General features: G+C 38.2%; 10 protein-coding genes, 1 long non-coding RNA gene and 1 pseudogene across 21 annotated transcripts in view; 9 read left to right on the top strand and 3 right to left on the bottom strand.

The window, feature by feature from the left end:
- Positions 1 to 8,221, top strand: part of LOC137710874 (uncharacterized) — an 8,227-nt gene extending 6 nt beyond the window's left edge. The window contains exons 1-20 of one of the 11 annotated variants that reach the window (XR_011065017.1): positions 1 to 396; positions 494 to 559; positions 653 to 721; positions 1,002 to 1,035; positions 1,139 to 1,196; positions 1,295 to 1,384; positions 1,534 to 1,596; positions 2,349 to 2,433; positions 2,618 to 2,735; positions 3,588 to 3,678; positions 4,038 to 4,512; positions 4,610 to 4,675; positions 4,769 to 5,151; positions 5,255 to 5,312; positions 5,411 to 5,500; positions 5,650 to 5,712; positions 6,465 to 6,549; positions 6,734 to 6,851; positions 7,704 to 7,794; positions 8,153 to 8,221. The exon at positions 1 to 396 is cut by the window's left edge and continues 6 nt beyond it. This is a non-coding gene — a long non-coding RNA (uncharacterized lncRNA). The other 10 variants (XR_011065025.1, XR_011065026.1, XR_011065019.1 and 7 more) reach the window with 10 other exon arrangements.
- Positions 8,222 to 9,997: 1,776 nt separating this feature from the next.
- Positions 9,998 to 12,821, top strand: LOC137710578 (protein NUCLEAR FUSION DEFECTIVE 4-like). Its single transcript, XM_068449642.1, has 2 exons — positions 9,998 to 10,518; positions 11,506 to 12,821. Exons 1-2 carry the CDS (start codon positions 10,054 to 10,056, stop codon positions 12,637 to 12,639), a joined length of 1,599 nt encoding a protein of 532 aa, XP_068305743.1. The 5' UTR covers positions 9,998 to 10,053; the 3' UTR covers positions 12,640 to 12,821.
- Positions 12,822 to 15,272: 2,451 nt separating this feature from the next.
- Positions 15,273 to 17,434, top strand: LOC137710193 (protein NUCLEAR FUSION DEFECTIVE 4-like). Its single transcript, XM_068449139.1, has 2 exons — positions 15,273 to 15,737; positions 16,310 to 17,434. The coding sequence occupies exons 1-2, from the start codon at positions 15,273 to 15,275 to the stop codon at positions 17,432 to 17,434; spliced, it is 1,590 nt and encodes a 529-aa protein (XP_068305240.1).
- A 2,194-nt stretch (positions 17,435 to 19,628) lies between these two features.
- Positions 19,629 to 22,310, top strand: LOC137710192 (protein NUCLEAR FUSION DEFECTIVE 4-like). The gene is made up of 2 exons (XM_068449138.1): positions 19,629 to 20,135; positions 21,114 to 22,310. Exons 1-2 carry the CDS (start codon positions 19,680 to 19,682, stop codon positions 22,308 to 22,310), a joined length of 1,653 nt encoding a protein of 550 aa, XP_068305239.1. The 5' UTR covers positions 19,629 to 19,679.
- A 1,045-nt stretch (positions 22,311 to 23,355) lies between these two features.
- LOC137710430 (protein EARLY FLOWERING 5-like) lies at positions 23,356 to 27,569 on the top strand. The gene is made up of 9 exons (XM_068449446.1): positions 23,356 to 23,615; positions 24,268 to 24,361; positions 24,691 to 24,776; positions 24,986 to 25,035; positions 25,146 to 25,215; positions 25,314 to 25,395; positions 25,489 to 25,889; positions 26,133 to 26,666; positions 27,045 to 27,569. The coding sequence occupies exons 1-9, from the start codon at positions 23,535 to 23,537 to the stop codon at positions 27,258 to 27,260; spliced, it is 1,614 nt and encodes a 537-aa protein (XP_068305547.1). The 5' UTR covers positions 23,356 to 23,534; the 3' UTR covers positions 27,261 to 27,569.
- Positions 27,570 to 28,486: 917 nt separating this feature from the next.
- LOC137710191 (HIPL1 protein-like) lies at positions 28,487 to 30,752 on the top strand (annotated as a pseudogene).
- Positions 30,753 to 34,473: 3,721 nt separating this feature from the next.
- On the top strand, positions 34,474 to 38,211 carry LOC137711185 (HIPL1 protein-like). The gene is made up of 7 exons (XM_068450394.1): positions 34,474 to 35,065; positions 35,264 to 35,421; positions 35,611 to 36,402; positions 36,541 to 36,757; positions 36,835 to 37,013; positions 37,181 to 37,422; positions 37,609 to 38,211. The coding sequence occupies exons 1-7, from the start codon at positions 34,975 to 34,977 to the stop codon at positions 38,009 to 38,011; spliced, it is 2,082 nt and encodes a 693-aa protein (XP_068306495.1). The 5' UTR covers positions 34,474 to 34,974; the 3' UTR covers positions 38,012 to 38,211.
- Positions 38,212 to 39,467: 1,256 nt separating this feature from the next.
- On the top strand, positions 39,468 to 43,073 carry LOC137711419 (HIPL1 protein-like). The gene is made up of 7 exons (XM_068450657.1): positions 39,468 to 40,015; positions 40,199 to 40,356; positions 40,546 to 41,337; positions 41,475 to 41,691; positions 41,769 to 41,947; positions 42,116 to 42,357; positions 42,492 to 43,073. Exons 1-7 carry the CDS (start codon positions 39,925 to 39,927, stop codon positions 42,892 to 42,894), a joined length of 2,082 nt encoding a protein of 693 aa, XP_068306758.1. The 5' UTR covers positions 39,468 to 39,924; the 3' UTR covers positions 42,895 to 43,073.
- Positions 43,074 to 44,202: 1,129 nt separating this feature from the next.
- Positions 44,203 to 50,592, top strand: LOC137710433 (DDT domain-containing protein DDR4-like). The gene is made up of 12 exons (XM_068449450.1): positions 44,203 to 44,775; positions 44,879 to 44,989; positions 46,262 to 46,348; positions 46,452 to 46,489; positions 46,571 to 46,652; positions 47,132 to 47,238; positions 47,403 to 47,559; positions 47,879 to 47,971; positions 48,135 to 48,258; positions 48,838 to 48,880; positions 49,011 to 49,208; positions 49,312 to 50,592. The coding sequence occupies exons 1-12, from the start codon at positions 44,380 to 44,382 to the stop codon at positions 50,051 to 50,053; spliced, it is 2,178 nt and encodes a 725-aa protein (XP_068305551.1). The 5' UTR covers positions 44,203 to 44,379; the 3' UTR covers positions 50,054 to 50,592.
- A 1,771-nt stretch (positions 50,593 to 52,363) lies between these two features.
- Positions 52,364 to 54,434, bottom strand: LOC137710434 (AAA-ATPase ASD, mitochondrial-like). Its single transcript, XM_068449451.1, has one exon. It carries the CDS (start codon positions 54,277 to 54,279, stop codon positions 52,669 to 52,671), a length of 1,611 nt encoding a protein of 536 aa, XP_068305552.1. The 5' UTR covers positions 54,280 to 54,434; the 3' UTR covers positions 52,364 to 52,668.
- Positions 54,435 to 58,417: 3,983 nt separating this feature from the next.
- LOC137710190 (transcription initiation factor IIB-like) lies at positions 58,418 to 61,431 on the bottom strand. The gene is made up of 4 exons (XM_068449137.1): positions 61,053 to 61,431; positions 59,773 to 59,797; positions 58,848 to 58,977; positions 58,418 to 58,746 (listed from the first exon to the last, which is right to left on the bottom strand). Exons 1-4 carry the CDS (start codon positions 61,412 to 61,414, stop codon positions 58,616 to 58,618), a joined length of 648 nt encoding a protein of 215 aa, XP_068305238.1. The 5' UTR covers positions 61,415 to 61,431; the 3' UTR covers positions 58,418 to 58,615.
- Positions 61,432 to 62,560: 1,129 nt separating this feature from the next.
- On the bottom strand, positions 62,561 to 66,063 carry LOC137710800 (hydroxyproline O-galactosyltransferase GALT6-like). Its single transcript, XM_068449931.1, has 7 exons — positions 64,862 to 66,063; positions 64,213 to 64,445; positions 63,844 to 64,134; positions 63,617 to 63,745; positions 63,349 to 63,522; positions 63,003 to 63,110; positions 62,561 to 62,902 (listed from the first exon to the last, which is right to left on the bottom strand). The coding sequence occupies exons 1-7, from the start codon at positions 65,670 to 65,672 to the stop codon at positions 62,693 to 62,695; spliced, it is 1,956 nt and encodes a 651-aa protein (XP_068306032.1). The 5' UTR covers positions 65,673 to 66,063; the 3' UTR covers positions 62,561 to 62,692.
- Positions 66,064 to 67,520: the final 1,457 nt, after the last annotated feature.

The following is a 67,520-nucleotide window of genomic DNA, read 5'->3' as shown; positions in this document are numbered from 1 at the left end:
TGAAACTGGCACTGTTTAGCAATAGTAAAAGGACGGAAATGCCCTCCAAATAATTTTCTCAGCTGGGTTTCACTCGGCTTATGTACAGTGAAAGGGCTGTTTTGCCCTTTTGATTCCACGCGTCCATCATCCGTGTATGTTTTAGCTTTGGTTATTCTGGATCTTTCTTTTGCTTTCGCCTATTCTCTCGCATATCTCCAGTTGCTTTGTTTCTCACCGTCTTTTTTCTTCGCCTTCGCTTCTGTTTTCTTCATCGTGTTGCTTCGTTGTTCAAAACGTCGACCATTTTGCTTAGTTGTTCTCCGATTAATGGTCACAGGTGTTAAATTCTCTGCCTTTTTGGTTCGATTCCAATAATTTTTTGGGTTTTTGGTTGGTTGGACCCGGGTTTTCCAAGTAAGTTTTACATGTATATTACCGCACGGGGTTTCGATTTTCCATTTTTTTGGATTCTTTTTGTTAATATCTCATGGGCTTTGCTTTTTGATTTCAGAAATTTTGTGCCCATCTTGGGTTCGCTTCGGACTTGGTTGCGACCGATCTAATCCGGCGTTTCCAGGTGAGTTTTGCATGTTTATCAGCTTATATGGTTTCGATCTTTTGTTTTTCGTTGGATCGTTGTTGTGCGTGTCTGATGCGTTTTGTTTTCCAGATTCGGGAAACGGTCCCTTTCAGATTTTTGGATTTTCGATTCTGATTCTTGGAACTCTCTGTGCTAAAGGTATATAAATGTATTATTTGTTTTTTCCTTTGTTCCCTTTGCGGCTGAATTTTTTTTTTTTTGGTTTTGTTTTGGTGATTTGGAACATTTTTTGCGTGTGTTTGGGTTGTTAATTGGTGAATCTATGGGGTTTTGTGATTTTGGATTTAGGAATGGGTTTTATGTTGAAATTTCCTTTTTGTGATTTTGGATTTAGAAATGGATTTTCATTTTCATTTTTTTTTTTTTTTTTTTTTTTTTTTGTGACTTTGTGGATATTGGGTTGTTGATGAGATCCAAGGGCGGAGATCGGGATGAGAAGAAGATATTGAGAGGTTTGGTTTCATCTTCTACTCTCTCTCCATAACCGTTAATCCCCATTACCTTTCAATTTCATCTTCTACTCTCCCTCACTCTCTCACTCTCCTCTGCTCTCAGATGGCTCTTGAGGTCGCTGTCAAGGCCGTCTTGGGCGCCCCTCATCTTCTCGGCGATTGTACGTTCACAATTCTCTCTATTTCCCTTGATTTCCTTTCTGGGGTTTGATCAAATTTTGCTACTTTGGTATAATTTTCCATCTTTTGCTTCTGACAGGCCCTTTCAGCCAAAGGGTTCTTCTAACCTTGGAGGAGAAGAAAGTGCCCTACAAATTGCACTTAATCAATCTCAGCGACAAACCCAGTGGTATTTTACTTGGTTTGAATTTTTGATCCCGAAAATACATGCAGGCATAGATGGAAATATGTGATTTTTGTACTTTTAATGGATTTTGGTGTTTTTTTTTTTGGAGTGTCTGAGGAATTGGGTTTGGGGTTTTTGTTGGTGATTTGTAGGTTTACGGAAGTGAATCCAGAGGGGAAGGTGTCTGTCACTGAGGATAAACTTTTTGTTTTCAGGTTAGCACTATTGCTTTTTCCTACCAGTCATTGGTGTGCTGATAGTGTTGAGAACAATGCCTAATTTAGTTTAACTCTTCTCATTTTGATAATTACCTTTTCCACTGCCTTCTTGAACTTGCAATTAGTTTGATAGCATTTTGGTTTTAAGCGTTTATAAAAATATTTCATTCCAATGAACAAGTCATTGATCTATTAACTCTTATTTGTTGAAGATTTAGTGCTAAAAGCTATGAGTTACAAGTATTACATTCCATTCACCAAGTCATTGATATATTTAATTCTTATTCGCTAGAGGATTGAGATTTTAACTCTTCTCATCTTTGCTGCAGCCAATAACAAGAATAAACATTCTCCATTGCTTCGCCCGCTTCTACCAACAAATTGAAACCTAAACATTAAAATTTCATGACAACGATTTCACCCATTTATCATAAAATTGGTAGACATAACTTCATACCATCTCAGAGCAGAAATAAAGGTTTTAATTTTCGTTTACTTTGTTATTGCTCACTCTCTGTTTACTTTTCCTCAATTTAAGTCTCCAAACAAGCTACTGTTTGTAAGTCCTATCAATCTTCAATTTTTATTTTTCTTGCTTTGATTTCAGTTCTTTTATTACTAATTTTAATCATTTGTGTCCACTACTGATATCTTGGTATGTTAGTTTGAAAATGTGTCCCTTTGAATTTTAAAATTTGGCAAATTATTTGAAGCAATTCTAATTTTAGCTTTATGGACTTTACGAATAGGAAGATGAGGAGACAAAAAGAAGTACAAGGGGATGCATTTAGCTTCCACTTTTGAGGTTCCAGGCACCCAAAATCTGTCAGACTGGTGAGCTCAAAAAAAAAAAAAAAAAAAAAAAAAAATCTCATTTTGATATAGAGTTTGGATTTTCAAGTCTGGATTGGATTTAATTTTACATTTAATTTGATGGGTTTGATTTATATGCAAGGACTTTGCTTTTATTAATGCATAAAATATTAATTAAATTTTAATTAACATGCTAACTTTGTAGGTACCCTAGAATTAACAATGTAGCTGGAGTTCTCCACTGGCTTAAGCACAGTGGAGAACTCAAGTACATAACTCTCTATCTGTTTCTCAATCCTGGAACCTCTGGCCTCTGCAAGAAGGTTCGACTCTCTTTCTCTCTCTCAACACTTTTTTTATTTATTTATTTTTTATTCGTAATCAAATTTCCTTTGCATAAATGATAGATCTGTTGCAGTGTAGCTGCAAATCCCACCCTCTGTTTGTTACTTTGTTCCAATTGTTGCAATCAATTTTTCATTGTTTATTTGGTCAATTCTTGCATTGTTTTATTTGGTGAATTCTCGATTAACGACTGGTTCTTCTTGCTTGGTCTAATTAGGTAACTTAAGAATTTCATCTGTTGATTAAATTTCATGTGAGAAATTTTTTTTGTCCTGATGGATCTTTTTTTTTTAATTTTTTTTTTACCATTATTCAATTTTTTTTTTTAATTATGTAGCCGATGAGTTCGGTATTTCTTTGGAGTCTCTGCAAGTTTAAAGTAATCTATGTTGTTATTTTGATTGTGCGTTTGGTGACTGACGCTATTTTAATTAGAATGTTTTCAATTTAGTGTCATCTCAATCTCAATGGGTTTTTATGATATGCCTTATCAGTGAATTTATCTACATTTTTCAATGTTGGTCTCGACGATTGTGATCACTGCACTCTGGATTTTGTTTGAATTCCCAAATTAGTCGAACATTTGACAAGTGCTCCTTCAATAAATTTCAAGTAAAGAACGTCTACATATGACAATTTTAGGGTTTCAAATTCATTGGAAAATATGAAATAATATTGCATAATTTCTGATTAATGTGAAAAATTGGTACTTTTGTAGTGATATATGCTTTTGGAGAAAGTTGTAAAGTTTGATGCTTTCCAGCTTTAATCTAATTTTTCCATTATCTTAAGGTATAGATCCCCGCATTTAATTTACTTTTTCTTTTCAGAAGCAATTTGAAGGATTAAAATGTTATCATTTGGTATAGATGATCGTGGTTTAGCAAATTGATAGCGAGATGGAATACTCCTAACTATGTTGTAAGTTCGAATCACTCATCCCATAAGAGTTGCTTCATAATTGTAATATTCAAAACTAGATGGCTTTTTCAGTTATGGTTCAATTATTATTTTCCTTTTCAATTGTTATTCTTCATTTTTGATGTGGTTGCTGTTTGTGATTTCCATTCAATGTGATCCGTACTCTCAGTTTTCTTTTCAGAATTCCTCTCTTTGCCTTTTCCCAATGTTAATATTTTTATCCATGATAGAAATTTTAAGGTCCATGTTAATATATATATATATATATATATTTTTTTTTTTTTTCAATTTAGATCCTACAAGTTAAAGGTATTGATGATGGAATTAAATTCAACATTGCTCATTGTTCCTTATTGTAGATAAGGTTGTATAGCAGCAAAACGTAGCACCGCAGCATCGCGCGGGCAGTCTTGCTAGTTATATATACTAAAAGCCAGTTGAAACTGGCACTGTTTAGCAATAGTAAAAGGACGGAAATGCCCTCCAAATAATTTTCTCAGCTGGGTTTCACTCGGCTTATGTACAGTGAAAGGGCTGTTTTGCCCTTTTGATTCCACGCGTCCATCATCCGTGTATGTTTTAGCTTTGGTTATTCTGGATCTTTCTTTTGCTTTCGCCTATTCTCTCGCATATCTCCAGTTGCTTTGTTTCTCACCGTCTTTTTTCTTCGCCTTCGCTTCTGTTTTCTTCATCGTGTTGCTTCGTTGTTCAAAACGTCGACCATTTTGCTTAGTTGTTCTCCGATTAATGGTCACAGGTGTTAAATTCTCTGCCTTTTTGGTTCGATTCCAATAATTTTTTGGGTTTTTGGTTGGTTGGACCCGGGTTTTCCAAGTAAGTTTTACATGTATATTACCGCACGGGGTTTCGATTTTCCATTTTTTTGGATTCTTTTTGTTAATATCTCATGGGCTTTGCTTTTTGATTTCAGAAATTTTGTGCCCATCTTGGGTTCGCTTCGGACTTGGTTGCGACCGATCTAATCCGGCGTTTCCAGGTGAGTTTTGCATGTTTATCAGCTTATATGGTTTCGATCTTTTGTTTTTCGTTGGATCGTTGTTGTGCGTGTCTGATGCGTTTTGTTTTCCAGATTCGGGAAACGGTCCCTTTCAGATTTTTGGATTTTCGATTCTGATTCTTGGAACTCTCTGTGCTAAAGGTATATAAATGTATTATTTGTTTTTTCCTTTGTTCCCTTTGCGGCTGAATTTTTTTTTTTTTGGTTTTGTTTTGGTGATTTGGAACATTTTTTGCGTGTGTTTGGGTTGTTAATTGGTGAATCTATGGGGTTTTGTGATTTTGGATTTAGGAATGGGTTTTATGTTGAAATTTCCTTTTTGTGATTTTGGATTTAGAAATGGATTTTCATTTTCATTTTTTTTTTTTTTTTTTTTTTTTTTTGTGACTTTGTGGATATTGGGTTGTTGATGAGATCCAAGGGCGGAGATCGGGATGAGAAGAAGATATTGAGAGGTTTGGTTTCATCTTCTACTCTCTCTCCATAACCGTTAATCCCCATTACCTTTCAATTTCATCTTCTACTCTCCCTCACTCTCTCACTCTCCTCTGCTCTCAGATGGCTCTTGAGGTCGCTGTCAAGGCCGTCTTGGGCGCCCCTCATCTTCTCGGCGATTGTACGTTCACAATTCTCTCTATTTCCCTTGATTTCCTTTCTGGGGTTTGATCAAATTTTGCTACTTTGGTATAATTTTCCATCTTTTGCTTCTGACAGGCCCTTTCAGCCAAAGGGTTCTTCTAACCTTGGAGGAGAAGAAAGTGCCCTACAAATTGCACTTAATCAATCTCAGCGACAAACCCAGTGGTATTTTACTTGGTTTGAATTTTTGATCCCGAAAATACATGCAGGCATAGATGGAAATATGTGATTTTTGTACTTTTAATGGATTTTGGTGTTTTTTTTTTTGGAGTGTCTGAGGAATTGGGTTTGGGGTTTTTGTTGGTGATTTGTAGGTTTACGGAAGTGAATCCAGAGGGGAAGGTGTCTGTCACTGAGGATAAACTTTTTGTTTTCAGGTTAGCACTATTGCTTTTTCCTACCAGTCATTGGTGTGCTGATAGTGTTGAGAACAATGCCTAATTTAGTTTAACTCTTCTCATTTTGATAATTACCTTTTCCACTGCCTTCTTGAACTTGCAATTAGTTTGATAGCATTTTGGTTTTAAGCGTTTATAAAAATATTTCATTCCAATGAACAAGTCATTGATCTATTAACTCTTATTTGTTGAAGATTTAGTGCTAAAAGCTATGAGTTACAAGTATTACATTCCATTCACCAAGTCATTGATATATTTAATTCTTATTCGCTAGAGGATTGAGATTTTAACTCTTCTCATCTTTGCTGCAGCCAATAACAAGAATAAACATTCTCCATTGCTTCGCCCGCTTCTACCAACAAATTGAAACCTAAACATTAAAATTTCATGACAACGATTTCACCCATTTATCATAAAATTGGTAGACATAACTTCATACCATCTCAGAGCAGAAATAAAGGTTTTAATTTTCGTTTACTTTGTTATTGCTCACTCTCTGTTTACTTTTCCTCAATTTAAGTCTCCAAACAAGCTACTGTTTGTAAGTCCTATCAATCTTCAATTTTTATTTTTCTTGCTTTGATTTCAGTTCTTTTATTACTAATTTTAATCATTTGTGTCCACTACTGATATCTTGGTATGTTAGTTTGAAAATGTGTCCCTTTGAATTTTAAAATTTGGCAAATTATTTGAAGCAATTCTAATTTTAGCTTTATGGACTTTACGAATAGGAAGATGAGGAGACAAAAAGAAGTACAAGGGGATGCATTTAGCTTCCACTTTTGAGGTTCCAGGCACCCAAAATCTGTCAGACTGGTGAGCTCAAAAAAAAAAAAAAAAAAAAAAAAAAATCTCATTTTGATATAGAGTTTGGATTTTCAAGTCTGGATTGGATTTAATTTTACATTTAATTTGATGGGTTTGATTTATATGCAAGGACTTTGCTTTTATTAATGCATAAAATATTAATTAAATTTTAATTAACATGCTAACTTTGTAGGTACCCTAGAATTAACAATGTAGCTGGAGTTCTCCACTGGCTTAAGCACAGTGGAGAACTCAAGTACATAACTCTCTATCTGTTTCTCAATCCTGGAACCTCTGGCCTCTGCAAGAAGGTTCGACTCTCTTTCTCTCTCTCAACACTTTTTTTATTTATTTATTTTTTATTCGTAATCAAATTTCCTTTGCATAAATGATAGATCTGTTGCAGTGTAGCTGCAAATCCCACCCTCTGTTTGTTACTTTGTTCCAATTGTTGCAATCAATTTTTCATTGTTTATTTGGTCAATTCTTGCATTGTTTTATTTGGTGAATTCTCGATTAACGACTGGTTCTTCTTGCTTGGTCTAATTAGGTAACTTAAGAATTTCATCTGTTGATTAAATTTCATGTGAGAAATTTTTTTTGTCCTGATGGATCTTTTTTTTTTAATTTTTTTTTTACCATTATTCAATTTTTTTTTTTAATTATGTAGCCGATGAGTTCGGTATTTCTTTGGAGTCTCTGCAAGTTTAAAGTAATCTATGTTGTTATTTTGATTGTGCGTTTGGTGACTGACGCTATTTTAATTAGAATGTTTTCAATTTAGTGTCATCTCAATCTCAATGGGTTTTTATGATATGCCTTATCAGTGAATTTATCTACATTTTTCAATGTTGGTCTCGACGATTGTGATCACTGCACTCTGGATTTTGTTTGAATTCCCAAATTAGTCGAACATTTGACAAGTGCTCCTTCAATAAATTTCAAGTAAAGAACGTCTACATATGACAATTTTAGGGTTTCAAATTCATTGGAAAATATGAAATAATATTGCATAATTTCTGATTAATGTGAAAAATTGGTACTTTTGTAGTGATATATGCTTTTGGAGAAAGTTGTAAAGTTTGATGCTTTCCAGCTTTAATCTAATTTTTCCATTATCTTAAGGTATAGATCCCCGCATTTAATTTACTTTTTCTTTTCAGAAGCAATTTGAAGGATTAAAATGTTATCATTTGGTATAGATGATCGTGGTTTAGCAAATTGATAGCGAGATGGAATACTCCTAACTATGTTGTAAGTTCGAATCACTCATCCCATAAGAGTTGCTTCATAATTGTAATATTCAAAACTAGATGGCTTTTTCAGTTATGGTTCAATTATTATTTTCCTTTTCAATTGTTATTCTTCATTTTTGATGTGGTTGCTGTTTGTGATTTCCATTCAATGTGATCCGTACTCTCAGTTTTCTTTTCAGAATTCCTCTCTTTGCCTTTTCCCAATGTTAATATTTTTATCCATGATAGAAATTTTAAGGTCCATGTTAATATATATATATATATATATTTTTTTTTTTTTTTCAATTTAGATCCTACAAGTTAAAGGTATTGATGATGGAATTAAATTCAACATTGCTCATTGTTCCTTATTGTAGATAAGGTTGTATAGCAGCAAAACGTAGCACCGCAGCATCGCGCGGGCAGTCTTGCTAGTCTTTACTAAAGCGGTCACTATTGTTAGGTCTTAATCATCGGCAAGGTTGTCGACATGCAATCTAGTGTACAATATCGGGCATGTTTGTGGCTTTTTTTACACTCCAATCCAATCCATGGTAGATTCATACAAAACAAGACTATCGCCGTTTGGCAAATAAATCCAAGGTTCCACTATTTTAGAGAAGGCTATAAAGGTCCCACCGTTTTAGAGAAGGTTATTTTTTTTATATGCTCCTGGAACTTTAGTTTAATCTTACCTTTATTCTCATAGGTGTATTTACGTCATTTTGTTTTTGGAATTTGATTTTCGTCTCATTTCTTCACATTTCGTTAAATTCGTTAAAAAAACTGTTAAGTTTGAGACGCGACACTAGTGAAGCCTATTACGTACTAACATGTTTGCCACATTAGCTTAAAAATATATTTAATATTTGAAAAATGTAAAAACCATTAAAAAAATAAAAAATTTTAGGAACAAAATAGCGCAAATTTCGTTTCAAAGAATAAACTAAATTGAACTAGAGTTTCAAGGGGAATAACAAAAAATATGCTTTAGAGAATCAATAACACATGGTCTGCTGCTTACTTGGCATAATTGGAGGATCATTTTTAATTTGTGGAAAAAGATACATGCAATTAATTAAAAGAAAACTAATGAAAATGACTTGAAATTTTGAATTTTAACGATAAGGACAAAATAAAAGGTAAAATGAATAGTACTAAGATTGACTTTTTAGTATAAAACTGTGGTAATTTCATTAAAGTTCTCATTAATTAATCATTATGGTAATTTCATGTGATGAGTTGAATCTAAGGCAATCATACTTCATACTTGTCCCTACAAGAGAAGGAATCTTATCTCCCATTTTTGGTGCGCAATATTAGACAAAACCACACAAAGAAATGAATTCTGCAAACGGACACCTACCAAAAGATGCTTAATCATTTGGGTAACGTTTATACTTTTCTTTCAGGAAAAAAAACAAAAAAATGAATTGTTATTGACACTTTAAAAATCTCATTTTACACTTCAAACTTTTTATAATTAGGAAGAAAAATACGTTAGTGAGAAGTGTAAAATGAGATTTTTGGAGTGCAAATAACAGTTCCAAAAAAAAAGAAAGTGTAATGTGATGCATTAGCTTTCAAGTCCACTCGTAATAAAATGGTAATCGAATATTTTGCAATGCATCATCAATTTTAAAAATAATTAAAATTGATTTTAGTTTTCATCCTAGTGGTTGTCAATGAAACTTGTGCATTAAAAAAAAATTATAGGCATTTGACTTCATCTTTGTTTTGCCGTAAAAAGACAAATAGAAAGTAAAGAGTCAAATCACTCAGCCGCTTCGTCAATTATGACATTTCTCTTAGAGAAAACGTTGATATTTTTAGTCTTGGTTGACTTATTTGGCATTTCTTTAGAGATGGTTTTAGAATATATAATTTGCATGGTTGAATGCTGACAGTTTCCGACCTTGTCATTCCAATACTAGTGCATCATATACACAATCAATGGATTGTATAAAACCCGTCAAACGCATCACAAATATATAATTTCTTGAGTCGAACTTAAAATCTCAAATTATTATTCAACAGTAACGGATAGAAAAGATCAGGATGAACCTTTATTGCAGTAGATAAGAAAGTCAACAGAATTGGGCAAAATCTGAAAATAGGCTGTGACAAAATGTGTGGTGGTAATCTTGAAATTTTGATGTTTGTTCCGCACCAAAATCGGAAAATCATCATAGACAAACCAATAAATTGGGAACCCAAAAAATAAAAAAATATCAGATTTCATTTCCTCAAAACGAAGGAAAACTGTGAGCTGAAAAATATGGCCAGGACGGAGAGGCTGAGTGGCAGCAAGTGGACAGCCACGGCGGCGAGCATATTGATCCAGTGCGCCGGCGGATCCTCCTACGCCTTCAGCGTCTACTCCTCGGCGCTCAAGTCGAGCCAGGGCTACGACCAATCGACGCTCGACACGGTGTCCGTCTTCAAAGACATAGGTGCCAACGTCGGCGTCTTATCAGGGATTTTGTACTCCGCGGTTGCGCTTGACCGCCGCCGAATTGGGGGGCCCTGGGTGGTGCACGTGGCGGGGGCAATCCAGTGCTTCGTCGGGTACTTCTTCCTGTGGGCTGCGGTCACCGGATTGGTGGAGACGCCGCCGGTCGCGGTGGTTTGCTTGTTCATGTTCCTTGCCGCTCACGCCCAGACTTTCTTCAACACCGCTGACGTGGTGACTGGGGTCCACAACTTCTCTGATTACGGTGGGACCATCGTCGGCATCATGAAGGTAGACAGATACATTATTTGTATATGAAGCATTGATTATCGCTGAATACTTACTCTTCCTCCCACGACGTCGTTTTGGGTTGCCTTGTCACATTGTTCATCACATGATTTTACACACTGGTATACTTACCACATTGCACGTCACATGTTTGACTTATAGACTTCTATGAAATAATGTAGAACATTTTACAAATTTTTTTCACCAAAAGGACAGTAAATCGACAAATTTTTTTTATCATAAATGGTCTCTGAAGTTGACCTAAGTCTTCATCTTGATCCGTAAAATTGAAAATCAACCAATGTATTGTCTTCCCTGAAATTGGTTGTCGCAAATTAATATATCATTCTGTTATAATTTCGTAAAAAACTTTGTTAGTTGATTGATCAGAAAGATCAATTGATTTGTGACAATTGAATTTATAAACGACGTAGAAAGTTTCACTTTCAATGATCAAAATGAAGACTTTGATCTATTTGAAACACTACAATAAATACTAGGGCATTTAATGGACACTAAATGTGTGTCATTGTCACCTTTTGTGAAAAAGTTATAATTTTTTATTGGAGTAGTAATAAGTTATATGTGTGCATTTTTCCATTTTTTTTTCTTTCAAAAGATGGCATGTGTTTGAATTTAATGGTTAGTTCTATTTATTTTTTTTTTTCCATAAAAATGGTTTTGTATTTTATGAAGATATAATGAGGATTCCCTTGCTCCCTTAAATCTCTTGTACTTCAAAGAAAGTCATTGCACGCTAGGCCCCTGTATAGGGTTTCTGTTATTTTTACAGAAATGAAAATTCAGTTTTCAATAAAAAAAAATAAAAACGTGTTTGGATGGTTGCATATGTGGATTCGGCTAGTAAACTAGGGCAATGTGCTCGCCCCTGACAAGCGAGTTTGATTCCTCTCTTCGCAGATTAGAATATCGTCTTGTGAAAAGGGAAAACATGCTATTTTCAGATTATTATGATTATTTTTTGGGCAGGGATTTCTTGGTTTAAGCTCGGCAATTCTAGTCCAAGTCTATGACACATTCTGCCAAGGCAAACCCAGCACCTTCATTCTCCTGCTGGCATTGTTGCCCACATGTGTCTCCATCTTGTTCATGCTTTGGGTCAGAATCTATGAAGCTGGTAGAGCTGCTATTGACAAAACGTACTTGAACATCTTCTCTGCTTTTGCTCTCCTCACAGCTGCTTATCTCATGGTCCTAATCATACTCCGAAACATCTTTTCTTTCCCATCGTGGGCGAGCGGTCTCACACTTACGGTACTTCTTCTGTCTTTGCTTGTTTCACCCTTTGGAATCGCCATCAAAGCACAAAACTTGCAACCCAAGAAAGACCCTGAGACACTCGACGATCCTTTACTCGAAAACCCCGAGCCAGCTTTAGCAGCCTCCAAATCCTCATCATTTGAAAACCTTACAGATCATGAAGATATGAATTTACTGAAAGCTATGGGTTGTGCCGATTTCTGGTTATTGTTTATTGCTATGGTTTGTGGGATGGGGTCTGGATTGGCCACCATAAACAACATGAGCCAAATTGGGCAGTCTCTTGGCTACACAACAGTTGAGATCAATTCCCTTGTTTCTCTATGGAGCATATGGAATTTTCTAGGCCGGTTCGGGGCCGGATTTATCTCAGATTACTTGCTGCATAAGAAAGGATTGGCAAGGCCATTGCTGATGGCTGCCACACTAGCAACCATGGCAGCCGGCCACATTGTGATTGCATCTGGCTTTTCCGGGAATTTGTACGTGGGTTCGATCCTAGTTGGGATTTGCTATGGCTCACAGTGGTCACTTATGCCCACAATCACTTCTGAGATCTTTGGGATAAGACACATGGGGACTATTTTCAACACCATTGCCGTAGCCAGTCCTGTTGGTTCTTATATTTTCTCCGTCAGAGTAATCGGGTTCATATACGATAAAGAAGCTTCCGGCGAAAATGATGATTCCTGCAGCGGCACTCGCTGCTTCATGCTGTCGTTTTTCATCATGGCTTCTGTTGCTTTCCTCGGGTTTCTTGTTGCTCTTGCTTTGTTCTTTCGGACGAGGAGATTCTATGACTCGATCGTGCTCACAAGACTGCGGCATTCTTCTCCGAGGTAGTGAGTGAATGTGAGCACTTTGTGCAGAGACCAAAGTCGTACTGTAGTTTGAGGTAGTGAGCTCTCTTCAGGAGTGGGTTTGGTTTCAATCGGTTTGGGTTTTTCGCCGAAAGCAAAAATCGAACTGAAATTGCTATTTGATTTGGTTTTTTTATTCGATTCAATTTAATTTTGGTTCGTTTATTTCGGTCCTTTTTTTTTTTTTATATAACTTTTTCTTTATTAAAAAAATGAAAAGATAGAGCCCAACAATACATCACATGTTATTATATAAATGGTGGGATACATGTGCTAAAAAATTAATAATTTAAAAAATATAATTTCTCACCACTCCTATTAAAACACGTGGTGTACCATTTGTGTTCTTGTCACAACTAAAAATTTCTCTACTAATTCAACCCTGGTTAGGCTATATATTGGTACAGAACCAACAAAGACTAGAAACACGGAATTCAATTTTCTTTATTCTGCTTTTCCTGATTTTCTTAGCAACCAAACAAAGCCCGCAATATAAATGATCCGTGCAATTTGGAAATTACCTGAGAGAGATCGGAAAATCCGCATTAGAATCTTCCGTTATGGAGGGTGTTCGGATATGAAAAGGGCGAGGAGAAATCACGATTTGGAGGAAGGAGTTCGAGAGGAAGAAAGCACGATAAGGCTTCACTGGTTCAGGACGAAGGGAAGGTTATAGGGTTGGGAATAAAAACGGCGTCGTAATAGTGCTGTATATGAGGGGTTGTGTTAAAGTGCAAAACAACGTTGTTTTACTACCTCTGTTCAGTTTGGTATTTAGTTCGGATTTTGGATTCGGTTCGGTATTTAGTTTTTAATTTTATCCGATTTTTTTTCTTTCAAATTTCGAATTTTTCAGGTACAATTCGGTATTTAGTTCAGATTTTTTTGATTCTCAATTATTCGAACCCCTTGGTGTACATTTATTCTTTTACATATATAAAAAAGTTGGTTTCAATTTTTTATGAAGGGAGAGTTTTCTGTCATATTGTTCATATATGTGTGTAAATTACGATCATATATTTTGTTTTGATAATCTGGGAAGAAGTTTACTTTAATTTTTCGTGCAAGTTTTGTTTATTTATACAAATCTTTTTTGTTAAATGAACATTTGACTTTTTATATGAGTGAGCACTTTCAGTGTGACCAATTGATGGTACTATCACCCTAACACGTATCTATTTCTTAATTTTATATTTTATTTCGTGAAAGTTTCCTCAGAATAACTTTCACGTAATACTGATGCTATTATAGAAGTTTTCAATCAAATCAATTGTTGTCATGTGAAAAAGTTAACGCTCATAATGTGGATTGCGAATTCACCATGCACGGGTTCAATTCTCGTTGTTCGTGTCATATCCCGGCCTGAGTCTCCATCACATTCCAGGCCTGCTCCACCGTAGCATGATATTGTCCGTTTTGGACCCCGACCATGCCTTCAAGGTTTTGTTTTTGAAAACTCACACGAGAACCTCCTAGTGGGTATCGTGCTACGATGGTGGAGTAGGCCCGGAATGTGATGGACCCCGGGCCGGGATGTGACAGTTCGTCTATAATTTGAATTAGTATAAATAAATTTAATTAATATTAAATATAAATGGTAGACGTTTGGGGCCAGGTAATAGTGTTTGATTGGTTCGAGAAACTATTATATTGTATTACGAAAAGAAAAAAAACTAAAATGAAAATCACACAATTAATTAGTTCAATGGTTTCGATTTTGAGTGATTTGTTTGCAGAAAAGAGGTATTATTTATGCTTTATTTTCTTTCTCTATGCTTGTTTTCTCTTTTGTTAGGATTTGGAAATTTCAAAATGAATCATTTTTAAAATGTTATGGACATAAAAGTACAAATAAAATCGTGGTGCACCAACATGGAACACTGGTATCTGGCATCCACGATGTGTTAGTTTCTCTAAGCATCATGATCAGTCTTTTATCATTATCTTAATTATTTTTCCACCTCAACTCGTTGTCATCCTCGTAATATATCGAATATTATTCAACTGTTAAACCTAAATAAAGAGGATTATGATTATTAGAACCAAATCTTGCCGATCTGTTTATATATTATATATGGGACAGATGTGTGATATCATATTTTTTTACATAACATTCTATACAAGTTTTTGTAGGACATATTTTGTAATGTTATTTAACAATCCGAACTGTCTAGTTATTAGGTTTTATCTAAAAAAATTATGTCTACAAAAATCACCCAAATTTGAAATCATATGACTGTTGAAGTAAAGGTTAAGGGCTTCTTTGTAAAACCATATTCATCTATTTTCTTCCCTACAAATAAATGTATTAATGATTTTGAATTTATCTATGTTTTTGTAAAGACGAACTATAAATGATGTTTTAAGAAATAAACGCTTCGAATCGTAACTATATATTACAAAGTGAGTCCTATTGAGTGAAAAAAATAGTGCCGCAAATCGGTTCCCATTACCATTATATACATATATAGGTCAATGTATGCGTGCAGATCTGATTAATTGTTTATTTCCATGTTTTCCACCCCGCCAAATGGGAACCCAAAAACTTTAAATAAATAAAAAGAAAACAGACGCATTTCCTCAATATATACGCCTTAAAACAACTGCAAGCTAAAAATGGCAGCGGTGGAGATGCTGAGCAGCAGCAAGTGGACAGCCACGGCGGCGAGTATATGGATTCAGTGTGCCGGAGGCGCTTCCTATTCCTTCGGCATCTATTCCTCGGCGCTCAAGTCGAGCCAGGGCTACGACCAATCGACCCTCGACACGGTGTCCGTCTTCAAGGACATAGGCGCCAATGCCGGCGTCCTCTCGGGGATTCTGTACTCCGCGGTCGCGACCAACGGTAGCCGTATTGGTGGGCCGTGGGTAGTGCTCGTGGCGGGGGCTGTTCAGTGCTTCGTAGGGTACTTCTTCCTTTGGGCTGCCGTCACCGGATTGGTGGAGACGCCGCCGGTGGCTGTTGTGTGCCTGTTCATGTTATTAGCGGCACACGCTCAGACTTTCTTTAGCACCGCCAACGTGGTCACCGGGGTCCACAACTTCTCTAATTATAGTGGGACCATCGTTGGCATACTGAAGGTTAGAAATGGAAAATAATTATCTTCATATAAAGAGTTATTTTTATTTTGAATAATTAATCAAAATCGTTCCTTTTTTTTTATATTATTATATAGTTGTTTGATGAATGAATAACTAAACAATTTACATATTAAATAACACTTCTGTATTATAAAGATATGGTTTGCATACGAGCATAAGGTCACGAGAACAACGTAATCGCTACATTACATGCAAGTTTGTTCCCTAATTAACGAACAGAGGCAGATTGTCTGCCCTCCTGTTTGGATGCCCTTCATATTCCTTTTTATTTGTGCGGTCACGGTTAAGTTAGGTCAATATTTTATATACCTATTGTTTTTTGTCTTATTATCTCTATAAAAAAATCAATATAAAATGTTGACGTAACTTAATCGTGATCGCACAAAATAGGAGGGGATGAGAAGGGCACCCAAACAGGAGGACGGACAATCAACCTCCTTAACAAACCATGTCATTTTCCAGTTAATGAAATGACTCTTAACACTATTTTCAACTTATTATTTTAAATCACAACGGTTTAGCTATGAACAATATTTATGTGTTTCGGGCAGGGGTTTCTTGGTCTGAGTTCAGCAGTACTAGTCCAAGTCTATGACACATTCTGCAAAGGCAATCCCAGCGCCTTCCTTCTCCTGCTGGCCTTGTTTCCCACATCTGTCACTATCCTCTCCATGCCTTTGGTCAGAATCTATGAAGCTGGTGGAGCTGCTTCTGACAAAAAGTACTTAAACATCTTCTCTGCTTTTGCTCTCATCACTTCTGCTTATCTCATGGTCCTAATCATATTCCAAAACATCCTCACTTTCCCATCATGGGCGAGCATTCTCACGTTCACAGCACTTCCTCTTGCTTTAATCGCCTCGCCCCTTGGAATTGCATTCAAAGCTCAAAACTTGCAACCCAAGAAACTCCCTGAAGCGCTCAATGATCCTTTGCTAAAAATCCCTGAGTCAGTTTTAGCATCCACTGAATTCCATGTATCAGATGATGAAGATATGAACTTACAGAGAGCTACGTGTTGTGTTGATTTTTGGTTGCTGTTTATTGCTATGGTTTGTGGGATGGGGTCTGGATTGGCCACCATAAACAACATGAGCCAAATTGGGGAATCTCTTGGCTACACAACAGTTGAGATCAACTCCTTGGTTTCTCTGTGGAGCATATGGAATTTTCTAGGCCGGTTTGGGGCCGGGTTTATCTCGGATTACTTGTTGCATAAGAAAGGATGGGCAAGGCCATTTCTGATGGCTGTCACTCTAGCAATCATGGCAGCCGGCCACATTGTGATTGCATCTGGTTTTTCGGGGAATTTGTACGTGGGTTCAATCTTAGTTGGGATTTGCTATGGCTCACAGTGGTCACTTATGCCCACAATCACTTCTGAGATCTTTGGGATAAGACACATGGGGACTATTTTCAACACAATAGCCATAGCCAGTCCTGTTGGTTCTTATATTTTCTCCGTCAGAGTAATCGGGTTCATATATGATAGAGAAGCTTCCGGAGAAGATGATGACTCCTGCAGCGGCACTCGCTGCTTCATGCTGTCGTTTTTTATCATGGCTTCCGTTGCTTTCTTTGGGTTTCTTGTTGCTCTTGCTTTGTTCTTTCGGACGAGGAGATTCTATCACTCGATCGTGCTGAAAAGACTGCGGCATTCTTCTCCGAGATGGTGAGTGAATGTGAGCATTTTGTGCAGAGAATAACTTTCATGCAATATGGATATCATCGTGAAGATTATTAAGTAAATTATGCACGCATACAAATTAAAACACACACAGAATTTATTACACGATATTTTATTTTATTTTTTGGTCAATTTATTACACGGTATTTTAAGAAAACACTAAAATGACAATCAACTTATCAAATGGTTAAATGCTTTTGAATTTATGTTTGATCTTTGAAGGAATTTCTAAAAATGATCAATTTAGATTGTTAAAATACAATGTGAAATAAAATTTATACGTGTTTGGGTAGAAATATGATTCCTTGTATTGGGATTTGCTATGGCCCTAGATATTACAATATATAGGGTTATACCAATTCCTAATTAGGTAGAAATAATCCTAGACTAATTACAACGAAAAATTACAGTCCTATAATATATGGGAGAATCACGGAGATGATTCCGAGTTAGTTAACTTAATCTAACACCCCCACCCATCCACCCTCCGCAAGCTAGACGAGCTTGACCGGACAAGTTTGGAGTAGAGAGTTGACAATGACGAGGTTGATGAAGAACTTTTGTGAGGAGACCATCAGGTTGATCAACGAAATATATATATCACCCATCCTATGACTGTTGAGAGCTACTTCACGAACAATGTGATAATCAAGCTCAATATGATGAGTACGAGCATTATGAATAAGATTAGCAGCTAAGTAGGTGCCACTTAGATTATCACAGTGGAGCAGGACGAGAAAAGAAAGACGAGCACTAAACTCACCAAGTAAAAAACAAAGTCAAGTCGTTTCAGCACATGCATGCGCAAGTGAGCAATACTCATATTCCGTATTGGAGTGAGACACAATAGATTGCTTTTTAGAACACCACGATATGAGATTGGATCCAAGGTGGATAAAACAGGCAGTGGTTGATCGTCGTGTGTCAAGACACACAATTGGCACCAAAGTAAGCAGACAAAGTAGCAAAAAAAAATGTGGGCGAAAATGGAGGCCGAAATCAAGAGTAACTTTGACATAATGTAAAATGCGCTTAACAGCAATCAACAGAGTAGCACGGGAAGAACTCATGTACTGAGCGACGGTGATCTATGAAATGATGTTCTAGAAACAAGTAAGGAACCATCAGTAGTAATAAGAGCAACCTTGGCAGCAAGAGGCCTACAGGCGGGCTTGCAATGAACTACTCCTTGTATTGCCAATTGGTTTTATAGAACCCCAACTTTCTTCATGGTATTAGAGTAGGTTATCCTGTGTGTAAAGTTTAAAAATATGTCTTACACTGCAGATGGTATTGAAACAACCCTAATAAGGTACAACGTGTATATAAGTTGATGGTATTGCAGTAAACTCTTTTGATCTTTTGGCTCATGTCTTTGCCTTGATGTGTATATATTTTATGAGCAATTCAAATGAAAATTGGCCATAGTAATACGGTTTAATAAAATTCATCTCAACTTATAAATAAGAAGTTTGAAGTTTGATTTTTAAGAATGGATTAGAAAGTTTCTGCAACACGTGCTATATTTGCGACGGAAAATAAATACTGACAAGTTCACACATGCACACTTTTAAAAAAAATAAAATATAACTTAATGAATTATTGCATGTGCCTCTAATGTTATTTTATCGGCTGTTTCGAATATCTTATACACCAAAATTTTTAATGGTAGATGTAAACCAATAATTGAATATTCAACATCTAATTATTAAAGTATAATGTTAGGGTGACTAAATTTGAAGACAAAATTTACAAATTAAATGATGTGTCATCAATAAGAATGAATACGTTTATCAATTCTTAAGTAATAAACTAATAATTAATTTTCATGTTCTTTAATCTTCAAAATTTTATCTCCAAATTTAATTTTCCTCGTATTAACCAAATCATTAAAATATAGGAAAACTAATGAAAATGGTTTGAAAACATTGAGTTTTAACGATAAGGACAAAATAAAGGGTAAGGTGAATAGTATCAGAATTGACATTTTAGTATAAAAATATGATTTTTCGTTAAAGTAAACAGTACTGGGAGCTAGCTTTTCGTTAAAATATTAATACATAAGTCAGGAAAACACGTGGACACAAAAGCAATCTAAACTACCCACACATCACACAAAGCGCCAAAACGACCACCACCATCAACCGCCACTCCGCCACCCAACAAATCGACACGATCATGATGCAGCAGAGTACCGTCTCCCTCCATCGTCCCCAAACGAAAAGAAAGCAAAAATGTACGGCAGTTCACTGAAGCTCTTGGACAGCAAATGGTTCTCTACGGCGGCGAGCATATGGATACAGTGCACCAGCGGCTCCCTCTACACCTTCTCCGTCTACTCTCAGGCCATCAAGACAACGCAGGGATATGACCAGTCAACGCTCGACACCGTCTCCGTCTTCAAGGACTTCGGAGCCAACTGTGGCGTCCTCTCTGGCCTCCTCTACTCACACTCCGCCAGGTGGGGAAAGGTCTGGTTGGTCCTCCTGGCCGGGGCGGCCCAGTGCTTTTTGGGTTATTTTCTAATGTGGGCCGCCGTCGCCGGCATTATTCCCCGGCCTCCGGTGCCGGTTATGTGTCTGTTCATGTTCGTGGCGGCTCATGCGGTGTCGTTCTTTAATACCTCTAATGTGGTCACTGGCGTCGGGAATTTTCCTTATTATAAAGGCACCATCGTTGGCATCATGAAGGTACATGAAATAAATTAGATTGCTTTCCTTTATTTGGGCTGATGTTTCTTATGACCAACTTAGATTATAGAGGTAGCTAGGAGTGATTTAGCCATTAGATTTTGATCGCAGCTGTTTAAATCTTCTATTTCAATCTCAATCATTCATTTATCGTATTATCAATGCTACGTAATATTGAAGAATTTTAACTCGTTTTCTTGTTTTGTAAATTTAATATACTTTATATACAAATTAGATTAATTATCGAGGCATTTGGGTTGATGTTGCAGAAGAAAATTTTTGGATTCTATAATATTTTTTATGAATTTTTTACCCCGTTATGTTTCCTCGTTTTCACTTTTGTGACTGTTAGGCCAACTCCAACCTATGGCCTAAAACCCATTTTTACCCTTCTATTCCCCCCAATCCAATCCAACCCAACTTATAATTTGGACCTAAAACCATGGCTAAAGTTTAAAAATTAATATTGTAATCTAATTTTGATTTTATTCTTATATAGGAAGAGAGTCTTACTTGTACACCAAGCATATACGTCTGTATAAAAAAACCATTGTGCTATGAATAAAATTATTAAGGTTATATTTTTTGTATGATATCAATGAGTTAGGGTTTGTAAAACCCCCTTCTATACTTCTCCAATGGCTTCTGTAGCGGCCCAAACTTCCTCCTCCGCTTCCTCTTTTCCCGCTGGACCTTATGTGGCTCACTTCTTCAAACTCACAGAGACCAATTTTCTTAACGGGACGTGTCAGATGTGTCCCTTCTTGATTGGCCATGATCTTCTCTCATTCAGTTTATATTTTCTGTTGTGACATGGTAAGCAGAAATTTTTTACATGAGCCTCATTTCTTCTGATGCTAACGAATCTTATATTGATTCAATCCCGGTTACCATGTCAGATTCAGTCTCTTCTTGAGTACTTTGTGATTTGAATTCATGGACTTGATGCTGATGAGAAGTTTATATTTTCCGTGTTAGGGGTTTCTCGGTCTGAGTGGAGCAATCTTGATTCAAATATACCGGACATTTTTGCACAAGAAACCGGCTTCATTTCTTCTGATGTTGGCACTGCTACCTACCGTAAACACATTGTTGCTTATGTGGTTTGTGAGAATCCACAGCAAGTGCGAAGGAGACGAGAAGAAGCACCTAAATAGTTTGTCGCTGATTGCGCTTGTTGTTGCGGCTTATCTTATGGGGTTTATAATTTTAGAGAACATCCTTACTTTGCGTTTTGCCATACGCTTCGTTGCTTTTGTTGCACTTCTGCTACTGCTTGCCTCACCTCTTTGCATTGCAATTAGAGCACATAAAAGGGAGTCCGATAGAGTTGCACAGACTTTATTAGTTGAGGGTGGCCAGTTAACAGATACCGAGGTCAACTGGCGAGATAGTGGGAAAAGGAATGAGCAAGATCGTTCAGGGTACCGTCATTTGCCTAGCAATACTGATCAAGAGTTGGATAGTAACGATGAAAATACTTTGCAGTTGGGAGAAACTTTTAATCTACTCCAAGCTATGTGCACTATGGACTTCTGGATTTTGTTCATTGCCATGGCATGTGGAATGGGATCGGGACTTGCCACAGTGAATAACCTCAACCAGATAGGAAAATCGCTTGGTTACTCAACTTTTGAAACAGGTAGTTTGATTTCTTTGTGGAGCATCTGGAATTTCGTCGGGCGTTTTGGAGCTGGTTATGTATCAGATTATTTCCTGCACGCGAAAGGATTGGCGAGGCCATTGTTCATGGTCATCACTCTAGCAGGCATGAGCGTTGGTCATGCTGTGATTGCTTCCGGTATGCCTAGCGCTCTCTATGCTGGATCCTTACTGGTAGGCGTCTTTTATGGTTCTCAATGGTCACTAATGCCCACAATCGCTTCTGAAATATTCGGCGTGCTACATATGGGCACCATATTCAACGCCATTACCATAGCCGCGCCTGTGGGATCTTATATCTTTTCTGTGAGAGTGATCGGCCATATTTATGACAAAGAAGCGTCGGGAGCTTGGGATACATGCGCCGGAATTCGCTGCTTTAGGTTATCATTCCTCATTATGGCAGGAGCCACCCTTTTCGGATCTCTCACTGCCTTGGCTTTGTTCTTTCGGACACGGAGTTTCTACAGTCAGGTAATCCTCCGAAGACCGCTATGTTATGTGCCGGACTAGTGATATTTTTGCTGCCTAATTCCTCAATCTAGTCGTCTTTGGGACAAAACCTGCGTAACATATCAGATTGCTGTGATAATTTGAGTGCTTTCTATCCTTGCAGGATGTTGATGTATCCAGTAGCAACACATAGCTATTCTCTCCTGCTGCATTTCAAACACCTATGTGCATTTGTCACAATATCACATTGTCAAATTTTCGAATCCCAGATGGTTTTAGCATCCCAAGCTGCAACTTCGACTTTCGTCCGATCGGATTAGCAACTTAATTTCTCTGTGATGATCATATTAATGTGTATATGTGAGGCTCATGTGCAGTTTGTTAATGGAAGAATTAACAGAACTTTCAATTTTGGATTTGAATAACGGATTTCACAACTAGTGGACCATTAATTTGATTTGGCATATCGTACACATGAATACTATTTCAGAAAAAAAAAAGAAGAAGAGTGACACGTGAAAAGAAGTGCGTAAACTTATATTGATACATATACATTTAAAAAAAAGATACGATTATTTGGTGTCAGTGTGAAAAGTTTTCTGTGTTAAAAAAGAACATCGTTGTCAGTTTAAATGAATAAATAAAGAATCAAATTACATTATGCACGATTGATTCTGTTAGTTTTCGTAACTAGCATCACTATTGTCCATAAGCCTTTCACAGTAGGCATGAAAAAAGAGTTTGATTTCCATTTTATAGGAATCTAACGCTTACACTAGCCAATACATTAGACGAATTATACAATTAATACGTAGAACTTACTACTATCAAATTCATACCATTGTAAGTGTTCGTAGGGTTCATACCAATAATAATTATGTTATAGGAATCAAACTTACTTAAACCACTATGAAAGATTTTTTTCACCACAGTCTTGGAGTCCAACTTGAGACCAAATTTTTGTTTTTCAAAGAAACCAAAAAACTTTTGAGGACCAAAGTGGAACAAGCTCTTAAATTCAGAGACCAAATTTGTAATTAACTCTAATTTTATTCTACAAATAATAAATAAATAAAAAGGTACCCCATAAGAAAATCAACAGAAAGCAAGGTGGGGTTTGGGGGCTGTCGTCGGGGTTTCATTCATCACTCTTCAGAGCAAGAAATCCCCAAAATATTCTTCTGTCATCATCCACGCTTCGCACTATAATTTGAATTTGAAGCAGATTTCCTGAAATTCGAATTGGAATCAGCAGAAAGTGAAGAGCTTTGAAGCGAAATCAAGATGAAGACGACGAAGGGAGGGAAGGTGATGAACCCTACTGACGCTTACCGGAAGGAGCTCCGGAAGAAGGAATTGAAAAGGGTAACGATTACGTATCTCAATACTACGCCGTTTTGTGCTCTTCTTCTTCTATTAATTCCTTGATTCCGTTCTCAATTCGCAATTGGGTCGATCGATTTTCACAATTTGGTACTCCATTGTGTCTAATTTCAATTGAAATTTGAAATTTGATACTTTTTTAATGTAATTTTACTGCGGATTGGATTTTCGCATCTGCAAATTTCCCATTGCTGAGCGTTACTGAAGCGGTTTATTGTAAATGGAATTGATAGCATTAGGTTTGTGAAAACCTGAAAGGCTGATGCTTTTATATCAGGCATTTTGCACAACTGCACACACTTTGATCTTAGCCGAAAGGTGTATATATGTGTGTGTGTGTTTGCACTGACGTTTTTGGAAAGCAGACGCATGACCATGATGCTTAATCAGTATTACCTGACGTTTGTGAGTTTCTTCTGCTAAGAATTTGTGGTAGCATGTGTTTGTGCCTCCTTATCTTCGATGGTAGATGTTACCCGTGTTTAGTAATGTACATGTTTCCTTTCACCGTATGATGTATGCAATTCCAAAAAAGTACTCCCTTTAATACTGTTTCTTGTGTTCTTGACAAGCGTATTGCATCGATTAAATCTTTATTTATACATTTCTGACTTTGTTTTATCTATGACAACAGAATAAAAAAGAACGAAAGAAGGTGAGAGAGGTGGGGATCTTGAAGAAGGATCCCGAGACTCTGAAGGAGCAGATTGATAAGCTGGAAATGATGAGTAAGTTACAGTTTACTTATGAATTCTGGTTATAGCCTTATTATAGAAGGAATGGTTATAACTTATAGCTGTTATATATATAATAGTGGATCTATTTTCATGTTTAATTTTATTGAAAGTTGATTGTTTGAATGCTTGGAATAGTATTCATGTATAAAAGAATGATTTTTTTTTTCCTGAGAGGAAAATTTCAGTTTGTGCTTTATTATGCCTTACGTCTTGTTTCATTTTGTCTAGATTTTTTATTTTCACCAGTTTGATTTTGATCTGCAGCCATATCATGCTGCTTTTCCTGTTCACACACTGATGTATTTGACTGATTTGTGCAGAGGCTGATGGCGCTCTTGACAAAGCAAGAAAACACAAGAAGAGGCAACTAGAGGATACACTTAACCTTGTTATAAAGAAGCAGAAGGTAATTGTCACATATAACATTATTGTTTTGTTCATTATACCTATTTGTCTTTCTAATTCAACTAGCCACGTTGTTTTATGATGCTGCACTGTGATCTTCAATTGGCCACATCGTGGTTCAAGGTCCTCTATGTTCCCTTCATGTTAATCCAGTGTGCCTTTTTGTTAGAATGAGTTTCATACCTGCAATGATCAGACTCTTTTGTACAGGAATATGTAGAGAAACAAAAGGAAAAGGGTGAGGTCCCAGTTATGTTCAGGTGAACATTCTCTTTTCCCATTGTATTCTGGTGCTAGTGGTCAAATTCTTAAATACATTTTCTGTGATTGTTTGTTTTGACGATGAACTTTAGTTACTTTTTCTGCTCAGTCATTTGGGGCCGCCTAAAAGACGAACGACCGCAGAAGAAGAGGAGAGAGCGAAGCATCCGATGCCTGAGGTAAGATATGCAGGTTTCTAAATGCTCTTTTCAGGCCTTTCTTTTTCTTTCTCAATATATAAAACCTCAAAATTTATTTCTTCTTTTTTCTTCTGCAGGACTCAGTTTACTACCATCCGACCCTGAATCCTACAGGTGCCCCACCACCTGGAAAGCCTCCAATGTTTAAATCATCAATAGGTCTGGATCAACCCCACTCCCACCTCAATTTTGTGTATTAGTGTGACCACTTTACTTTCTCTCGCTTATTCTATTGTGGAATTTGAATTGCAGGGCCAAGAATTCCTCTATCTGCTGCTTCGTCAAGTGGTGCTGCATCATCCTCAAGAATGGAGTCAGAGGACGCTGTACCTGTGGCTGATTCTGGTAACAATGGCCCTGGTGATGGCTCTGTCATACCTGAGTCTTTGCCTCTACCCCCTCCACCTCCATTGCCACCTAACCCTGCAGCTACAAACCCAGATATCTCATTGCCACCACCACCTTTGCCACCACCTCCACCTCCACCTCCAGGACCCCTGCCTACAGAGCCGATTTCTAATCGCCCATTACTTCCCCCTCCTCCACCTCATCAACAGTTAGCACAGCCGCCTCCTCCTGGTATCAGTGGAAATGAGAAGGAACAAAATCAATCTACATTGTCTGATCAGTCAACCTCTAAGGACTCCACGCAGGTAAGCTTTTCCTTAATGTCAACTGAGATATATCTTCTATATTAAAAGGAATAAGAATTAACAGAGGTGTAAAATAGTGGATGATATTAGTTATGGCAAATTATGGAAGTTGCTTGTATATACTTGACTGGTAAGCCCTGAAAGGGTGTATGTGTAGCAAGGCGTATCTCAAATTTGTAGGCCATGAAGTATTCTTTTTAAGTTTTTCCGTTTATGAAAATAATGCCTCCTCCTCTGTCGTAGGTGCCTACCATGCTTCCTCCTCCTCCTCCTCCTCCCGGTTTACCGCCTAAGGCAACAAATAATCAGTTGGGAGGTGCAACATCTGATGCTGAAACCAATAATACTACAGCGACCAAGGATTTCACTAACATGCTTCCACCACCACCTCCTCCTCCAAGACAACAACCTCCGGTTCCTGGACCAACCCTTATTCCAAATTTACATTCTGATGTATTACCTCCAGGTATCGCACGTTTTCCTCCACCCCCACCTCCACCAGATATGCGGCCGCCATTGTCCACTCCTGGACTGCCCACTCGACCAGGTCCCCCGGGAATGATGGTCCCAATGATCCCCAGGCCCCCATATGGTCCTCCCCCTGGACCTCCTCCAATGATGAGACCACCACTTCCACCTGGCCCCCCTCCTACTTATCAAGAAGATGATTATGCTGCTCGAGTGGCTGCTCATCAGAAACCTTCATATGTTAAATCTGCAGCATCTACTGTTGTCAAGAGGCCTCTGGCTCAGCACACTCCAGAACTTACGGCCATGGTGAGTTGATTGTCTCACTATCAATAAGGTGTAACAGTCTTATGCTTTGCATGTTTTTACAACACGTATTGAACTTGATAAGCATTATAGTGTGTAATTTCTGCATTAATTTTTGAACCTTTTAAAGGAAGATAATTGGAATGGTGAGATGGTGGTGGTGGAGATTCATTGATGTTATAATCAGAGGTAGTAAGTTTAGACTTCTATCGAGTTTCAAGGACCTTAGTTTTGTCAATGTCAACGAAATCAGTAGCTTTATGGGACATTGGTATTGTGTTAGCACTTCTTTCATGTTTTGTAATAATATTGTTTTCTCTATTATTGCAAGATGCCAATTTCCTTCTATGACCCTGGTCTGTTTTTTGGTTCTGGATGTAGGTTCCTGCATCTGTTCGGGTAAGGAGGGAGATGGCTGCCCCAAAAGTAAAAGCAAAACCTTCACTCCCAACCACAGCAGCACCAACCCAGTCAGCAACTCCATCTGTTAAACCAGAGTCAGCGAACTCATCATCAGCACCAAAGGGCAAGAGCATCGATGACTCTTATATGGCCTTCCTGGAGGACATGAAGGCGCTCGGAGCACTTGAAGGTTGACATCCAGCTGTTTAGCGGACACCAAGATAGAAATAGCAACAAAGAGAGTACAGCGAAAAAAGGTAGCATGCGTGTAGCCAAAGGAAACAGAAGTCGAGCTGGAGACAGATGGTATTCCCTTTTATTGCCATTAACATAGTTTCCTACTGCATAGTTTCACGATGAAATTCAAAACAATACCAGACGTTGAGATGGGTGTAATGGGCCGATTTTTAGTAGGAAGAAGACTATAGATGTCTTAGAAATTCAGAATGTACTATATTTGAAACAATCTTATGTTTAAAATAATTTCGCACTGCTCGTTTGTTCCTCTTTTCTTACGAAAGGGTAGGCATTGCTTAATCTTCTTCGTAGCCTAGAAAGGCTATATGAGAAGATTCTTACTATCAAATAGTTGTGGAGCAAATTTTCCCCCTTCTCCCCTCCTTTTTGAATCCAAATGCGTTCTACGACTGCACGAACAACCGACCTTTTGTCGTGCCGAAGCAGACACAAGTTCATCTTGTCAAGCAAGCTGGTATTGCCTTTGCCTGCTTGAGATCGGGGGAACTTGCATAAACTATGTCTTAGTTTCAGCAAAAGGGTAAAACCCTAGTGACCTTTTCTTGGTATGGCTGCTTTTATGCAATGTGAAACTTTAGGACTGCTTCTTCCAATGCTTTTCTTCAATCTTCAATTTGTTGTATGAGGAAACCTAGAAACTAAAAGACTTTTTAGCCAAAATGGTTCCTGAGATTTAAAATCAATAGAAGTGGTTTCTGAGATTGTCCATCATCCATTATTTTGGTCATTCCGTTAAAAAAACTCCGTTAAGTTGAGGGTATAACACAAAATTTTGGTCCTTGAGATTTGCATGACACATAATTTTGGTTCCTGAGATTTGCATTACACATAACTTTGGTCCCTGACATTATCCACCATCCATCATTTTGGTCATTTCATTTAAAAGCTTAAGGACCACTTAACGGAGTTTTTTAATGGAATGACCAAAATAATGGAGGGTGGACAATCTCAGTGACCAAAGTTATGTGTTATGCAAATCTCAGAGACTATTTTGACTAAAAAGCCAAAATAAAATAAACCAAATAATTGAAACTTGCAACACACGTTTACCAAAGTTAATAAGCTATCAATGAACTGCAGCAGAAACTGTAGTTTTCGTTGTTTCTGACGATTTGAGTCGAAAAGTGATTCTTTCGGTTTGTTTTTTTTCGAATCCCAGATGAATGGTTCAATCTGTTTCATGCTTCTGTTCTCCATATCATTTCTCGAATGCTTGTTCTCGTTTCCGCTGTGAGCGAATTCAAGTTGGTCCTTCTCTCTGCCTCGGTGTTTGTTTGTTCTTCATTTCACATTTTAACGCTTATGCTTTTGTATTTCATCATTTGAATGAAAACAGGACCACCTGAGCAGCAAGACACGCCTCTCCAAGTTTTGTTCATACAATGAAAGCGTCTGCTGCAACTCCACCGAAGATTCGGGGTTGCAGAAGCAATTCCAATCACTAAACGTCTTAGATCCTCTTGTGTTTCTCTCCTGAAATCGACCATTTGCTCAGTAATCCTCGTCTTGAGCAATGAGTAGTTTCACTCTAAACACTAAAAAAAAGCAATTTTCTTTTGCGAACTTTTGTTCTGACATGATTTTCAGGCATGTGATCAGTTTTCTGCTCAGCTATTGGAATTCGATTCTGCGCCTAGAAAAGTGCCTGTTTTGTGCAATACCATGGATTCGGCGAAATCTCATGAGTCCAAAGTTGGACATTCCATTGACTTCTGTAAAAAAGTATGGAATACATGTGGTAATACATCTCCTTTGAGTTACCAATTTGCTTCCAAGGTAGAGTTGGGACGCAGCACAATCCTTTTCCTTCCAAATTGACTGACCAATGGCACTCGAAAAAGGAATTTTGTGAAACGTTTGGTGGGTCAGAAGATGCTGTGTGTTTTAATGGAAAACCAGTATCATTCCGTCATGAAAAAGCCTCACCTCCATCCGGTCTCTGCCTTGAGAAAATCGCAAACGGGGCTTACCTCAACCTAATTCCACATCCTGATGGTTCCAACCGCGCTTTCGCATCTAACCAACAAAGCAAGATATGGCTGGCAACTCTTCCTGATGTTGGATCAAACGGGGTTTTGGAGATCAACAACTCTGAACCCTTTCTTGACATTACTGATCAAGTGCTCTTTGACACTAAGTTTGGCCTAATGAGCATGGCATTTCACCCAAACTTTGTATGCGATGGACTCTTCTTTCTGTTGTTCAATTGAGTTGAAGCATCCAGGTTGTGCAGGCAGATGTTCATGCATTGCGGTTGTGAATTGGGACCCTTCAAAGCTTTCTGCTGACAGTGGAATGCAGCCATGCCAATATCATGGTGTTATTGCAGAGTTTACTGCCAAGGGTACATCATCAGAGCCTTCCTTGGCATAAATTCACACTTCTTCAAGCTTACTTTTCAGAAAACTATTTCATCCAAAATTTGAATTATTTCAATTCCTGAATTTCCCCGCGTTTACTAATACATATGGAATCACGAGTCAGAGTTGATCCCATACTCATTCCTTCTTTCCCTTCCCTGATTCGTGGCTTCCAACATTCCGTGTAAGTAAACACGTTAGTAATGTAATTCACCGACGAGCTTCTTATTTGCTGCTTATGTCTTTTGCAAAAACTGCAAATCCATCAAAAGTGAGAAGGATGTTCACAATGGGGCTTCCATCCCAGGGAGGGCACGCTGGCCAGATTCTTTTCGGGCCTGCAGACGGTTTCTTATCCCTCATGATGGGAGACCGTTCAAATCGAGATGACCCTTACAATTTTGCACAGAACAAGAGATCCTCGATTGGAAAAATTCTGAGGCTTGACATAGATAACATACCAAGTAAGTCCTACAACTTACTTTTGGACCTGCAGTTGCTTGGATCGTAACATTATTTGTGCTGAAACAATTGTCATGTTTTGCCACAATTACATAGGCGCAACTGAAATAATTGGAAAAGGACTATTGGGAAACTATTCTATACCTACTGATAATCCATTTGCTGATGAGAAGGAAGCGGAACCTGAGATATGGGCCTTGGGATTTAGAAATCCTTGGCGATGTAGTTTTGATTCAGAAAGGCCATCTTACTTCTTATGTGGAGACACCGGACACGTTTGCACGTTTTATCTGAAAAGAATTGAACCGAAGAGATACTAGACAGAAAATAAGATAACACCAAAATGTAGTTTACATATGTCATATTGTCTATTTAATGTCACCGAATTATGTTTTCTTAAGTATATATGTCTTGCTTCTTTGATTTCTCTAAAGTTCATGAAGAGGTTGACACAGTCACAAAGGGAGGAAACTCTGGGTGGAGAGTTTACGAGGGTTTCATTCCTCTTCAACCAATAAAGTCTTCGGGAGGAACTACTTCTGCTAGCTCCATAAGGGACCTGCTTCATCAGCCTCCATCAGCGGCAGCTACTTCTGTCGATGACTGATCCGTGCATGCATAAGAAGTTAGTGTGCTTTTAGTGCCCTATCCATGCATGGATGCGTTGAAAAATCTCATTTATACTCAATTTTCTTTATTTTTTATCTCATTTATGATATGGGTAAGTTGTTCTACGGTGTTAGAATCATCGTTTAGAGCTTAGAGTCTAGGTTTTCTAGTCTCGAATTGATTAATCGCTTTGATTTTAGCTTGTGAGCCCAAAATTTGATTCTTGGAACCCTAAACCGAAGCTTTAAACGACCATTCCAAACCCACCCTTCCTATACATAATCTTCCTTGTTAATAAACAAGATCAAAATCGTAGAAATCCTATTTTTCAACGCACTTTATCTTTTAGGAAAGATAAGACGTCATGCACAAAGAATCTCTCTGTAGATATAACGAGCAAAAGCACAATGTCATGCATAGAGAATCCATACTAATATAATCATATGCTTTTTGTGAGTAACATTGCTGGTATCTGTACATGGATTTGTATGCAGATGCTGCATGGGCAGGAACCGAAACCCCAGAATACAGTGGGATCTTCTCAACGGCCAAGATATCGTTCAGATGTGCCCATGATTCTCCAGTTCAATGCAACAGCATTGGAGCAGCAGGAAATTCCAGTTATGCCCCTGCCTTGGGGTATATATTCTCATTTGCAGAAGACAACAAGAAGGATGTTTATGTCTTAACACGCTGTGGTGTTTGTAGAGTTGGAAGACAAAGCCGCTGCAATTTTATATGTGGCAAGGAGCATGCAGTCAACTCTGTGACTCATGGTCAACGTTCTTGTTCCCCTTTTGTCTGCATAATTATTGTTCTTATTCGAGTTTATATTTTATTATTATTATTATTACTGATGCTAAACTAGTAATAACCATCAACTCCAATATAAGGAGAGTGAGTCTTTGCGCAACGGATATGTTGTTCTTTAATGACCAATATTCGAATCGTGAAAACAACTATTTTATAAAGGTTAAGATTGCGTATAATAGACATTTTCCCAAAGAGTGAGCCAAATGGTGAAACATAGTTGGGGTTCTTCCTAGTACTTATCCTTTGTGAGGTGCATGTGTATATAATGTTCAAACTCTTTGTTATAACTTATGACTAAAAGTTGCATTACTTTTTTAAAAAGAAAAAAAAAGCAATAATCTTATACTTCGATGTTAAGTTTTGTCATAGGTTATAATCTTTTATTAAACAAATGCCGTTCACAGATTTGGATATAAGATCTCTTATAAATTAAAGAGTAAATATTTACTAGATCAAATAATCATTAACTAACTTCACAAATTAATATGTGCTTATCTCTCTAAATATAGTGTTTTTCTCTCAACTGAATGTCTGATCCCTCAACGTGGGAGCCGGTTGGACCAATAGTGGCAATCAGGGCTAACCAATGCCAATTTTTCTTGGCCGGTCGCTCGACGCATGTCAACCGGCTATATATCAGGATTTAACTCTCGATTTTTTTTCATAACACACTAAATATGCAACCATGTCAACAAAATGGATCAAAGTAACGAAAGTATCATGAAATCCGGTCAACATATGTACTGCCCGTGTCAAGCAATCGGCTCTAGTGTCAATTGGTGACACGGAACTTTTTAAAAGTGATGGGGAAACAATTTTTGTTTAAGTACATGTGGCGGTCTCCTGGGCCAACTTCTAGGACTTGCCCATAGGCCAGATAGCTCATCTCAACTCCACTAGAGGCAGAAGCATGCCAAGTCCAATACCACTTTTTCAGTTTTAAACTTTTTAACATTCTAAGTTTCAAAAACTGCATGTTGTCGAGTCAGAGATCCTTTTTGAATTTTTATGCTTAGATCGCAAGATCGCAAGAACTCACATATTCGGATCATTGAAAAGAGAGAACAAAAGATCAAGATTCTTAATTTGTGTAAGATGAATCAGTAAAATAAACTAATAAAAACTGTATGATTTAAAATAACTTACTCAAATTTTCGAATCCGTTGACTTTAAACTCTGAGATCCGAAAAGAAACTTCATTTCTTTTGTTGTGCTATTAAGTTGTAATCTGTCAATGTTCTGCTCTCCACGTTCAACAATTACAGCTGCTTTTTTCACTTATTTAATGTGAACATGCTTTGTCCTTGAGCCATTTTGTTTATTTGGTTAACTCAATTTTTATAATACTAGAAAGCACTGACAAACATTGATTTTTGGGGACTAGGATTCTCTCTCCTCTTCTTTTCATCATCTTCTTCCATCTCTTCTTTTCACATTCTCTTATTTTGTCTTTCTCTTGCTATAAAAAAATTAATATAAGATGTTGACGTGACTTAACCGTGACTGTTCAAATAGGAGGGGAGGGAAGGGGAGGAAAAAAAGAGGGGAGACAATCCTACTCTGATTTTTAGACATGTGACTATTCTCATGACGGAAAGGGATCCTCTCTGGATCCCTTCCACTTAATTCTCCTCATCAAACAATTCGGGTCTTTAAAATTTAATCCAACGACTAAAAACACGGGTTCACTTTAAAAGTTATAATAACCTTAGTCATTTGATCAGATTTCAAGGATCCGAATTGTTTGTTGAGGAGGATTAGTCGGAAGGGATCCGGATCCTGTTCCTCTCATGATGACCTTTTTTTTTTTTTTTTTTTTTTTTTAAGAAGAGCTTCACATCTAGAAGAGGAGAAAAACTCGAGTGGGTTAAGGCTACCCAATGAGGCTCGTACTGAGTAATACAATGCGATTTATTTCATTATAAGAGGGGCCCGACCACGTAACTAATTAAGTTGTCTTATCTAAGTTTTATTCCTAATTACGATGTTAAACTTTCAGGCTTAATATCATTTATTGATATCATCGATATTGTTTCAACCTAACCACTCATTATTAGGTGTTGAGTTTTATCAACAAAAGAGAGATACATTTATGTCCTTGTTTCATACACTCGGTTATAATCTCTTTGCATCACGTGAGTAAAGTCGGATCGGATAATACTCAAATATATTCATTCTTTCATAATAAACGCTCGACTATCTAATTGGTTAGGCTCGCCTGCCAAAATTCTCTCCTAAAAGAGACTTCTATGCATCGATTTCTTACCCTCGGTTCTTATCTCTCCATGTGACCACATAGATAAGAACATTAATTGTTAACTATATGATAGCACCATCCATTAATCTCACATCATATTTTGGTTTTTTCCTTCCACAATCGATGTCATGAATGCCATTGGATCCAGCATAGCATTAGGGTTTTTTTATTGCTAAAATCCAAGTGGGATCCCAAATCGTATTAAATATTGTGAGTCCGGATCCTCGCGAAATCCTATTTGTGAAGATCATGGAAATTATCGTACATTGTGCGATCAGAAATCATTTTAAATATTTTTATTTAAAAATAAACATAAACAGTACTTGACAAAGACTTACATAATGAACGAACACAATTCACGGATTCTTAAGATCCTCGTCAAAAGGATCCGGAGAGGATCTGTTGGGAATATTGTGATGCTTTTCCGGCTTGTCTTTTGGTGTTGGGTGGTTTTTCCAAACTTTGAACGCACCCACCCTACGCGCAAGGGCATTTGGGTGGTCAATTTTGGCACAAGACACTGAAAACCGCCCAAGATCTATCCAAAGTTAGTTTTTTTAATCTATGCTAACAACATAAACAAGTGTAGTTTTTTTAATCTATGCAAACAACATAAACAAGTGGGCTTCCAATTTATATATCTTCCCAACAACCCTAATGAATTTAGATAAACAATTCAACCCAAAAGTCCAACCCCCAATGTCTAAAAACTTGCAAGTTGCTCATAAAGCTTCAGCCTTTGAATCAAGAGTTGAAAAATGAAAATCTGTCAAAGGGGTTGTGAAAAGAGAGGGACAGATATTGAAAACAAATCCATTTCTGCAGCTGAGAGAGAGACAGAGAGAGATTGAAAATGATATCCCTTCTGGAAGCTGAATATTAAAATTTTGGTCTTTAGAGAGAGAGAGAGTGGAGAGAGGAGAGAGAGAGAGAGGAACATGTGAATGTGCTATAATGGAGAAGCATACCAGCAGAAGAGAGTGGTTGGATTGGCAGAAGTTGATAGTTCTGTGAACTTTAATTTGCATTTCTCTCAAGTCAATGAAAGCAACAGTGTTGCTATTTGGACCTGTTAATTAGATTAAAGGGGGAGGGACAGGAAAACAATCTCTTCCTCTCTCTCTCTCTCTCTCTCTCTTCTGGTGTGGAGATGGGTAGAGTTCTTGCTATTGTACTTCTGCTATGCAGCTTGCTGCTGCTGTTCAATCCTTCAACTTCACATCCTTTATGCATTGATTCAAGTGAGTTTTTTTTTTTTCTTTTTTCTCTATTTCCTTTTTATCAATTTTGTATTACAAAGTTTGCTGCTTTACGTTCGAATCCTCTTCCCGACAGTTTAGATTAGTTTAAAGTAAAATATCGCTCGTATTATTATGATTTGTGTTTGAGTATCTTAAATTCCTTATGAAATTGAATCCAAATGGTTTAATTGATTGTAGGGGCACCTTCTACTCTGAGTGTCCCACTCAAATTTTGTCCTTACAACGAAACTGCCTGCTGCAACTCCACTGAAGATTCACAAATTCAGAAGCAATTCCAAACCATGAACATCTCCAATTCTGGCTGTCCTTCCCTTTTGAAATCAGTACTTTGTGCAGTAAGTCCTTCTCTTTCCCTTTTTGTAAACTATATAATGTTTCCGCAAGCGTTTTGTAGCTCAAGTGATTAGGAGCGTTTGCCTAGTACTTGTATCTAAAATTACGATGTTTTCAATTTTAAAATTTTGTACATTAGTGAGAGCAGGATGCATATCAACTCCTGATTTCCTTTCGGCTATGGATTTCAGAGGTGTGATCCGTTTTCGGGTGAGCTATTTACCGTCGACTCTGTGATCCGCCCTGTTCCGGTTCTCTGCAACTCAACTGTTTCATCAAATTCATCCCAGTCTAAAGAAGCAGTAACCAATTTTTGCTCCACCGTATGGGACACATGCCAAAATGTGTCGACTTTGAACTCCCCCTTTAACCCTTCATTACAAGGTGGACCGCCTGCCAAGACCAATGCTAGTGAGCTAACCAAACTCTGGAAATCAAAATCCGCTTTCTGCAGCGCATTTGGCGGAGCCTCTAGTGACGAATCAGTATGTTTCAATGGTGAGCCGATCACACTGAATGATTCCGGCATTCCCATCCCCCCATATGGTTTGTGCCTTGAGAAAATTGGAAATGGATCTTACCTCAACATGGTTGCTCATCCAGATGGCTCCAACCGCGCATTTTTCTCGACCCAGGAAGGCAAAATTTGGCTGGCAACAATTCCTGAAGATGGATCAGGAGGAGTTATGGGGCTTGATGAGTCGAGTCCCTTTGTTGATCTAACCGATGAGGTTCATTTCGATACTAAATTTGGAATGATGGGGATGGCGTTCCATCCCAATTTCGCGCAAAATGGTCGGTTTTTTGCTTCGTTCAACTGTGACAAGGTTAAGTGGCCTGGATGCACTGGACGATGTTCATGTAATTCAGATGTTGATTGTGATCCTTCGAAGCTAGGTTCCGATAATGGTGCTCAGCCGTGCCAGTACCAAAGTGTTATAGCAGAATATTCTGCCAATGGTACTGCATCGCAGCCTTCTTTGGTACACCACTACATACTCTTTTATATCAATTTTCGGTTACTTTAACTTGCTCATTGCTTTAAGTTTTCATACTTCCTGTTGTGCCTTTTTTTCATGAAACCTGACCGCAGTGCTCCTCCCAATGAATCGTACTGCCAGGCAACGAGCGCTAAACCAATGGAAGTAAGGAGGATATTTACCATGGGCCTTCCCTTCACAAATAATCATGCAGGACAGATACTCTTTGGACCGGAAGATGGGTACCTATACTTCATGATGGGAGATGGTGGCGGTGTAGGCGATCCATACAATTTCTCTCAAAACAAGAAATCTTTGCTCGGAAAGATTATGAGGCTCGACGTTGATAATGTACCAAGTGAGTACCAGCGTTTCTGTTACCAAAACCCATCTGCTTCCTATTGCACATTTGATAACCTTGCAATGTATTTCCAGGTGCAGCGGAAATGGATAAACTTGGTCTGTGGGGAAACTACTCCATCCCCAAAGACAATCCATTCACCGAAGATCCAGCATTGAGGCCGGAAATTTGGTCTCTAGGACTAAGAAATCCGTGGCGCTGCAGTTTTGATGCAGAAAATCCTTCCTACTTTATGTGCGCAGATGTCGGGCAGGTATAGAATAAATCTTTCATCTCTAAGTTCTTACAAGCAATTTCTGTCTGCCAGAAGATCCCAAGTTTTTGAAATTGTCTGTTTCCGACATGAACTAAAGAGAACTACAAAGATTTTTCTTCCCCTTAAAAATTACATCCCCTGACACTGATTTGTTCACCTAACAGGATCTATATGAAGAGGTGGATGTGATCACCAAGGGTGGAAACTATGGCTGGCGTTTTTACGAAGGCCCATACACTTACACTCCGCCAAAGTCACTTGCTGGAAACACATCCACAAAACCTACAGACGTAATTTTTCCTGTCATGGGGTACAACCATTCTGAAGTGAACAAGATAGAAGGTTCGGCATCTATAACCGGGGGCTATATCTATCGGTCTGAGACTGATCCGTGCACGTATGGAAGGTAACTGATCATCATCATTCTTTCAGCTCGTCGTGGAAGTAAATCAAAAGTATAAAACACCTTCAAAAATTATTCAAAGTTATCTCGGAAACTGGCCTATCTAAGAGAACTGAGGCATTTTCTTGACTGCACATTTTTGCACTAGTACTAACGAAGTATTGATCTTGACGAGGCTTTTATTTTCAGGTATGTGTATGGAGATTTGTACGCTGGTGCAATATGGGCAGGCTCCGAAGATCCAGAAAACAGCGGAAACTATAGCTCGAGCAAAATCCCTTTCAGCTGCGCAAGTGACTCTCCGATAGCTTGCAGCTCTGTCCCGGACAGTAGTCTTCCGGCTCTTGGCTACATTTTCTCATTCGGGGAGGACAACCGCAAGGACATGTTCGTTCTAGCCAGCAGCGGCGTTTACAGAGTTGTTCGGCCTAGTCGGTGTCGTTACACATGCTCAAAGGAGAATGCGACTGCTGGTGCAACCCCAGGTCCTACTGGTTTGCCTAAATCCCATGCTTGGTGGTTAAGTCACCCATCGAAGAATGCAGTGCTCATGTTTTCTTCTCTAGTGTTGCTTCTCCTCAGTGTTGTCTAGCATTTTGTAGGCTTTTGTATCAGTGTGTTCGCAACTTTTCTTTGTAATTATATGTTTTGAGTGTTAAAAGGGGAGATTTTATTTCTTGAGAATTTTTTGTGTACCGAAAACATTTGCGACCTGGTGTAGAATTTAATTATACGTTCAACAATTACAGCTGCTTTTTTCACTTATTTAATGTGAACAGGCTTTGTCCTTGAGCCATTTTGTTTATTTAGTTTACTCAATTTTTACAATCCCAGAAAGCACTGACAAACATTGATTTTTCGACATGTCACGATTCTCATGACGATGCTTACTATTTTATTTTATTTTGAAGAGCTTCTCATCTAGAAGAGTAGAAAAACTCGAGTGGGTTAAGGCTACCCAGTAAGGGTCGTTCTGAGTAATATAATGAGAGTTATTTCATTATGAGAGGAGCCCAACCATGTAACTGATCAAATTGTCTTATTTAAGTTTTATTCCTAACTACGATGTTAAATTTTCAGGTTTAATATGGTTCATCGATATCACTGATATTGTTTCAACCTAACAACCTCTTATTAGGTGTTGAGTTTTATCAACATGGAAGAGATACATCTATATCCTTGTTTCATACACTCGGTTATAATCTCTTTGCGTCACTTGAATAGGATCAGATCAGATAATACTCAAATACACTCTTTCTTTTGTAATAAACGCTCGACTATCTAACTGGTTATGCTCGCCTGCCAAAATTCTCTCTTAAAGAGACTTCTATGCATCGATTTCATGCCCTCGGTTCTTAACTCTCCATGTGACCACATAGATAAGAACATTAATTGTTAACTATATGATAGCACCATCCATTAATCCCACATCATATTTTGGTTTTTTCCTTCCACAATCGAGTCATGAATGTCATTGGATTGGATCCCAGCGTTACGGTTTTTTTACAGCTAAAATCCAAGTGGGATCCCAAAACGTATTGAATATTGTGAGTTCGGATCCTCGTCCGATCCTCTTTGTGAAGATTTTGGGATCCGTGAATTGTATCTGTTCATCGTACATCGTGCGGTCAGAAATTATTTTAAATATTTTTATTTAAAAATAAACATAAACGGTACTTGACAAAAACTGATCGTACGATGTACAATGAATAGACACAATTCACGGATCCCTAAAATTCTCACCAAAAGGATCCGAGGGGATCGGAATATTGTGATGATTTTCCAGCTTGTCTTTTGGTGTTGGGTGGTTTTTCAAACTTTGAACACACCCACCCTACCCGCAAGGGCATTTGGGTATTCAAATTTGGCACCACTGAAAACCACCCAAGATTGATCCAAAGTTAGTTGTTTTTAATCTATGCAAACAACAAAACAAGTGGGCGTCTAATTTATCTATCTTCCCAACAACCCTAATGAGTTTAGATAAAAAATTTAACCCAAAAGTCCAACCCCCAATATCTAAAAACTTGCAAGTTGTTCATAAAGCTTCAGCCTTTGAATCAATGAGTTGAAAAATGAAATATTTGTCCAAGGGGTTGTGAAAAGAGGGGGACAGATATTGAAAACAAATCCATTTCTGCAGCTGAGCTCGAGAGAGAGAGAGAGAGAGAGAGATTTAAAATGATATCCCTTCTGGAAGCTGAATATTAAAGTTTTGGTCTTCAGAGAGAGAGAGAGAGAGAGAGAGAGAGGAACATGTGAATGTGCTATAATGGAGAAGCATACCGGTAGAAGAGAGTGGTTGGATTGGCAGAAGTTGATAATTCTGTGAACTTCAAATTTGCATTTCTCTCAAGTCAATGAAAGCAACAGTGTTGCTATTTGGACTTGTTAATTAGATTAAAGGGGGAGGGACAGGAAAGCAATCTCTTCCTCTCTCTCTCTCTCTCTCTCTCTCTCTCTCTCTCTCTCTCTCTCTCTCTCTCTCTCTCTTCTGGTGTGGAGATGGGTAGAGTTCTTGCTATTGGACTTCTGCTATGCAGCTTGCTGCTGCTGTTCAATCCTTCAACTTCACATCCTTTATGCATTGATTCAAGTGAGTTTTTCCCTCTATTTCCTTTTTATCAATTTGGTATTACAAAGTTTGCTGCTTTACGTTGGAATCCTCTTCCCGGTAGTTTAGATTAGTTTGAAGTAGAATATCACTCGTATTATGCTTTGTGTTTGAGTATCTTAAATTCCTTATGAAATTGAATCCAAATGGTTTAATTGATTGCAGGGGCACCTTCTACTCTGAGTGTTCCACTCAAGTTTTGTCCTTACAACGAAACTGCCTGCTGCAACTCCACTGAAGATTCACAAATTCAGAAGCAATTCCAAACCATGAACATCTCCAATTCTGGCTGTGCTTCCCTTTTGAAATCAGTACTTTGTGCAGTAAGTCCTTCTCTTCCCTTTTTGTAAACTATATAATGTTTCCGCAAGCGGTTTGTAGCTCAAGTGATTAGGAGCGTTTGCCTAGTACTTGTATCTAAAATTACAATGTTTTCAATTTTAAAATTTTGTACGTCTAAAGAGAGCATGATGCATATCATCTCCTGATTTCCTTTCGGCTATGGATTTCAGAGGTGTGATCCGTTTTCGGGTGAGCTATTTACCATCGACTCTGTGATCCGCCCTGTTCCGGTCTTCTGCAACTCAACTGTTTCATCAAATTCATCCCAGTCTAAAGAAGCAGTAACCGATTTTTGCTCCACCGTATGGGACGCATGCCAAAATGTGTCGATTTTGAACTCCCCCTTTAACCCTTCATTACAAGGTGGACCGCCTGCCAAGACCAATGCCACTGAGCTAACCAAACTCTGGCAATCAAAATCCGCTTTCTGCAGCGCATTTGGCGGAGCCTCTAGTGACGAATCAGTATGTTTCAATGGCGAGCCGGTCACACTGAATGATTCCGGCATTCCCATCCCCCCACATGGTTTGTGCCTTGAGAAAATTGGAAATGGATCTTACCTCAACATGGTTGCTCATCCGGATGGCTCCAACCGTGCATTTTTCTCGACCCAGGAAGGCAAAATTTGGCTGGCAACAATTCCTGAAGATGGATCAGGAGGAGTAATGGGGCTTGATGAGTCAAGTCCCTTTGTTGATCTAACCGATGAGGTTCATTTCGATACTGAGTTTGGAATGATGGGGATGGCGTTCCATCCCAATTTCGCGCAAAATGGTCGGTTTTTTGCTTCGTTCAACTGTGACAAGGTTAAGTGGCCTGGATGCACTGGACGATGTTCATGTAATTCAGATGTTGATTGTGATCCTTCGAAGCTAGGTTCTGATAATGGTGCTCAGCCGTGCCAGTACCAAAGTGTTGTAGCAGAATATACTGCTAATGGTACTGCATCCCAGCCTTCCTTGGTACACCACTACATACTCTCTTTTGTCAAATTTCGGTTACTTTAACTTGTTCATTGCTTTAAGTTTTCATACTTCCTTTTGTGCCTTTTTTCATGAAAACTGACCGCAATGCTCCTCCCAATGAATCCTACTGCCAGGCAACGAGCGCTAAACCAATGGAAGTCAGGAGGATATTTACCATGGGCCTTCCTTTCACAGGTCATCATGCAGGACAGATACTCTTTGGACCGGAAGATGGGTACTTGTACTTCATGATGGGAGATGGTGGTGGTGTAGGCGATCCATACAATTTCTCTCAAAACAAGAAATCTTTGCTCGGAAAGATTATGAGGCTCGACGTTGATAATATACCAAGTGAGTACCAGCATTTCTGCTACCAAAACCAATCTGCTTCCTTTTGCACATTTGATAACCTTGCAATGTATTTCCAGGTGCAGCAGAAATGGATAAACTTGGTCTGTGGGGAAACTACTCCATCCCCAAAGACAATCCATTCACCGAAGATCCAGCCTTGAGGCCGGAAATTTGGGCTCTAGGACTAAGAAATCCGTGGCGCTGCAGTTTTGATTCAGAAAATCCTTCCTACTTTATGTGCGCAGATGTCGGGCAGGTATAGAATAAATCTTTCATCTCTAATTTCTTACAAGCAATTTCTGTCTGCCAGAAGATCCCAACTCTTCTTAAATTTTCTGTTTCCGACATGAACTAAAGAGAACTACAAAAAAATTTCTTCCCCTTAAAAATTACATCCTCTGACACTGATTTGTTCACCTAACAGGATCTATATGAAGAGGTGGATGTGATCACCAAGGGTGGAAACTATGGCTGGCGTTTTTACGAAGGCCCATACACTTACACTCCTCCAAAGTCACTTGCCGGAAACACATCCACAAAACCTACAGACGTAATTTTCCCCGTCATGGGGTACAACCATTCTGAAGTGAACAAGATAGAAGGTTCGGCATCTATAACCGGGGGCTATATCTATCGGTCTGAGACTGATCCGTGCACGTATGGAAGGTAACTGATCATCGTCATTCTTTCACCTCGTCTCGGAAACTGGCCTAGCTAAGAGAACTGAAGCATTTTCTTGACTGCACATTTTTGCACTGATACTATCGAAGTATTGATCTTGACGAGGCTTTTATTTTCAGGTATGTGTATGGAGATTTGTACGCTGGTGCAATATGGGCAGGCTCCGAAGATCCAGAAAACAGCGGAAACTATAGCTCGAGCAAAATCCCTTTCAGCTGCGCAAGTGACTCTCCGATAGCTTGCAGCTCTGTCCCGGACAGTAGTCTTCCGGCTCTTGGCTACATTTTCTCATTCGGGGAGGACAACCGCAAGGACATGTTCGTTCTAGCCAGCAGCGGCGTTTACAGAGTTGCTCGGCCTAGTCGGTGTCGTTACACATGCTCAAAGGAGAATGCGAGTGCTGGTGCAACCCCAGGTCCTACTGGTTTGCCTAAATCCCATGCTTGGTGGTTAAGTCACCCATCGAAGAATGCAGTGCTCATGTTTTCTTCTCTAGTGTTGCTTCTTCTCAGTTTTGTCTAGCATTTTGTAGGCTTTTGTATCAATGTGTTTGCAACTTTTCTTTGTAATTATATGTTTTGACTGTTAGAAGGGGAGATTTTATTTCTTGTGAATTTTGTGTGTACAGGAAACATTTGCGACGTGGGGCAGAGTTTTATGTGTTATACAATGGGTTGACGACGAGATTCATAAGTATTATTTCTAGCATAAAATCAAATAAACAAATATATGTATTAAAATTTTGGTTAAATAGTAACACTACGTTGCGGTGTTCCAAATGCATCGAAAAATTGCTCATATTTATAGTGTTTCTTGCAGAAAGGAAATAAAAACAAACAAAAGGAAAATTGACTTTGGAATTTAAGGGAATGGTTTGTGTTAATATGTGATGAAAGTGATTGAAGTATATTAATTATGATTAATAATGAAGTTAAAGAAACAATTGTGCACAAAAATTAGAGGAAAAGAAGCTTAGCTTTTTTTTAAAATAATGACCAAATCATTTATATTTTTGGATTTTAAAAAATAGAGCCGTAATATTTTTCAATTTGACTAAATCAGAAAGTTAGTATATGGAATACGCGTTAGTGAACACTTAATTATTATCCTAATAATAATTTAGTGTGTAATTTTAATCATCATAATAATTAATTTATAATATATATTCACTTCAATTGTTCATCTCTGGCTTGGCGTTCCTTTATCTATTTCTTATACTAAAAAATGTAGAAAAGGACAATTGAAAATAAAAGAAAATAAAAAACACAAATAAATAAAATAATGTAAAAACAGGAAAGGGTGAAGGTCCGCAGTTCAATAACTGATGGATTATCACATCACTTTATTCTTTTACCTTAAATAGGGGTTTTTATTTTTTTATTTTTTATTTTTATGCCAATTACACAAATTCTACTAAAAAAAACTTTACGCAATAATCAAAATATATTTTTGATGAAGTGGTCTTTTTATTCTAAATTAACTCAAATACTATAAAAAAAAAAATCGAACAAGTGTGTAAAGAGACGGATATCTTTCATGCCGTTAACTCTGAATTCACATTTAACTTAATTTTCTAAATTGAGTTTAATTTGTGTAACATTATTCATTTTATATAATCCCCTTCTCCCTTTCTTTTCGGATTAAGCACAAATATTTAAGTTCATTAATTAATCAATTAATTAAAATGATCATTACTCTATATTATAATAAATTTAAAATTAATATTCACAAATTTTTAATTTAAGGATAAAAAATTTAATGAAGCTACACCCAATTAACTCAAAAATAATAAACCCAGAGTGATATGTGAATGGTGGTTTGGACTTTGGAGCTTTTGGTCCCTGCTCCTCCATGCCCTTCTTCTTCTCTCTCCTCTCTCCTCTGTGTTTCTCACTCTAAAATTCCAAAAACGAAATTAACCCACAAACCCTAACCCGCAATGTTGCCGATCCTCTGCATGTAATCTCATCCTAAACCCTCTCTCTCTGCTCGATCTCCTCAAAAACCATGTCTCTGGAATCTTCACTTCCTCCGATCCCAGCCGTCCGATCCTCGCCGGAGCCCCAGCAGCAAGAACAACCTCCTCAGAACGACAACAAGGCATCGGCCCCGGTCCCGGCCCCCACGCCTCCCTTGTCCAGGAGCAACCGCCCCTCCCGCGCCTGCACCATACGCGCCGCCGCTCGGATACAGCAGCAGCAGAACCACCCAGCCGAGAAACGGCGAGCCGTCAGCAAAAAGGAACAGCAGCAGCAGCAGAGAGACGACGAGCGATCGTCTCCGCAATGCAGCAGCGCCAGCAAGATTGTGACGCCGCTGGTGGAACCTCCCCCGCCCTCGCTATTGCCTCGCTGGACCCTCCGCTCTATGTGGGAATTGGCTTCCGTACTCAATTTTTTGCACGTAAGCTCTCGAAAGCTTCGATTTTTTCCTTTTTAGGGTTTTGTGGTTGGTTTCATGGTGTTTTAGGGCTTATGTGCTTTCCTTTCTGTTCTGTATTTCTCAGGTTTATCGGCCGCTGCTGAACATTTCGGCTGAGTTCTCGGCGGACGAGTTGGAGACGGCTTTGATCACACCCAACGATACTTTGAGTGACATTCACATTCCATTGTTGAAGGTTGGTCGAAAACACTTGCAACTTTGTGCATTGTTAGTTTTCATTAGTTCATATTTGGTATAAAGCTTGTAACTTTTTATGTTTTATTGCTTAAAAGTTCGGAAGCATTCCTCCGTGTAAATCCGTTAGCAGTCTATCAGAGTTGTTATAGCTTGATTCATAGTGGAAAACTTCGCCTGTGCATAGGATTTAGGTTCCTTTTAAAAGGCAGATAGGGTTTTCAAAATGGCAGATAGGAATGAAAACAGCTTCTTTCTTGGTGGTGATATGTTTTTCTTTCTAACTGTTATCGGATGTTCCCGGAGGGATGGTTTTCTAAATGTTAACGACCACAATCTGTGGTCTGAAGAACCCTGGCCCAAAATGGCCTCAATACTTGAGCTCTTGTGTTTGCAAACACTTTTAAAGTTCAAGAAATAGATGTAAAAGAAGAGTTTGGAGGTTTCTATTAGGCACTTGCAGCACATTTATGGTGCGATTGGGTTGGTTTGCAGCAGTGCAAGAGACCTGTGTCATATCATATAATTTGGAATAATATATGTTTTTGTCTTTTCGGTGGCTTTTGAGACATGACCTTTGAGTGGAATCTTGTCTAAATTTCTGCAGAAGACATGTCCTATGCGAGGACTAGTATTGTAGCCAAGCCTCTTCCAAAGACCAGTGTGGTTTGACAAGTCAATTAAATCTTTCAAAGCCATTACCCCAATAGAATAGAGTTGATTATGTGACTCCTTTTACTTCTCCTATCTTACACCGTCTTTGCTATTAATTCTTTGTTAATCATGCCTTCTTTAATTCTCTCATCTGTTTTGCTCTGTATACTTGAATTTAATTGCTAACTCACACCAGTGCATAGCCCCTGCTATTTCTGTCATGGTAGAGGACCAGAATCATGGTTACAAGTTTATTGATTATATATTTCTTATTGTCCACCTACTGTTCCCGATTTAATTGAACTTTTTAGAACATGTCAATACTCCTGGAAAAGGAAGGATCCCTTGTGATATTTCTAAAGATTTAATTTTTTTCTTTTGTCATTTTCATGTATAAAATCCTTGTAAGTCTGGAACTTTAAGTTTTTCCATTTTACTGTATAAATGTGGATGTTTTAAGTCATATTCTAGTGAATGGATTATAAAATGTCCCCTTGTAATTTTAATGTTATATTACCCATGGAATGCTCATGCTTCTGGGAATTTAGTGTTATGTTGATAGTTTGTCAATGCAACTGCTACTGGATTGCCCCTGAATTTTAATTGGTTTATTCAACAGGCAATTCCTCCTATTACGAGAATGGCACTCACACGTGATACTTGGGTCACTGTTTTATGCAGAAAGCTGAGAGACTGGTGGCATTGGGTAATTGTACTCGTATAATTAGTTTTTGGCAATATTTTGGCTAGAGCCAACTTGTTTTGTAGTTCTGCAGAATCATATTAACTAATTTGGATGTCTATTGCAGGTTGCAGAGGGGGATCTACCCATTATTGCTTCACATGGGTGAGCAATCATGTGTATTTGTTTACTCTAGCGTATGAATTTTTTTCATTTATAACATGTCACATCATGCTAATTTGATAGGGCGGAGATTGAGGCATATAAAACACTTGATCCTGGGGTCCGTGTGGTCATCTTGAAAGCACTTTGTGATATTCGTGTTGAGGTATTGTTATCGTTAATTGATTTAAACAGCATTGCTTTTCTGTAAAACTTAATGTAGAATCCATTGAATATTATTAGTAACCTTTTTGGTCCATTGCCTAAGCAATATGATAGTATGTACGCCCACACTCTAAATATTAACCATTCTTTAAAATTGAAATGGAAAATCTATTGGAGTCCCAATTCTCTCTCTCTCTCTCTCTAAACTCTAAATATTAACCGTTTTAAAAATTGAAATGGAAATCTATTGGAGACCCAATGCTCTCTCTCTCTCTCTCTCTCTCTCTCTCTCTCTCTCTCTCTCTCTCTCTCTCTCCCTCCCTCTCCCTTTTTTCTTTTCAGAATTGGGTCTTAGAATGTATGACATGGAGATCATGTTTTTGAACTAGAAAATTAATTTGGTATTACCTACTTCCCGGATCATGTGTCTATGCTTTTGTTAGTTTACCAGAAGGATTAAATCTGAGTGATGTATTGTAGCAAGAAGATATTCGGAACTATATTGACAACTCACTGAAGCATGGAGTTCAACTTTCAGCATTTCGCAAAGAACGTATTGGAGGTGATTCACAAGGAATCTCTTACTGGTAATATAATGAAGTTTCTTATCATATCCGTTTTAGCTTACCTTTGTTTGGTTCATATGACATGTCCATCAAATATGCTTTCCATTGTGGAGGGTTTATGAGTAAAATGTAAATTGAACTGTTGTGTTGAGTGTTTATATACTGGGTGTTTGTGGATGCTGCAGGTATGAAGATGATCCAATAATTGGTTATCGGTTATATCGGGAGATAAGGAAGGTTGATATGAAGAAAGTGAAAGGAAAAGGTTCCAATGTCCTTCCCAGTGCATCATATCAGTGGGAAACAGTCGCAACTAATTTCGATGAATTCCTAGATGTTTCTGTAAGATACTAAATTTCTTTGCCCATCTTTTTGTGTTACTGTGCTCTGTATTAGTATTGCCTTGCAAAACTTTTAGGGTTGGCGTCTGAGTTAGTTTTCATATTCAAATGTTTTTTGGATCCGGAGCCTCTGAAACCAATACTGTTGAGGAAACGGATGCATATGCACAGACATTGAAACAAATAATGATTAAGAAATAGCTAGATTTATTGGATCCTATCTCCTGTGTATGGGAGATAACTTATTCAAGAAAAGTGCATTATTATTACTCTGGATGAATTTTTTGCTGCTCCAAATTTAAAAGCATTTGCTGTTGCAGGAGAAACTTTTCTCGAGTAAGAATAGAACAGAGGCTTCGCTAGGAAAGAAGTTGAAAGGAGACATGCTTGCAGAGATTGAGAAGGTTCACAAGGTATGCAATAGTGATAGTTGACCAACCTTTTAACCTTGTTGGGTTTATATGTCTTGTATGTGGTTGAAGAATAATTTTCATATATCTGCTGAGAGAATTACCATTTTTTTTTTGGGGTTTGTTTCTGTAGCAAGAATTTTATCTCATGTACTTTTATTTGCAGAGGAAAGAGAGGTTGCTGAAGAAGCAACACAGACAAGCTCTCCTCCTTGATAATTTTTTGACGGTGGATGGGCTTGGTCCAGGGCGCTCTCTTCGTGACAGAAAACCTGTAACCTACACATTTGGTAAGGAGACAAACTTCTACACTTTGTTTTCGTTCTCCGGATAACAGTTGCTCTGGTTAAAAGCCCTAGTGATTCTTGTACTAGCCACAATAGAGGATTTAACCATTGAGATCTTGGGGGTCGTTCTGTTGCATATTGAATAACTTGATGCAGGTTATTGTTTAAAATAATAATATTAATACAATAACTAGATGCAGGTTATTGTTTCAAATTATAACAATAGAAGTGTGGCTGTTGGTGAGGCTTCATCTTGTGGTGGTTGTGTTTTTTGGATTAAGATCAACTGATCAGATTAATGCGTTATCAAATGTGGTCTAGTAATACGAAATCCTAATGGATTGCTTGAGCAATATCCCTTGGTTACTCTTGAGAAATGTCCCTTGAATTTTATATATGAGTTTTTTTTTTTTTTTTTTTTTTGAGGAAATTTCCGAGTTTTACATAAATGCTCTGGAGTTAATTGTAACTTTGGGAAGTAGAGGATGGCCATGTCAGGGCAGGATGTTAATACTTACTGTTATTATTCCCATCTGTCGATGGATATATGGAATCTGATTGTTGTGTCAAATAATTTTGCAGATGATTATGACCGGTCCATCAATGAGGCAATCAAAGTAACCAAGTATGGATTTCATACTTCTCTCTCTCTCTCTCTCTCTCTCTCTCACACACACACACACACACACACACACATGTTTTTTCATACCAATATATAGTCCTTTTGACTTATTTTTATTGTTCTTCTGTGTCAGAAAGAAACAGCCATCTCCGGACCCTTTACAGAAACGAGAGGTTGTTGGGAGGCCTGAAGCTTCTAGTAATGGTAAATGGAGTGCTGCTACAAATTCCTATGAACATGTGGGATTTAGTGCTGCATCGCCTAAATCACCTGATTATGATGACGACGATTATGACGAAGAAGATGACAAATCTGAACAATTGGATCGAAGGTGAGCAATTTTCTTCTTTTTCTTCTTCTTTAAATGTTTGTCTTCAGTATTCTTTAAATCCTTGAACTGCTTTTGTAGACTGATTTTTATTTGTTACATGTAGCAATCGGCGAAGACAGAGGCCCCAACGGTATTCTGCGAAAGAATTTGTTGAAGCAGTTTCAGATAATGACGCAGACTTTGACAGTGATGATGATATAGTTGGTGAGGCTATATATGATGAGGAATACTTAAAGAAACGTAAAGAGAGAAGAAAGTTTTCTAGTAGTTCCGAAGGAGATGAGGAGTATCATTTTGAGGAAGAAAATGCTGAAGAAGAGGAAGAAGAGGAAATGGAAGATTCCGCTAGTGCCAGCGAGGATAGTGAAGAACCCCGAAAATTGAAGAAGTTGCCAGGCCGTACTAGGAGGGAAGCTAAATTGAGATCGGTTGATGAGCTCCAGTCAGGTCTGAGACGCAGTAAGAGGGCCACCAGAAATCGTATTGATTATCGACAATATGAGTTCTCAGAGTCAGAACCAGAGCCTATGAAACCTGAGAAATCAAATGCATCAGATGAACATTATGATGCCAGTGAGAACGGGGATTATTCAATGGAAAGTCAAGAATCAGATGGTAATATTGAGGACCAAGAAATGAAAGTTGATCAGGCTGTTGAAAATTATCCTGAGACAACAGTTGAGAAAGAGCAAAACCAGCCACCTGAAAAACCAAATAGCCCAGGGAAAGAGGAAGTCGAAGGTGTACAAAAAAGACGTTTCCTCGACCTCAACGAGCTAGCCCCTGGTTCAGGTTTTGATGATGGTCCAAACACATTAATGAAAGATGATGCGGATGATTTGTGATGTGAGGCTTCCTCCTCTGCTGGATAGCAAAGGTGTGTTTTGCAAGGAAGCCTGAGTGTACGATTGTAAAATTCATAAATTTTGTGCGCTATGCCCATGGAGAAAGTTGCGGCCAGAGTTCTCCTAGGCGTATTTAAGCAGCAACAACCTTGGTTCGAGATTTGCAACAGGGTAGTGACATGATGCAGAGAGGTATGTAGATTAGGTAGTCATTTTTTTAGTATGTGAACGTCCAAGGAAACCTATGGAGCTAGGACCGGTGAATGGAAGTTGTTTGGGAGTTGCTTAGTTCATCCGATCAATGTACAATAACCCTCAGGTAATACTGTAACTGAAAGATTTGGCCTCAGATGTTAAAAGTCGAAAGCCCTTGTAGTTTTAGTATTATGATTCTCTCTCGGGCTCATGTATCCCTTGATATAATGATTCGCCGTATGAGTTCGAGAGCATATTAGGGTTGGCTGTGTTGTAATGGAACCATCCTCCCTCCCTTAGAAGGTAACTGCTCTTATCTTGTATTCAGATTGGCTTATTTCTTATTTGTCATTTCATTTACCGGAAATTTTAGATTTCTTAGCTTTTTCTCGGCACAGTTTCAAGTCGTCAAAAGCATGGTGACATTTTCGGAGTCCTTTTAGGGAGCCCGGGAGTGCATTATGCACGCCGGGGCTCCCACACTCGAGTTTATGAATGGAGCTATATTTGATAGTACGTTTGGAGCATAGATTTTGTTCTATGGTGTGGTTTAGTTTAGGGATACAAATAGTGAGTTTAGAGAAATTATCGCCGTGATAAGGTTTGATTAATGTTTAGACGTAACAAATGAAGATGGTTTCTTTCTTTTCTGATAAGGTGAAATACTAAAAATTGTGATAATTTTTTACCGTTTGATGAAATTTGGAAGGTTCAAATCTTTTGATCCGGTGGTATTGGTGGAAGAGATCCGGCAATAATCTCTCTCCAAAATCCATAAGCCAAAGCAAAAGCCAGCTCTTTCTTTGAATCCTCTGTTCCTAATTTCCAATGATGGTAAAGAAAATATCCATCATGTCACACATTAAATAATGAGGCATACTATTTTCAAGTAAAAAACTGTCCGATGCCCTATCACCCATCACAAAAGCAGCCTAAAATGTAAAAGCACCATCCACAAACAACAAAAATGATATTTTGGAGGCAAAAGTATAGTGTTATGACACTTGCGGATCGAACCGTATTTTTAACACTAAAAACTCTTTCTTGGTGATGGGTTCCGAGTGCTTTCATCCATGTGATGGATTGGACTAAACTTTTGTGTCACAACCCAGCAAGTCAGTGAGATTGGAAAACGACTTCGATTGTTGCATTATTAATACAAAATGTCACAATAATAATGTGTTCGGACTGTATAAGTCATTTTATAAAAATAAGATCTTAGTTTAGTGTGGAGTGGATGAGTATTGCGAGAGAAAGTGGTGTAGTTGCGTGGCCACTGCGTAAAGTTGCTTAAGTATCTTTCGAAATGGATGAGTTTTGAGTTCACTTTCTTTTGGAGTATGAAAGTGAAACAAGAAAATCCAAAGAGTAACAATCATCAAGCACCATGGGAACAACTCCACATAAACTCACGTGGTCTTTTGTCCTTTCACCTAAAGCCATTCATTAGGCCTTTGGTACTAAAACTAAGCTCACTCTTCCGACGTTCAAGCTGAGTTTTCAATAGTTCGGATTACTGGATAGTTCGGTTTTATATCCATTAGATTGATAATTAAGTAAAAATTCAATTTTCTCAGTTCAATTCTGATCATTTACTTTTCGTACTATTGAGTAGTCCGGCCTATTGAAGAAAATTTGGAATGGTAGTATTCCAAACTAAATATATATTATCATGAATCTGATTTTTCTATTTAGTTATGAGTGATTGATTTAAAATACCGCCTCATTACTGTCTCATTTTACGAAAGTCTTTCAACATTAATGAAAAATACAAGTTGCGTCCAAATCATAGCTAGAATGATTTTCGTTACCCACAATGCTTCCAGAAAATTTGGTATGAACTCTAAAAAGCTTATGGTGAAGGAAAATGCAACAAAAATAGGTCTCGTGATGGTTCTCGTACAACTTCACATACATTTTTATATAAAAAAAAATTAATACAACTTTACATACATAACCGATTAAGAATCGGAGTTTGCTTGTATTTTTCCAAACGTTGACTGTGAATTTGAATCGCACACTTGAACGATAACCAAACTAGTGATAGACCCATTGACAAGTTTAGTGTTTTGCTACATACATATACTTGTAATTATAAATTCATACTAATGGGAGTCAAAACGTGTTCCAGCACTCATATAAATTTTATATTATTGTTAACCAAAAGAACTTTAAGCTTAGTTGACATATTAAACTCAAAAACCACCAAATAATCACCCAGCATTGGATCCTTTCCAAGGCAAAGCCTCGGGATCTTCCTGACCCATTAACACGGATTATTGGATTTTGATTCAATGGCTACAATTATTATAACTTTAGAGGGATTTCCTATTTATAACCATTGGATCAAAATCCAACGGTCTATATTATTGGGTCAAGAGGATCCCGAGGATTTGCCTCAGAGAGGATCCAATTCCTAATCACCCACTTGCCCAAGTTGCCCTAATTTCGTCGGCAACCAAAACGCTCTTGCTTTCAACCTCTTTGTTTCCTCCTCCCTCCTCGGCCTCCTCCGCCGCCACCTCCGCCTTGTTTGTATCAACCTCTTTGATCTCTTCATCTTTTTTCTTTGCACCTTCCTCCATCGCTTCCTCAAGAGCTTGGATAAAATTCAAAAGACATTTCTCCGGATTATCACTTGGTGATTTTGGCATGAGATTCTCAGCAACGTCGGCCGGGGTCATTTTCGTCACTCCCATCAGCTTTTCTATCTCCTCAAACATCTCGTGCCTCTCAATCCTCAAGTAATTCTTGGCCAAAACCCTAAACCCATCAAAAGTACAGTAAGAAAGCTCAATGTGTTTGTCCATTCTACCCCTCCGAATCAATGCAGGATCAAGCTTCTCAACATAATTAGTAGTAAAAACAACCACCCTCTCACCTCCGCATGCAGACCATAACCCATCGATGAAGTTCAACAGCCCAGAAAGCGTCACCTTGCTGCCGCCGTACCCTTCCTCTTTCGCCTCTTTAACCCGCTCCTTCCCGGCTCCGCTACCCTTCACCTCCTCCTCCGAAAAACCCTTCTCCGCCGCCCCCCGCTTCTTCCTCTGCCCTGTCAAATCAAGCGAACAGTCGATGTCCTCAATCACAATAATACTCTTACTCGTGGTCTCAATCAATAGCTTCCTCAGCTCCGTATTGTCCTTCACCGCCGTGAGCTCCAAGTCATAAATATCGTACCCCAACAGATTCGCCATCGCGGCGATCATCGTAGACTTCCCTGTCCCCGGAGGACCGTACAGCAAGTAACCCCTCTTCCAAGCTTTCCCAATTCTTGCATAAAAGTCCTTGCTTTTGCTGAAAGTCACCAGATCTTCGATGATCTCCTTCTTCTTCTCCGGATCCAACGCCATTGTCTCGAACGTTGCCGGGTGTTCGAACACAATGTGGCTCCACATCGTCTGCTTGTAGCTCGGCCATTTGTACCCCGGACTATTTGTGTACAGCTTCCTCTGCCGATTTCTAACCCGGATCTCCTTCCCTTCATTAACGACATGGTTTAAATAGTCCGCCGTGATTATGTCCCGGTACTTTTTGTGAAAAGTCAGCTTGTAAAATCGCTTCTCCTGCTCGGGATAATAGGCCATGGACATAGATCTCCCGGCGGGGGACACGGATTTTGACAGAACCCACCAGACTTTTGCTCCACGGAAGTCGTCCGTCACTCTTTCGTACTCGTCCATGCTGAGGACGAGGTTGCTGCTGTCCTTCACCATCTCCGCCTTGAGCCGCTTGGCGCTCTTGGAGGTGTTGGAGCTGAGGTAGGCCTCCACGGCGGAGTAGGCCTCGCTCCGCTTGAGGCGGTCGCCGGTGAACTCGTGGATGGAGATTTTGATGTAGGGGTAGAAGTAGCCGGTGATTCTGTGGGAGTATCGCTCCAGAAAACGGCGCAGCTCGTACGGACAGTACTGGCGGATGATTGCCCAGATGAACATGAAGCTAGCTAGGGTTGAACCCATTGTTGCCAACATCTGCTGGCTCATCATTGTTGGTGGCAACATTTCTGCGCTTGCTCTCGGGTTTGACATATAATAATATGTATATATAGGTGTATATATAGGTCTAGGTAGTGGGATGGCACTGTCTAGAGTTTCACTGGCTAAAGGCTGCACCTTTTCTTCATTTGTTTTTGTGTTTGATGATTAGAACGGGGACTGTGAATACAAGGGGTAGGTAGATAATGCGATGAGGATGATGGAGGATTAGAACGACCTCTACTTTTGACGATTACATTGATGGTGGGTCTACGTGGAGTCTGCTTTGCACATAAAATTTTAAACTTTTCAACCGATTGAATAAATCGAACGAAAACAACATTTAAATAAAATAACAGTATTTGGGAAACTAAAAGAGTGTTTTTATCATTTCTACAAATTCTAAAAGTGCAGAAATTGCATGGGAGCTGACTAATCCAAGAGCCAAAATGAGTCAATTATTGGACACGTGTTGTGCAATAAGACGCTCACATGAAAAAAGTGAGTCTCATTCGAGAGAAATTTTTTAATATGCTTGAAATTTGAACACATATATTATATGTTATTATTAAATGCATGAACACTTAAAAAATTTGATACATATAAGTAAAATTTGATCTAAATAGTTGATCTGTCTAGTACTTTTCTAAATAAATAAAAAAATACTGAGATATAAAAGAAGCCAGAGGTGTGGGGCCATTGTTGTGCGAAGGAAATTGTGTGTGTCCCGCACGTTCAGAAAATTAGCGTGGGATATTTGGAAATTTTTTGTTGTAACCAGAATATGATTAGTATTTGGAAATTTTTTGTTGTAATTAGAATATGAGTAGTACATTACGTGTTTTTATATAAATTATAAGAAATTTTATTTGTTAAGTTATTAATTTTTTAACACATATATTTTATAATTTATCTAATAACATATGATATACACTCATAATGAAAAATCTCTCGAATATTTGAAACCAACGGCTGCAAAAGTAATGGGCCCCGTCTTATGGCCAGTTTTTTGTGCTGTCTGAGTCTCCACCAAGTAAAAGTGTTGACTCTTCCGGCGAGCCCGTGTTTGCCTGTTTGACTGTTTGGTTGAGTGGTTTTAATGGCTGGAAGAGCATCCTCGGATTCACTTTACGGGGACTGTAGAGATTTTTACATTTTAATCGTCGTATATTGTGTAATTAGTTTTTGTCAGATATTATTTATATTTAATTTTAAATAAAAAAAATCAAACAATTTCTAATTATATAATACACGATAAATAACTAAAATATAAAAATCCTTATGATCTTCACAAAATGAATCAGGATGGAACCTAATTCCTTAATGGCCGAAAGGAATATCAGAGTGACTTTGATGAATTGTTTATGAAATAAAATGAGAAAAATAAGATTAAGACGGTTAGAAAAGCTGGTCAGAACAGTTAATTTGCTTTACATGTTGTACATTGTATGCCATCAATCAATGAACGTCTTTTAACTGTTGTTAAATGGATAATACTTGGGGAATTGGATTCTCTTCGAGGCAAAGCCTCGAGATCCTGCTAATCGAACAATATGGAAACCGCTACAAATAGAGAGTTCCCCTAAAGTTATAATAATTGTAGTCGTTGGATTAAAATTCAACGATCCGTGTTATTCGGTCAGGAGGATCCCGAGGCAAAACCTCGGGAATGATCAAATTCCCTTGCATTGCATCTTCGAGATTGAGCTTTCGTCAAATATGTGTATTGATAACGAATCTTATATTGATGAGAGAGATTTTGCATGTGTTTGTAAGTACTTGGGTTACTTTAACTTTTTCATGATAACAGGACAGGTTGTCCTACGTATAATCCCAACGGCTACACGTGCTCCACATCATCCAAGTTGTGTTGTCCACTTGTTAGATTTAAAAATTCGTCACATGTGAGAGAGTCTGTTGAAAATAAATCACACATTGATGAGCGCTCTAAAAAGAGCAACCTCTTGGTGCATTTTGAGTCATTCTAGCCTTTCGTACTCTACTCGTTTGGAAATCTTACCCTCCTCTTCTTATACTGCACTCGTATTCTACTCACAATTAATCGCTTCTTTTACTCGGACAACGTTAAACAATCGTGGCATAGTTGTTAGGTAAATTACCTACACTAGTACAAGTTTTGTAAATAAATGACAATGTTTGCCATCGTTTGTTTCGGAATCTAACCGTAGGGACAAAAGTAATGAGTTAGTCAATTCATAAATAACGAAATTGATGAGTTTGAAATATAACAAACTAAACCGATAAGTTCATAAAACATAAAGGACCATTATGATAAAATCCGTTTTTTTTCTCAGCAACAATTTGAGGCTAACTATATTTCACACTCTTGAAGCTTGGGGTGGTTTTCAAACAGGCCGTGAAGTTTTAGTTTTCTTATTTTACACCATAAGGTATTAAAATTGTACAAATTTATGCATTTGATTAGATTGATTGTTTGACCCTTTATAGATTAAAATGATTACCTAGTTAGCGTGTGATCTTTATATAAGTTGACGTATAAGCCATATTTCTACCACATTAATAAAAAAGATCGCCAATTTAATAGAAGATTAGATTTCCTCTTCATCGGCATCTAACATGAATCTTGATGCATACGAAGAGGAAGATAGCCATGAAGATTATCTTCCTAACATACGGGAAGACACTGAAGAAGAAGTTGTTGATGTATTGCCCTCAATTCCTTTTGTGCCATTGCTGAATGAAGCACATATGAGCTCGTTTGGAAATGTTTTTCTATTATTAAAAGCGTTTTTGGTAAAAATATTTTTGAAACCAATCCTTAATAAATGCAAGTGAATCATGGAAAAACACTTAAAGTTCTTCCTGTAAGAAGTACAAAAATCTTCAAGTACTTTTGAAACTCACAAATATTCTATAAAAGCACTTTTAGTCATTTAAAAAGTATTTTGAAACAAGTCTATGCCAGTGCTTGTGAATTCTTTGTGAAATAGTGTGACATAGCTTAGATATTTACAAGCGATATTATAAAATAATATAAATTACGGATTAATATTTTTTGGGATTCCAAAATGATCTCCTCTCTTTTATCTTCTCTAATCTTGCCTTTGGAATTAAGAGAAGGCCAATGTAACGCTCACCAATTACTTGTTTTACAAGACAACCAAATATTTGATCAAGCCCTTTGTGGATTTATGTGGCCATGGATTTGCTTTACATGTTTCGTGGTCGTGCAGTGCAGTACATGAAGAGGGACATAACCCTGTGCACATTTGGAAACATGGCTCCATGCATTTGGGTTGACGATGTTAGATGTTATCAAGCAAAATCAATTTTCGTAAAAGCTGACAGTCATTCACGCAAACATTGACAACCATCCTAAAGTACAGAGGTCTAAGCATACATATCAATGTCTAGTTGGCCTCCCCCATCTCCGACCAAAAAACTAGGCAATATTGTTTCCCAGCACCTTGGACCCTGCAATTGTTAGGCAAACTCAACATGTTTGCTCGAATATTGAGCTCCAAATCTCGTGTCTGTCCTTGACCCCAAACAAAGGAAGTTCTCTTGTGTCTGTCTGCGCTAGCCTTTTCTTCTCGATTTTTCTTTTTTCTCGACAATTCGAATGCAGTTATAATACTCCGTGACTTTAATTGCCTCCAATATTAATGGATTAAATTTAAGTAATAATAACATATGATCTGTTTATATACATCTCACTAGTTCATTTCACAACTGCACAAAAAATATCTAGGAGCATTTGTTAAGACCTCACATGGCGAATGGCGATTTGTTGAGGAAAAAGCAGACGACAAAGGATCTCAGTCACAAATCAATCACTCGTGTGGAAACATTGCATGTATTTGTAACGTATAATAACTCACAAGGGAACAAAATCACCAAATCTGGTTAAATACGAGAAATTTTTCAGTGTGACAATCACATTAAGTGTTATGGTTAAGGATAACATGTTACTTTGCAACCGTCATGCTATAGCAATGCATCTCGGTTTTAAAATTACAATAAATTACTACAGCCATGGAGAAAAATCAGTAAAATAAAGACACTTATTTGAAACTGTATTTACTTTTACAGTTTCACCATATGTCTTGAAGTCTGAAAGAGGCAGAGGAAGCAAAAAGAGAGAACTGCAAATCTTCCAGTCATGAAATAAGCAATCAAATAATTTGGACCCTAATTTGGGCAGCTAGATACTAATGAAGGAAAACCCTAATTCATTCTACTTACAACGAAATAAAAGAATTCGAAAAATAAAAAGCTAAAAAAAAAACAAGAATTCCTAAACGCTTCATAAAACTTTAAGATTATAAATACTACACTTCCTGATGCTGCACATTATTGATTGCTAATTGTTCCTACTTAGTTTAACTATGATCATCACCTTCAATTTCTAGGGCTGCAGATTCTTGACACATTCCTCGTTGGCAAACCAGTTCGGTATTATTCTTGCCAGATGAGGATGCAGGTCTCTGTAGGAATTCTTGATCGTCCCTTCAGCAACTCGAGTAGCAACAGAGATATCTGCAACAAAACAAAATTAATACAGGCTTTCCCAAGAGAATAATCAATAGGTCACATAGATTCCTAACCTTTAAAAACACAAACATGCTCTTCTCTTCTACCTTTCACAGTACGAGGCTTATTTTCTTGTCTACAGGCAATGTAGAGGCAAGCAGCCACAATTGCATCTTGATTTCGCCCTCGGAGAGGTTTTTGATCTTCTACCTTCTTGTATATTTCATTGGCTCGATCCTGGTAGTCAGAATAATACAAACATAAAGATTACCCATGTGAAACAGAAGGTTTTCGTCAAATAAAGATTAATTTTTACTAGAGTTAAACCCCTAATAATAAGTTGACACAAATCTGTGAGATCACATAATAATTCTACATCGAGAAATTATACATAAAAAACACAGAAAAAATTGCAACTTCATCGAATGCTTCAGATACCAAGTTGCCAACTAAAAACTAATGACCGAGTACAAACTACATACGAGGAATTGTGCGCAATTGATTTCAAAACAAGGTCCTCAGACATTCACAAAGAGGTGACAGGTCATTAAACCACGAAAATGGTAAAACTTAAATGCAGATACACTCCATCGATTCAAAACGAAAATGAAACTTTTCATCATACAAAATTAATATAATTACATGAAGGAATTAGCTTTATATGTACTGCAATTACTAAAATGCAGGATAGGGCTAAGGGTTGACAAGGGAAAATTTGATGAAATGGCGGGACAAAAACGATAGCTTTTCCTTCAACTTATATCGTAAATCGCTATAAGAGTTGCTACTTTTCGTTGTTTCAACTCATCAACTAGCCTCAACCGATCGTAAACTGAAAGAACAAACCATTCATTACTTAACATCCTTAGTCATTAGCTACAAATTGAGAACATAAAAACGCAGTGACCAAAATTGAAATCAAGGTTAACAAACGGTGACCAAAACTGTATTTTACAGATTTCCAGTTGAAAGTAAGACAATTAACAAAAACAAAACACAAAGAAAATGATGCTGAAATATTAACTGATATACCTTTATGGTTGTAACAAGTCCCAACCTGCAGTGAAAACCCACCAAAATGCATCAGATCATGTTCCAATTGACAGCCAGAAGCGCAAGTGCCTTCTGAAAGCCAAAAATGATCAATGTTTGCTAGAGAAACTTAAAGAAATTGTCGCTCATAGAAGCACTTTCTGAGGAAGCACGCTCCATGCTCTGATGTTCCTTGAGAAAGCAAAGTACTTTTTCACAAAAACTCGGATTTAAAAAAAAAAAAAAAATTAAAAATCAACATGAGCAAACTTTAACGAAAAATCACATTTTTTTCATTACAAAGTCAATTCTGATATTATTCACTTTATCTTTTACTTTGTCCGGAACGTTAAAACCCAAAGTTTTCAAACTCTTTTCATTAGTTTCCTTATAATAAAAAACTTTTACTAGAATCGCTTTTGTAATTTGAACCCAAATATTTTTTGGAGAAGCAATTATACGTGGATCCACTGTTGATGACATGATAATGATGTTGGAATCCCCGATGTGTGGAAATTCACGTGTGACCCATAAGTGGGGTCTCACGTGCGGGGGAGTGTTGGAATCCCCAGTCCCACATCGGACAGAGGGAGAAGAAAAGAGTGCTTTAAATAGAAATACCCCTCTCTAACTAACATCGAGGCCTTTTGTGATAAAACCCCACACCTGAGGATTGTGCAGGTGGTTAAGTGGGGACAGTATCGGTGTTGTTGGAGTGGGCCCTCGGCCCGTCGACCTGAAAATTTCTACATGGTATCAAAGCCAGAAGACGGGCCCGTACTGCCACGTGATTGGGTGGGTCCCCGTTGGCCCCGCGTGATTGTCCACGTAGGCCAAAGATGCCACGTGTTTGGGTGGGTCCCCATTGGCCCCACGTGATTGGGTGAGTCCCGACATGGCTCCACGTGGTTGCCGATGTGTGGAAATTCACGTGTGACCCATAAGTGGGGTCTCACGTGCAGGGGAGTGTTGGAATCCCCGATGTGTGGAAATTCACGTGAGACCCCTCTCTAACTAACATCGAGGCCTTTTGTGATAAAACCCCACACCTGAGGATTGTGCAGGTGGTTAAGTGGGGACAGTATCGGTGTTGTTGGAGTGGGCCCTCGGCCCGTCGACCTGAAAATTTCTACAAATGATGCAATGCTTTTTGAAAATACGATCATAATAAAAAAGTTTCTTCCTTTTTCCTTTCACTTTCCCAGCAACCAAACAAATACAAATTAAGTTAATTAACAAAAACAAGTGAAATTAGAGCATGCAAAGCAAGAAAACCAAACCTGTCGGCCATCACGGCGATTGCACCGAAGATGTCGAGAAGATGACGGTCAGGATTAGACGCGCGTCCCTGCCACTTCCCGACGGAGGATGGCAAGGCTTCAGAGGAGGCGCCGCCGCCGTTTTTGGGCCTGACGATGACGGTAGAAAGCCCAGCTTCTGACAAAAGCGGGTTAACGGGTCCGCCAACACGGTTCGGGTCGTTGTAGTTAGAGTCGTCGGCGAAGGAGCGCCACTCGGCTGTCTCTTCGACGGAGTGTGCCTCCAGTATGAGGCCGCACTCGGAGCATATCGCGTCGCCCGCTCTGTGGTCGAAGACAACCTCCGTCAGACTGTTACAGTCGCGGCAAAACGTGTCCGACATAACTCTACCAAAGTAATGTTATTATTTTTTTTCGGATTTTTTAAGGATTTTTGCTTTGTCGGATCGTCTCAGACCGTTATGATTTTTTTTTTTTTTGTTTACAGTGAAACTGTAAATCTTGCGAGCGGTAAGGGAGGGTTTTTATAGACGTTTGGAGGGGGAGGAGGAGGAGGAGGAGGGAGGGGTGATATGGTAATTTTAGATGGATAAGCTTTTATTTAAAAAAAATTTGCAAGTTTATCCAACCAATTTAATGCTTGTATAGGGTCGGTTCAATGAACAAATTAGCTGGAATAACGTGACATACGATGTAGTGTTATGTATTTAATTGAATTATAAAACGTCAAATAACCTAATGCACGTGATGTTATTTTTATAGCCTTGTAACACGATATTGGCATGTCAAATCGTGTTTCACGCTAACATGAGTGGTGTTATAATATAATAAAGAAGAGGGAAGAGGGCTGCCAGTTGCCCGTGATAGTTCAGATTCCTTAGTAAATGTTCATTAAAGGTAAGATCATTAAAACCTGCGGCAAAAGTAACGGCATTCCTAGATTTCTATTTATTTCTTAGGAAAACTAAAGAAATAGGTTTGAAAACTTTGAATTTTAATGATAAAGATAAAATAAATGGTAAAGTAAATAGTACAAGATTGACTTTTTATTGAAAAAAATGTAGTTTTTCGTTAAAATGAATTAAAATTCCCTTATTTCTTCTATTAGTAAATTGAATAGAGAATCAAATAAAATATGGACGCGGCGCAGGTGGCCTTGTAATAACTAGTGGAGAGCAGTGTTGTTCTTGCACCACGACTTAAATTCGAACTTTGTCGACATCATAATCAAACATTTAATCAAACAAATTTATCGTTTGACAAAAACAAAATATGGACGTATAAAACCTTACTGTTTCAATATTTGGCGTCACTGGTTATACGCGATTATATTTTTGTCTCTCCTCGGATGACTAGTCCTCTTCTAAAGTGATTAGTCATGGTTGTACACAAACAGAATTCCCTACACGCACCTCCGGTCGAACTCGATCTCGACCTCTTCGTCACCATCGTCGTCTTCCTCCCGAAAGCCCGGAACATCGGGTCAAGAAAACGAAGAAACTACGACCAGTAACAACTAACAACGAAAGAATAAGGAAACGCAATTCCTATTTATACCGGCAATTTCTGTATGTACAGGGACCAGATCATCTGGTGCTATAACTGCAAAAAAACTTACATGTCCTAGAATCTAGAGATGGGGTCATGAAATACCAGAAATACTATCTCATGCTGCAGCACTGAGGCCGTCCCAGCCGTTTCAATTTGTCCCACATGCAGATCATCTGTCTCGGAGACTGGTAATGGGCGGTGTAATAATCTTCGACGCACCCGAATTGGCAGAACTTCAAGCTGTGCACGTACTTGACTGGTTTTGCGCTGTTGAATTTCTCAACCCACATTCCCATGCTCACATCTTCCATCTTAAACAACTGCACAAAGATCAGATTGCTTAGAATCAACCACCCATTACATGAGCATACCAGTGTAGGTGTGTGCGTGAAGGGCAGAGAGGGCGTGGATGTTACTTACCCTTAATTTACGACTTTCAAACTCGGATACTATGAAGTTTGCAATGTCAGATGACAAGATGTAACCTGGCCCGTTTGCATAGGGTGGATAGTCTTCTTCTGGCCACTCCTGAAACAAGAAAACAGAGAACAAATGGCAATGAACACTAATATAGAAAACAAGCGTCAGCAGAAAACAATGCAAGAAACTGAACATAGTACAACATCGACAACCTTTAACAAGATTTCAACAAAATAAAGATTCTTACAAGTCAATATCACAGACTATAAATCTGAAATAATTGAAACATGATCAACATTCTTCAACACATGCCAAAGGATATCAGAAACAATAAGTTCGTTCATACCTCATATGTCACAGCCCATTTACCATAGCGCAGAGGCTTATGGTAGTAATTTATGTTCCCCATATACAAGCTCTTTCCCTCTGGTACTTTATATGCCTCTTTGATAACGGCATCCACTCTAATAAATGTGTCGTCATCACACTTCATAATGTACTTAGCAGCCATCCTATGAGCCTGAAACAGAAGCAACAGCATTATAAGAAAACTATTTCCAGGGGAATACTTAACAGTATCAAATCTTCATTTATGTGTTTGTTCCACAACTCACCCCATATTCGCAGATGGCAACAGTTTTCAATACGACCAAGTCATAGTTATCCATGTAAGGCACTATAACGATATCGCCAAAAAACTCTGCTTCTTTCTTCAGCTCAACATTCACTTCCTTTTTAGCATGCTGTCCGAGTATCAACAGAAAAGATTGTAAGTCCCCCACTTAAAAACTGTGCATCAACCAACTACAAATATTCTAGTGTTATTATTGCCATTGCTTACCAATGCAACAAAGAAACGTGCTACCACTTTTGACGATCTGATAAGATTGTGCTGCATCCAAGACTTCCTTACTGCCATCCTCTCGGCAAAATGGTTGCCTGCAGAAAGGATACCAATGAAGAGTTCAACACCTCCATCAGGAAGAGGCGGGGCCTGCCATTTGGTTGACATCTCAAGATGCTTCTGTGGAGCAAAACTAGGATGGGATGAGGGCAAAGAAGCGGCAAATACCGATTGCACATCAACATCCCCACTCAGAGACAGCCCGGTGGCATCCTCAAGAGAAAATCCCTGTCAACATCACAACAAAACTCTTAGCAAAGAATCCTTAATCATCACGAGGTCAAGAGGTAGCAGAATATTACTCACCATATGATAAGGAAAAGAGGTGACATGCCTCCCGTCAACATTAACATGATAACCCTCCAAGCCAGCAGTAAGAGTTAAAACAAACAATTTCTTCTCTGCAAAGGGGTATGGCCAGTCGACAGGCACCTTTTTAGTTCTGCCTACTAACCTGATCAACCACCATGTTGCCTTGGTCTCCACTGGGTGACTATTGTCATCACGAATCCATTTCTCGCACTTCACCTGACCATCAACTAAAACCAGTCTAAAGAATTACACAACTTGGTGGACCACATTTAGAAGGATGAATGAACTCTGGAAATAAGGAGAATCATAACAATCGAAGCAAGATAATGAGCCAACACCAACTGCCAAAACAACGAATTTCTTCCTGAATAGGAAAACGAAAATCTTATAGTTTTTGTACTTCTGCCACATATTATCAATGAGCAATTATCAACTCAAACACATTTTGAAGTTTGAACATCGACACTGCATTCTGCACATCGAACTGGCACAATACCACAATTTAAAGAAATCCAACTACTGTTTTTATTCCCATTCCAGTACTAGCTTACTTGCAATGCTCCAATTTCAATGAATGTTAAAAGCTCAAAACAGAAACCAATGTACCAAACTAGCATAAACAGAACAATTCATAATCACTCACCAGTTTCTTCATCAGCCTTAGATTTCCAGCCCTCGCATCGAAGCGCCGAGCCCCACTGCATCCTGTAACAAGTGTTGAGTTCAATCACAGGCCTTCCACTCCAATCCCCCGTCAACCTTGGATTGAAATGCAAAAGCCTCGGTGGCTCCTCACCCTCCACAGTCTTCAATCCCAGCAACTCCACCTTAAACTGCGATACCATCGACGACTCACCGTCCCTCACCAGGGCAATGTTGGGCTGAAATTCCTGGTGCGCCGCCCTCGGCCTCCCCACCAGCGTTATGTGCGAACCCAACGTCAGCCCACACGGCAGCACCATCACCCTCCCCTGTGCTGAAAACTCTGACCCAGATACCGAAATTGAATGCTTGCACGCCTCCGATCGGTTCCCCACCTTTTCAGCATCAATCTGCACCTTCCCAGACATCACCTCGTCCCAGAACTTCCTCCCCACCTCCCAAGCAACCTTCGCCGGCTTATAAAGCTCCGAATCAATAGTTTTCGGGTCAAATACCAAACCCGAAACGAAATCGAATTCTCTGGGTGGCCGACTCTGAGTCGGCTGGTACGAGTTCAGCGAAACTTGCTCAAAAGGGCGACTTGGGGCATCCTTTTCCTCCACCTCCTTGCTACTTAGCCTGTTGGGTCGAGATAATGAGTCCGGCGAGACTGTACTGGTTTTGAACACGAAGGGAATTTCAAACGTGACTAAAAGTAGATACAGAAGTCCGACAGCTATCAGAATCTGAATCAATCTTTTCCTGTTGAGAGAGAAGGAGGTGTCCAATCTGTCCAATTTGGCCCTCCTCATCCCCAATTTCGTAAAAATACAAAACCCTAGAATTTCCCGGCAAGCAAACCGCTTCCCAATCGAAGAGAAGAAACCAAGAAACGAAAATTTGAATTATGGGTTTTACGAAAAAATGAAACTTGAATTCTGGGTTTTGCAAAAAATCGAGTCTTTGATTCGAACTTGTAGTCCGCAACTTAAACGCACAGACGCGTCAAGAAATTTAAAAGAAAAAAAACGAACTTGAATCCAATCCAGGTCGGTGATGCGAGCTTTTTCCTGGAAGATGAGGGAAATTTGGGTTTAGGATTTTTCGTTTTTGTTTTCTCTCAAATTCAAATGGAAATTTGAAAGAAATGAACTTGAAAACGAAGTGGAATTGAAAGAACGGAAATTTGAAGAGACGCTTATATTGGATTGGAGCGGAAATTATTGAATAAATTGTTATAAGAGTTTGTGGTGGGGTTGGGATCTGGTAATCAAACGCTACCCGCCACTTCGCCGTTGTGTGCGAGGCAGGAGACGAGAATTTACTGCAGTTACTATATGGTAACTTTTAGTGTTTTACTGTGAGTAAATTCTATTTCTATCTTGTTGAGTAATTATCTGCAATTAAATAACAGTTGGCAAAAACAAATCTATAATATAGGGGTGAAGAAAAATCACGGCGGATCCCGATCAAGATCACAAATTCGGACTTTTGGAATTTGATCAAAATTATTATAATTTTTAAAGTGAGCTCCTATTTGTAGTCGTTGAATCAAATTTCAAAAACCCGAATTGTGACGTTGGTGGATTAGATGGAAGGGATCCGGGAGGGATCCCTTCCAAAATTCACTGCAGGTTAACTGTGTAGATTATACCTAAAATTAAGAATGCTCGGCTTCTGAAAGAAGAGCAGCTAAAAAACCAATTAAGACACGTGTCCGAATAATTAAAATTGAAAACTATGATTGAAACTTTGTCCATTTGTGATTAGGTTTCAGCAATATTTGTCATTATTCTTTCAGTAGCGAAACATTCTTCTAAAATCTCAAATCCAAACATAATTGTTTTTGCAAGCGATTGTTATTGCATGTCCATTCCTATGATTATCGGATGAAGGCATGGAAAAATGATCACCAAAAAATATTATTAAATCGTATTAAAAAGTGAAAAAAAAAAAAAAAAAAACCGTCTATGTACTGATATTTCCATATTTTATTTGTGTAATAGTAAAAAATAAAAAATACTTGTCATGAGAAGCAGAACCTTAGTTTTGGATTTAGCTTAGTTTCTCTTTCACCCTTCAACTCATTCACTCCCATCTTTACGTGTAATTAAATAAAATGATAATATTAAGGAGATTAAATTGAAAAATAAAATTTTGAAAACTAAAAAACATGAAAATTGATGATTAATTTATTTATTTAAACGTTGATAAACGTGTTTATTTTTATTGGTAACACATCATTTAGTTTACAAATTTAATCTCTAAATTAGTCTCTCTAGTATTATTCTAAATAAAATAGAAACAATAATCCACGGTCCACAAACATATTTAAAGATAAAAACAATATTATAAGATTATAGTCAGAAGATGGGTGGAAAGAAAACAGAAAAACAACCGTTGCAAACTTTTAAGAAAACAGAATACATGAGCTGATGGTTAAATTTTTTTTTTTAATTAATAAAGAAGTTTAATTATCAACCATCGTATATAATGTTATTTATAAAAGAAGGTCTATAAATATTTTGTTCATTGTCTTATTTAGCACCGTAATAAGTATAAATTTAAACTCATCAATTAATAATAATAAGGATGATGAGCATTTACTAATATTACTTGAAAAATAAATTAGATTAGATTAATAAAGTGGGAATATTCTG

The sequence above is a fragment of the Pyrus communis genome, chromosome 12 (genome assembly GCF_963583255.1).
Source record: "Pyrus communis chromosome 12, drPyrComm1.1, whole genome shotgun sequence".
In the NCBI taxonomy this organism is placed as follows: domain Eukaryota; kingdom Viridiplantae; phylum Streptophyta; class Magnoliopsida; order Rosales; family Rosaceae; genus Pyrus; species Pyrus communis.
Note: the sequence above shows the minus strand (reverse complement) of the source record. Positions and strands in the feature narration are given on the sequence as shown.

Excerpts from the sequence above, each read along its gene's own strand:
- LOC137710193 (XM_068449139.1), top strand. The coding sequence starts at position 15,273 with ATGGCAGCGGTGGAGATGCTGAGCAGCAGCAAGTGGACAGCCACGGCG. Across the intron at positions 15,738-16,309 it reads CCATCGTTGGCATACTGAAG|GGGTTTCTTGGTCTGAGTTC; the intron begins GTTAGAAATGGA and ends TGTTTCGGGCAG.
- LOC137710192 (XM_068449138.1), top strand. The coding sequence starts at position 19,680 with ATGTACGGCAGTTCACTGAAGCTCTTGGACAGCAAATGGTTCTCTACG. Across the intron at positions 20,136-21,113 it reads CCATCGTTGGCATCATGAAG|GGGTTTCTCGGTCTGAGTGG; the intron begins GTACATGAAATA and ends TTTCCGTGTTAG.
- LOC137710578 (XM_068449642.1), top strand. The coding sequence starts at position 10,054 with ATGGCCAGGACGGAGAGGCTGAGTGGCAGCAAGTGGACAGCCACGGCG. Across the intron at positions 10,519-11,505 it reads CCATCGTCGGCATCATGAAG|GGATTTCTTGGTTTAAGCTC; the intron begins GTAGACAGATAC and ends TTTTTTGGGCAG.
- LOC137710434 (XM_068449451.1), bottom strand. The coding sequence starts at position 54,279 with ATGTCAAACCCGAGAGCAAGCGCAGAAATGTTGCCACCAACAATGATG.
- LOC137710433 (XM_068449450.1), top strand. The coding sequence starts at position 44,380 with ATGTCTCTGGAATCTTCACTTCCTCCGATCCCAGCCGTCCGATCCTCG. Across the intron at positions 46,653-47,131 it reads TTTGTGATATTCGTGTTGAG|CAAGAAGATATTCGGAACTA; the intron begins GTATTGTTATCG and ends GATGTATTGTAG. Across the intron at positions 47,560-47,878 it reads ATGAATTCCTAGATGTTTCT|GAGAAACTTTTCTCGAGTAA; the intron begins GTAAGATACTAA and ends TTGCTGTTGCAG.
- LOC137710190 (XM_068449137.1), bottom strand. The coding sequence starts at position 61,414 with ATGTCGGACACGTTTTGCCGCGACTGTAACAGTCTGACGGAGGTTGTC. Across the intron at positions 58,978-59,772 it reads GACTTGTTACAACCATAAAG|GATCGAGCCAATGAAATATA; the intron begins GTATATCAGTTA and ends TCTGACTACCAG. Across the intron at positions 58,747-58,847 it reads TAAGCCTCGTACTGTGAAAG|ATATCTCTGTTGCTACTCGA; the intron begins GTAGAAGAGAAG and ends GTTTTGTTGCAG.
- LOC137710800 (XM_068449931.1), bottom strand. The coding sequence starts at position 65,672 with ATGAGGAGGGCCAAATTGGACAGATTGGACACCTCCTTCTCTCTCAAC. Across the intron at positions 64,446-64,861 it reads TAAGGCTGATGAAGAAACTG|TTGATGGTCAGGTGAAGTGC; the intron begins GTGAGTGATTAT and ends GACTGGTTTTAG. Across the intron at positions 62,903-63,002 it reads TTGAAAGTCGTAAATTAAGG|TTGTTTAAGATGGAAGATGT; the intron begins GTAAGTAACATC and ends ATCTTTGTGCAG.
- LOC137711419 (XM_068450657.1), top strand. The coding sequence starts at position 39,925 with ATGGGTAGAGTTCTTGCTATTGGACTTCTGCTATGCAGCTTGCTGCTG. Across the intron at positions 41,692-41,768 it reads CGACGTTGATAATATACCAA|GTGCAGCAGAAATGGATAAA; the intron begins GTGAGTACCAGC and ends ATGTATTTCCAG. Across the intron at positions 42,358-42,491 it reads GATCCGTGCACGTATGGAAG|GTATGTGTATGGAGATTTGT; the intron begins GTAACTGATCAT and ends TTTTATTTTCAG.
- LOC137710430 (XM_068449446.1), top strand. The coding sequence starts at position 23,535 with ATGAAGACGACGAAGGGAGGGAAGGTGATGAACCCTACTGACGCTTAC. Across the intron at positions 23,616-24,267 it reads GGAAGAAGGAATTGAAAAGG|AATAAAAAAGAACGAAAGAA; the intron begins GTAACGATTACG and ends CTATGACAACAG. Across the intron at positions 25,396-25,488 it reads AATGTTTAAATCATCAATAG|GGCCAAGAATTCCTCTATCT; the intron begins GTCTGGATCAAC and ends TTTGAATTGCAG.
- LOC137711185 (XM_068450394.1), top strand. The coding sequence starts at position 34,975 with ATGGGTAGAGTTCTTGCTATTGTACTTCTGCTATGCAGCTTGCTGCTG. Across the intron at positions 35,422-35,610 it reads TGAAATCAGTACTTTGTGCA|AGGTGTGATCCGTTTTCGGG; the intron begins GTAAGTCCTTCT and ends TATGGATTTCAG. Across the intron at positions 36,758-36,834 it reads CGACGTTGATAATGTACCAA|GTGCAGCGGAAATGGATAAA; the intron begins GTGAGTACCAGC and ends ATGTATTTCCAG.